A 72,089-nucleotide genomic window follows, 5' to 3' on the forward strand; every position below is an offset into this window, starting at 1 on the left:
CAAATAATAAGCAAATACAGAATATTCCAAGGTTGGGCTTGTGCCACCACTGGAGCAGGGACAGCCAAATCTGCAATAGAAATGTCTGCAAACTGCTGGAGGAGAAAAGCAGTGCCAAGGCAAAACCCTTTAAATAAAATCCCAGGCCCACAGGTCCCACTGTAGAACTGTGGGTTGAGAGGTGGGAGAGATGAAGAGAGTATTCAGCTATCTGGGCAAACAGAAAAAACAGGAATTTTCAACAAATCTGTTATGTTCTTACATAAAGAAAATAAAGTTTCTTTTCTTCTAATATTGTTCTCAGGAGAGCTATATTTGTCAATCTATTTGTCAATGTATTTATCAATTTGTTTTAAGGGAAATGTTTCAGAGTACTCTAATAATGGTGCTGCAGCTGTAAGAATACAAGGATAGGTTTTACAGTAACACAAACCCTAACAAAATAGCACCATCATCTAAACTAGGCCTGCAAGAGAATTAAACAATGAGTTCTAAATATTGCTCAAATAAATCAGGACTGTAAAGAGAATCAGTGCTGGTTAGGATACAGCTGATGATCAGCCTGGAACTGCACACTTTAACCTTGAGAAAAATGAGTTTTGGTTGAGGAAAATGCCCTCACTCAGAAATGCACTTCAGCATGTACTTGAATTTCACTAAAAGCACTTGAATTCAAGTTTGAGCTTAAAATTAAAAATAAGCCTACATGTTTTCCTGTACGGGGGACACCCGTTTTAAGGGCTGCAAACCATGCAAGTTAACCTTGTTTGAAAGCCAGCAAGGCAGTGCTGAAGAATGAAATAAAATTAAAACTTCAAAACCAAGGAAGTTTTCGGGTCACTATGTTTCAAGTTGAAAATTGTGGACCTCAAAGTGGAGAATCACAGGGAGATAACACAGGAATGGCAGCAACTTGCTAATGTCAACAAAGATGAATCACCTCTGGGCCAGGAGGTGGGGGAGAAAGGAGTATAATTGCTCCAGGGTAACCTAGTACTGATTAGCATGGCAGAAATCCCAGGGCTGGGAAGGGACCCTGTGGTGTCAGACTGCTTTTGTATGATGGACTAGTCACCAACCAGAGCACATACAGAAGTGCATTGGTTATATAACTGCAGGTTGAGCAATGAACAGATTATTGTGCAGCTGCAAGCCCTCCAAAGAGGGATGCTAGCTTTGGGAACTTTGGCCTAGCACCCCTCTCTGTGCAGAGCAGCATTAGAGGCTGGAACATGGATCTCAATTCCAATTTTTTCATTGGCCCCTGCACTCTGTGAACAGACCTTACCCCTCTATGAGTGCCAACAAAGTGATATCACAGAGATCTGCTGCATCCCAATGAAAATAAATGAGTTGTATGAATTAATCCCAAGGCTTTTTTCAATGGTACAATTAGCTTGCTTGTTGTGCTTTTTAACCCGAGAACTGGGTATATCTGATAAATTGTTTAATTTGGGATTGGAAGAACTGATGGAAGTGAGGTCTTCCCAGTGCTGAGAAGTTTACTTTCCCCATTGAATCTCACATGTAAACTATCCTGGCTACTCTAGATGTGTAAATAAATAGACATGGGAAGAGCATCATCAGCATGAACTGCATGCTCAGTCTTCCTGTTGAAGCTGTAACATACTGGGATATGTTCACATGTAGGGTGAACACTTACAGTCAATTACACTCAATTTATTAGATTAGGTATGCAAAGGAATGGAATAATAGCAGAGTCATATGGCAGAGGAGGTTTACCATCTGCTATCTGCCTTTAGCAATGGACCAGTTCTTACTGTGGACAACAAAAATAAGAGTAGTGAAAAAAATAAATGGAGTATATGCTTTTAAATTCCCATATGGGAATTTAACTCCAAATTCTCAATTTACAATCATGTCCTTTTGTAAGTGAACTGAATTATTTTCCAGTATTTTACAGCTGGATAGATTTGCCAGCAGGCTCTTATTAATTACATTTAATAGTGTTCTGTTAGAAGCCTGTGCAGAGTGTGCCAAGGGGTACAGGCTAAGGGAAAAGATCCAGATAATGCAATTGACAGCAGCAGAATTGTGCCCAGTTCATTTTGGCAACCATTCATGTGTATACGCTGAGGTTTTTGTATTTAAAAAATGTATCTGTGCATAAATAGTAACTGCTAAAACAGAGCTGTCACATATGTGACAAACACTCTCAGGCAGCATCATCAGGCACCCAAACCTGAAACCTGAGGACTAAAACTTTGATTTAGGAATTTTATTCAGCTATTAGTCAGCAGTGCCACCCTGGGTGAGGTGAGGATCCTCAGGAGCCAAAATGCCATTTCTATGCAACCACAGCACCTCACTCCTCGAAAAGATACAATTTAGCCTGATGTGAAACCTTCCACAAAGCCTCATCTGCTTTCAGAAACTACAAGTATGACCAGATGCTTCCCCAAGGGCCATCTGCAGTTATGCTTTATATCCACATTGTGGTTTTTTGGGTTTTTTTTTTAACTTGTATAAATGAAATTTGCCTTCTGAAATCTCAGGCCTTTCTGCCTCTGTGTTGCAACTAGCAAAGTTTGATTTACTTATGCAATCAGTTCTGAGTGATTTTGTGAGAGCTTGTGAGATCTGTGATATAACAAAATGAATATAGCATTGGTGCTGCTGTGCTGCAGCTGGTTTGGGAGACTGACTTTCTAGGATAAGTTATTCCTGCTTTTCCTCCATCAGTTGGCTGGGGATTGGTATGGGCTGGGGAGAAGTTGTTTGCAAAAGAGACCTGGACCTTGTCAGCAGGGAACAATGACTGCAGAACAAGCAATCAAAGGTCATTGCTGGGAATTTTTTTCAAGAATTTGGGATTGGGACTGCATTTGCCATCTCATTTACTACTGTGGCAATTCCAAGAGTTTATAAACTAGATTCTCAAACTCAATCTACCTGCTGATAGTTCAAGTTTTTGCCAATTCCTGTTTCTGACCTCCATTAAAACAGTCACACGTTTAGAAATACAGACTCTAAAGTTTTAACAGCTGAACTAACACCATCCTTACCCTTTAAAATTCGATTATTGTAAAAGAAACCCTGAAAAATGAGACACACTATCTTAATCAAGAGACAGGATCATCCATAAGAATGGCTTTGAAGTGAAAAATTTTATAAATCTAAAAGTTAGTTTTGTTAAAATGAATTATACTAAAAGATTTTGAATTTCCCATGCTTTTAACTTGATAATCTTGATCCCATCTGTAAGCAAAGATAAATTAACTCCTCCAAACAAGTCACAAGAGAATGAAACTCCTTGTAGTACATCTATCTGCAGGCATGTGTGCATAAAATATAATATATATATATATTATATTATATTATATTATATTATATTATATTATATTATATTATATTATATTATATTATATTATATTATATTATATTATATTATATTATATTATATATTTATTATATATTATTATATATTTATATATTTTTATTATATATATTATATATTATTATATATAATATTATTTCACATGCATTTGTGTGGGGTTTTTTTGTCTAGTGTAATTTCAGAATGAAAATATATTGTCTGTTGCTTCAATGTCGTGGGAAATTCTCGAATTGCCAGAAACATCCTTCCCTCCATTTGACTTCACCAATATGTACATTGGGACAGCTTGGTGATTTTGGCACCTTTTTACCATAAAAAGAGACTTGAATTCAGGGACTTACTGACCTAACTTGCCCATTTTTTGCTGTTCTTCCACAGAAACAAGCCCTTTATTATTATACTTTAAATTTCTGTATACCTCTACCTGTGAGTCCTCCCTGCTCCTCAGTAGCTCAGAACATGCCAGCCAGTTTAATTCCACAGATAGATGTAGAGGTGTCCAAGACAAAGCAAGTAGTTTAAGTGTCATTACAACATATAGAGACTCTAATAATGAACTTCTGAGAGTGCTGTGTGAGCTCAGGCCTTACAACACACTTGAGCTGACCTGGGAAAGAAGAGAGACAAAGGGCAGGACTGTCCAGCAGCGGGAAAAGCACCCACACCAGTCATGCACAGGACAAATATGCAGGAATACAAGTTGTCCTAGTTCTGGTGCTCCTTGGGTGGCCTGTAGGTGCACATGATGCTCTTTCTGGTCTCAGTACACTGCCTAGAAACCAGGATTAAAGACTGGTCTGATTTGCTCATCTGCTGTTTGGTGGCTATGGGCAGTGGTGGGGTACCCAGGCCACAGCTCTGCCATGGCACTTTCCATGTGACTCTGGACTTCTCCAAGTGACTCTTTGGTCTTGCACAAAGTTGAGCAGAATGAAGTGTACTAGTGGCTATAGTATAAATTTACTGGTCTAACCTAGCTGGTAATACCTGGGATTTAGGTCCTTGAACTTTGTCTGATGGTGGGCTGAGAACAGAATGCATTATATTGTGTGTGTTTATAGGCTGTTAAATCAATAAGCTGCTGGAGGGGAATCTTCCACATCATTTATAAATAATGGTGAGAGATGTGCTGTCAGCAGCACAGCTGTACATGCAAAGTGCCTCCATTGACTTCTGCACTGTTATACATTTTACTGCATGGTTAATTTAACCTGCTCCCTCTCATGAACGGCCCTCACCAACATTTACTGCTCTAACCAGAGACTCAACCTTTCTAATAACTGGGAAACAAAAGAAAATATGAAAATCAGAATATATTAATGTCAGGATTTCAGGTCCACAGGCATCTACACCTACATCCAGGAGTGGAAGCTCTCTGCTGCTAGGAAAAGTTCGTTTGCACTCCTGCTCTTTCACAATATGTCAGGTTTCAGATCCATCACAGATCTCCTCCCCTAGCTTTGTACTCTGGTGTTGAGCACTCAAAACGTTGAGTCCTGTACTCCACACTCATCTAACTCTCTGACCCTGAAATATATTATTATTATTATTATTATAGCAAATTATGGCCTACAGCTGAACTCTGTTGGAAAATCATCATGGAGCTGATGCAAGAAATGAAATTGCTCAAAAGCATGGGTGTGGACACAAATACTGCAATATCACTTCAGTACAACATGAGAGGAGGAAGTATGGGTGATCACAGATAACCACGAAATCTTAGTCAGAATAATGAGCAAATTAATGACAAAATAATATCAGACTGGTCAAATCCAAAAAAGAAATCTGAAACAATTACCATATAATCATTAATTACACAGATGTTTTGATGACTGAAGTAAAACTATGCTTCAACAGATGAATGATAAAAGCATTTAACTGAGATTATCAAAGAAGTTTCATGGAGCAGTTTTTCCAAGTAAGAGGTTTTCTATTCAGAGCCCCACCAATTTTTTACCCCAAGCAAAAAATTTCTTCCTACTCTCTAAACCTACTCTCTGTCAGTTTGAAGCCATTGCCCCTTGCCCTGTCACTCCAGACCCTTGTAAACAGTCCTTCTTGAGGGCTCCCTTCAGGTTCTGGAAGTTCACAATTAGGTCACCCCAAAACCTTCTCTTTTCCAGGCTAAACAGTCCCAATTCTCTCAACCTTTCCTAACAGGAGAGGTGCTTTCCTACCTACTGATGAATGTATCCATCCCTTTCCTACCCACTGATGAATATATTGAATAAACAAAACACGTTGTACTGTCAACTCAGTGAGACACATTTCTTTTCTTTGCAAGTAAGTTTGTATATTTTCCTAATACAAGCTGAATTCTTATTCTTCTGCTGAGTGGGAATTATCCAGGTCCTGGAACTCATGAAAAACAAGCGATTTTGAGCAAAGATGAGTTTAGTCGTTCGTTTCAGCAATCTCTGCCCAAACACTAGGGCTCATTTCCTCATAGCAAGTCCTTTTGTAATTGAAGTTACTTTGACAAAGGACAGAAAGGTTCCTTGTTGTTCTAGTGACCCGATAAACCACAACAAACAAGGAGCTGCGAAACACCACCAGCAGCTATCTCTCCTCCTGCATTTTTCCCCAACATGAAAAGACTGTTTCGTGAGAAAGCAAACAAGCCTGTAAGATTCTGTGCTTAATAAGATGCATTTATGCAAAAACTGCTGGAGCACTCTCTTAATAGATAACCCCACTACCCAATAAAATTCCACATTCCTCTTGATCTGCTTTGTGTTTTCTCTGCCCCGATCAGAACCTTTGGCCAGGTCTAGCAGCAGTAGCTCAGCAGAACTGCACTGGGCTGTGTTTCGTACCCGGCTCTGACTCACAAAAGTTGTCTGGGAAAGTTTGTAAACATGAGAAATAGCCATTAGACATAAGGATCACATTGCCAGTCTGACAAATCAAGGAAGTTCTTGCCGGGTGAGGATGAATAACAAAGGACACAGAGGTATATTTAGAAAGTAAATGTGTATGTATGATGAGTTACATACATTTCACAAGCAGCAAAACTGAAAAGTTGGTGAAAGAACCAGTTCTCACAGGACTCCACCCAGGCCAAGACAGCGAATAAGCAGCAGCATGTGATGAAGCAGGCAAATGAAATCAAAGCATACACCCAGCCTGGGTTACTTTCAGCATTTACATGATCATACATAACCTAAATGGATTAAATTGGTTTATTGCACTGTGAAATATGAATCTAACTAATAAGACTACTTCATAATTTTTTTTTGAGACACGAGTATGTTTCAGTGCAGCAGTTTTCCACTGGGAGACAGGGGTGCATGTAGGCAATATACTAAATCTTTCTAAAGAAACACTCCATATAGCAGGAATGAAGTGACATTTTTTAAATAATTTTAATTCCTTATGGCACCTCCTCCTCTGTCTCTTTCTTCTTTTGTTTTCTTCCCGTACATTTTGACCGCCGACCTCTCTTTACTTTTTCACGTTTTGATTCTGTCTTCTCCTGATGTTCTGGGCAGCACCGCCAGAAAGAATGGGGAAAAAAAGGAGGGGCGGGAAAACACAAAAAAACAACCCAGCCCTGCCTCTGCTCCTGTTGTCTGGTGCTAATGATGCTGTAAAGAGCAAATGCCTGGAGTTCCTGTTGTTGCCAGCAGCCCAGCTGCGTGGAGGAGGCTGATGGGAGCAGCCCCTCTTCTGGTGATGCTTATTTTAGCCGGATCGCGGGTACCGGAGTGGCAAAGCCGGTGTAGCTGCTGCCAATGAGGGCGAGGGGCTGGAGGGTGTGATCCTGGAGACAAACCTTGAGTGGCAGCCTGAGAGCACGGCGATCCCCGTTAATAGATGGAAATTCATGCGCGGCAGGCACTCGCGCGTTCCCCTTGCTGCATCCTTGACCCCATCGTTGAAGCTCCTTTTCCTCGGGGTCGGGAGGAGGGACAGGGAGCTGGTGGATGGAAATGAGGTGCTGGGTTACCCCCATGTCCTTATTCTGGTCGGCTTTGCTGCGACACGTGGTGGTGAAACCACTCCCTGCGTTTTCAGCAGGTTATTTTTAGCCGGTGTAGCTTTCTAAAAAACACGGCAGAGACGCTCGTTTTCTTTTAGGTCAGCAGCTCGTAAATGACTCGCTGAGGTGGGAATATCATTGTTTGCCCGGATCGGAAATCAGGATTCCCAGAAAGGCTCCCATCTCATTATCGGCACCAGAGGCAGATAGCGGCATTGTAATTCCATGGATTGCACCTTTTCCATGGCTGGATTGCCAGCCCGAGGCGGTGTCTGGGTGCGCAGGGGTGGGGGGAAGGATTTGCCTCCAGTCCTTTGGTTTCAGGCGGTTCCATTTGTTTTCCTGGAGGCTGAGAGTGCTTTGGCAGGCTGGGGAAGTTTTTTGTCTGACCGGCTCTCTCTCTGTGTATTGAGCCCCGTGCAGCACATTGAGCTCGCCACGAGGTTTTGTGTATGCGGAAAAAAAAAATTAAAATAGTGGGAAAATGTGGAAACTTGCTTAATGAATTCACATGGTCAACATGGATTATTTTATCTTCATTCTGTTCTTCTTCTCCGCCAAGCTGTTAGTTATACTTACCAGCCCTTGTGATGGGGTTTTTTTCTTTTTTTTTTTTCTTTTTTTTTTTTTTTTTTTTTTTTTGTCCCTGAACCCTGCACAATGAGATGTGATTCAGGGTTCATTTTGCTAATCAGTCCTCCTTTGAGCAAAAAGTGCTTTACGGAGCCTCCTTCATCCAGCTTGGTGGTATCAGATTTCAGTGTGAAAGTGTTACATTCCTGACTGCCCTGCACTCTCTTTGTGTTTGATTTTGCCTGGTAAAATAAATGGAATACACTAGAAAGACTAATCCCATCAGAAGGGAAGAGAAACAAAAGGCGAAAAAAAAAGGGGGGGGGAATGAAATCACTTCAGCTTCTTTTGTTTGGTTGTTTTTTTTGCATGCTTGATTCCACCTTTCCATCCATTATATTAATTTTCTTTTACTGTTGGTGCCCTATATATTTTTTTTAACCTTTGATTTACTTCAGGTTTGATTCTACTTTCTGACTTCGGGTTTTAGCTGAAAAAAGCCCCTCTCTACGTCTCTGAAAAACCAGAAATCTCCCCCCCCGTTTTTTTTTTTTTTGTTTTTTTTTTTTTGTTTTGTTTTGGTTTTTGGTTTGTTTTTTTTTTTTGTTTTTTGTTTTTTGTTTTTTTTTTTTTTTTCCAGTATATATAAAAAAGTTACTCTGGAAGACAGTTGTAACTTTCACCTTTTATGTTTTGCTGTTGTTCATGACAGAAGTAGCTCATGCTAGAAACGCTGTTTGAATCATTTGAGAATCATAAAAACACTCTGGATTTTTATGTATTTATTTATTTATGAACCTTTTATAGCACGTACCTAAAGCCTGCATTTTTGCATATATCTTTTATTTTAAATGCTGCTTTCCCCCCGCCTTTAGTCTTTCCTATAATTGTCTTTTTTGAAGGCACTCGAGGGGGAGGAGGAGCATTTGCATCACTGTAGCTTTTTGTCTGAATGCAGTTACACGGGCACAAGATAGTATAATTAGGGCGTCACTATGAAGTGACAAAAGTGTTGACTAATTCTTAGAAGAAAAAGGACTTTAAAACAGTATTTGCCGTGAACTCTTGACATACATTTGAAAATCTGAAGGAGTCTTTTTTGTAGACTGCCAATTCTTAATGTAAAAATCAGAAACATTTTTAATAAAAAAAATCCTTCTGCCCATGTCAGTAGTGATAATAACAACAAAAAAAATCCCAAAACATTAGGGCATCCTTCTGTTTTGAAAGTTACATTTATAAAATAAGTAGAATATATTTTGATTCATATATCAGAGAATCTCTTCGTTTTGCATGCAATATAACATTTGTGTTAGCTGTTTGTTGGTTTGTTTTTGTTGTTTTTCTTGGGAGGATGGGCTTCTTTTACATTTTTAAATGCTGCATTTTTATTGTCTTCTTTTTCTCTGCTTTTGCTTCTTGATTTTTCCTTAAACAGCCTCACTTGCTTTAGAGACAATTAAGAATCTGAAGACCTTCAGAAAAGGAGCTTTTTAAATGAATTATTCTGAATATTATAATGTATATTAAAAAAAAAAGAGGTTTGCATTTCTAAGCATCCCTCCTGGTCTTTCAAAACTGAAGCTGGCATCTGTGTTGGCGTGAATTTAAATGGTCCCTGCAGGCTCTTTAACTTAAAGGGTTATTTTATTCATTTGGTTGTTTCTCATTTCTTCCCGGAGGGTAACTACAAACCTAGCTCTTGTATTTGTTTACTTGCCTTGCTTTGTTAAAAGATTATGTCTTCACCAGTGCTTATGAATTTGTTAGTGTTTAAAAAAATGCACTCAAATCCTGGAACAGTTTGCCTTTATCGCTGAATTTTACCTGGAGCACTTTGTGCTGTGATTGTTCCCCGTGTATCCCTAACAATAAGCTCTCTGAATGAGGAAATGCACCCAGTGAGCTGAGCAGAGGATGCAGGGAAGTGTCAAACATTATTTGTCTGGCTTATTTGCTCCTATTAATATAGCCCTCATTTGTGCTGCCTGCCCTCAGCATTTCCAAGTACGAGGGATTCTAACTGGGTGCCCGACCTCTCTCGGGTTTCTGTGGTTGAAATGGCTCCAGAGGTATTAGAAAGCCTTTTTTTCTCCCAGAAGAAGTCAAGATTTGTTGGTTCTGCTTTTCAAGGTTGTTTATTTTCTCTTATCTAAGACATTCTTTTCTCTGACCTGCTGAGATCTGTCCAGCAGCTCAGTTTGTGGCACACTGACCACCCTTGGGGTGGTGTTAGTTTTTTATACTAAGAACTACGTGTACATTATTTACAATAATTTTCCAACACCTATCACCTATGTTAGACAATCTGTCTCTACCCTAAACCAACCCAAAAGTGTCACCATCACAGCAGAAGAAGGAGGACAAGAAGAAGAAGAAGGAGAAGAAGAAGAAGAAGAAGAAGAAGAAGAAGAAGAAGAAGAAGAAGAAGAAGAAGAAGAAGAAGAAGAAGAAGAAGAAGAAGGAGGAGGAGGAGGAGGAGGAGGAGGACAGGACATGCCCAGATTCCTCCATCTTGCCTCTTGAACCCCCATTCTAAAACCCCAAAATTCTACTTCTTCACCCTGTAACAAATTAACTATTACTCTACTCAAACTCTTGTGGCTTGTAACTCCTTGCACTAAGTTGGTAATTGTTTCCATGGACTAAAATCGAAGGCACAGGTGTCTTTGACTCTGTGTCAAGGTCTCTGAGCCCCCTGCCAGGGTCTCGAGTCCTCCAGGGTGGTCAGAGGGATGTCCTGGGTTCTGACAGACCTCCACATCCACTACAACATGTTACTGACACTGTTTGAGTGTACAAACCCATCTCCCAGGCTGTGGGAATCCAGCACTGTCCCCATGGTGCTGTCAGCAGGTTTTTGAGAGGTTTCCATGGGAACAGAATTCCCTGAGAAGACCTGAGCTAAAGAAGAGGGAGATGTGGTCCAGAGTCCCTGAGTGTTTGTTCAGCATCGCTGCACTGCACCTTCCCCTGTCACACCCACAGAGAACAACATCCAGACAGCAAAGTCTGCCTCTTCTAAAATACCTTCCTGAATTCTCTGCCTGAAGTGACAATGGCCAGAGAGGGAGAATGGGTGAGAAAACCACCCCTGGGGATGTTGGAAATCCCAGGATGAGCTTTGCTCTGGCTCTTGAGCCTGCCCTCTCCCAGGGCTGTTCTCAGGTGGTGGCACAGCAGCCACACGGGCAGCTTTCTCCATCCAGGAAGTTCCACAGGGTCATGGTGCACTTCTAAAGCACATAAAACAAGTGCCATAATTTCCTACTCTGTGTTTCCAGCCTGACCAGCCTTTGATGTTTATACGCTGTGTTCTGCTCAGCGTTGAAGCATTTGATAGTTTTATGGTGTGTTCTACTCAGCATCAATTATTTGATAGTTTTATAACCATTAACAAATCTTAAGAGATAGCAAATATAAGAGACAAGCAATGGAAACATAAGAGTCAGCATCTGGGTCGATCTTTTCCCTCTCTGGAAAGAAAGAATAGCATGTGAGTTTTTTTAGTGTATGTATATCTCACCTGTGATCTTGAAGACACAATTGGGGAAAAAAGGAAAAAAGTAAGAGGGTAATATTTGTGCCAGTGTGGGCAGGTTTGAAGTATTTCTGAGATGAGTCTAGAACTGGATCCTGAGAAAAAAATCTTTCTTTTTCCTAAAGGTAACAACACTCCCTGTGGCAGCAACAGACTGTTTCTGGTGTCAGAGGAGGAACTGAAGTTTGGTGAGAGGAACTGCCATGCTTGGAATGTACATAAATATCATAATATTCAAAATAGGCCATCCAGTTCCCATCTGTATGAGAGCAAAGACACAGCAGAACGTGACAGGGGCAGAGATACCTGAACATGAATTGGTGAGGGGAAGATTTTGTGGTCTTCACTTTAAATCCATGCTGCAAAACAAAACACTAGGGTTGTTTTGACTGTTTGAAGAGACACTAACATTTCCAAACTGCTCTGAGAGACTTACGCCCACAAAGAAAGGCAACTGATTCTATTGGATTCATTTTATTATTATATTTATTTATTTTATTTTAAATAATTGTTGTGGAGCTTCATGGTAGGGTTTTAAATTGTGAAGTGTTTGCTTCCTGTATTACAGGAAAATCTTGTGGACAAGCTGCTGCCACCATTTTTTCCCCAGTTCAGCAGATACAATCTTGTTCTCTGATTATTAACACATCTTATTTCCAGCTTCATCAATTTTACTACAGCACATTTCCTTTTGTGTCTTTCCATTACTTCCTTTTCCCAGCATGTCATAAATACTATACATGTTTTAGTTCTGCATTGGTCAAGACTTTATCTATATTTTCTTACATCCTTTCAATTAATTCACCTTCTTGGTCTCTGCCTTTTCAGATGGCACCATCTTTTACTGCACATAACACCTTTTTGCTTTCTCCTTTGATTACCAAAGGACATTAATTGGTTATCAAAGTAGCATCAAAGAACACCTACCACTACCACCCAAAATAAAAAAAAGGTAAGGCCACTAAGTTAATTTATTCTACATCCTTGCTTAAAGGCTGTCTCTCCCAGAAAACATGTCAGTTTGCTAGTAAGTAGGCAGTTACATGTTATTACTTGTATCATAATCATCTCCTTCCATCTGCTTCATACCCACCTTAGAGGCACTAATTATTTTCCCTTACTTACATTGTTTAATTCTTTGCATGCATTGTCTAACTGACAACCTTTGGTTGTTTTTGTTCGTTGTTTTCTTTCCAAAAAAATTACATTCTCTACTTGCAGGGAGAAGTGGGGTCTCTATATATCTGGTCAAGATTTATAAATGTTTTGGTTTAGTTCTGATTTGTCTGTGCTGCTAAAGGATAATAGAAATAAAATACTTCAGACCAGCTAAAGCAAATTATAAAAATTTGCTCACAAATAAGAGGGATCGTTTATAGAGCACCCTGCCTATCTCACCCCACTAAGATGCCACTGCCCCAGCCTTAGCCACCAAAAGTTACAACACAGAGAAAAAGCAGGAATAAAAAGAAGGGCTGTTCTCCTTCCTTCCCTTTTTTGGTCATTTCTGTTCATCCTGAAGCTGATAAGATAAGCACACTTTGATATTGCAGATTTCAAGGTGTAAACTAGAGAAGCTGAGCTGTGGGCACACATCCTGCTTTGCTTTTTTCTGCTATTGTGGTAGTAACCTCCAACAGAGAGAAAAGAAAGGCATTCAGGGTAGTACCATCTTGAATGACAGACAAAAACATAGCAGGCAGCTACACCCCAAAGAATGGCCTATTGCATAATAAAGTCACACTAAAAATGAATTGTGTTTGACCTGCTATGAGGTTGCAATGCCGGGTCAATTATCACTGGAGTAATGTTACTTTGTCTTAAAAATCCACTAGGACCCTTTATCTTGAATAGTTTGCTTTTTATCTAGTTGGGTTCATGATGACTGATGAATTGCAAACCTTTTAGAGTGCTAAAAGGAAATACTTGCTTCTGAGAACAGAGTAGATGTTACTCAGGACATAGATCAATATTTTGTTATGCACATGGACTGGATGAAACAGAGCCATGACTCATAACTGGAACCTTTCAGACAGCACAAGTAGGCAATAGTATTCATAATTCTGACAGTCTTTTAATAACAGGTTTAGCTAAAATAATAGAATTGTTAAGTTGGAAAAGACCTCTAAGATCAAGTCCAGCTGCCAACCTAGCACCACTAACACTAAACATTCAAGTGTCCTCAAGGGTCATAACCACATCTTTTGAATACTTGCAGGGGTGGTGACTTCACCACTTCCCTGGGCAGCCTGTTCTGGTGCTCTGTGAAGAAATGTTTCCTAATGTCCAATCTAATCCTCCCCTGGTGCAACTTGAGGCCAGTTCCTCTTGTTCTGTCTCCTGTTTTACCTGGGAGAAGAGGCTGATCCCCACCTGGTGCAACCTCCTGTGAGAGAGCTGTACAGAGTGACAGGGTCTCTCCCGGGCCTCCTTTTCTCCAGGCTCAACCCCCAGCTGTCCTCATCACACTTGTGCTCCAGAGCCTTCCCCAGCTGCCTTCCCTGGACATGTTCCAGCACCTCAATGTCCTTCCTGTGATGAGAGGCCCAAAACTGAACACAGGATTTGAGGTGTGGCCTCACCGGTGCCCAGCACAGGGGGATGATGGTGTTCACTTTACCTGATATAATAATAACAACCACACTGCCTGCCTGACCTTTTTTGGGGTTGTGTCACAGATTCCTGAGCCACTACAGGTTGCTGCCTGGGGGATGACAGGAAGCTAAACCTTGCAAGGGGACCCTCTGATCTATCTGAGCCCTGTGGGATCTCAGCCCTTCATTCCAGAGGTGCCAGGACTTCTCCTGCAGCCTGCGCTTAGGTGAAGTATTGCTGAGGTGAAATATCAAGAAGCCATCATCGAAACTGATGATATAAAAGTTTGCTCACGTGCCTGAGGGGGGAAGATCCCAACCCTCATCTGTCCTGATGATTCTTTTTCTCTGGGCAAAATCCCACAATTTAGGAAATCTCATCTCCCCAGTGGCTGCAAGGCACTGAACACTGCAGGAGAACAATAGAGTAGCAGGGAGCAGTGAAAGCACAGGGCCAGGACTGCAGCTTTTCATTCTCTGCAGACACAGCATCAGCCTGTGCTAGCCTGTACTGTAAACACATCTCTGAACTGCCAGGGAGAGGTCATAAAATGCACTAAATTGTCCTACGAAATGGACCTTACAAGCTCCTATAACTTTTCTTGCACTTCAGTGTTTTCTCTATGATGAGCGTTAAATAAAGTGTTTTGACAATTATAAGCTATTGATTTTAGTTTTTCATACTGTCCCTTTCAGACAAACAAATATTTAATCATACAATTATTCAGATGAAGCAAATTGAGAACAGAGAGATGAAGCAAATCATCCAGGGATTTCAACAAACAGCAAAACCAAGACTCTGGCTGTCCTGCCTCTCCATCCCCTCTCCATGTCAGGCCATTTAGCTTTGAACTCCTGAATACATTTTGCTCATCCTTCTGGAGCATTTCACTAATTGATGAAACATTAAAGTATAATTCAGAATGACATTCATCACTGAAATTTGACTTAACAAGAGGCAATAAGCTGAAAGCATGAAAAAAGGGGAAAAATGCTTTCAGAAAAAAAACCCTAAAGTACATAATTTGAAAAGCAGTTTTTTTGGTAGAGGACTACTCACAGAATGTCCCCAGATACACCAGAATTCTGCAATACTTGGCACACAAAATAAGCAGTGACATTGTTCTAGTTTGCCATGAGGTTAACAGTGCCAGACTTCCAGCTAGGTGCTACTTCCCCTGGGCAAACCCTTTGCACAGGCTCCCTGGAGAGCCATCCTAAACAGGTTTCACGGCAAACAGTTACGCAAGACTTCACAAAGGTCATTAGCTGTAAAAATATGTATTCCCTACACTGTCAGCATTTTTTTTTCCTGGGCTAATGTAATTACAAAGCACTATTGAAACCAACCCAACCTGTTTATGCACGAGGAAGGGAAATTACATAACCCCTACCTAAAAAAACCGAAACAAACCACAAAAACCAACCAGCCAACTAAAAAAAAACCCAAAAAACCAAGTGAGATTTCGGAATGATGTGATGCTAAAAGATCAACTAAAAGAGCAAACTAAAAGTTGCTAAAAGAGCAACTAAAAATTCATCCAAGTAGATCTGAAACACAAACTAGAGCTCACCCTTACAACAGGACACTGTTTAAATGCACTGGACAGGGAAGGAAAATCTCCACAGAGGACAACTGTGTGTATGAGAGGGGAGGGCTTCTCTTTGAGTCAGCTGCTCTCTCAAGCAGCCACATCATCCACTCCCTTCTAGAAACGAGTGAAGTTCTGCACTGAAAGCTGTTCCACCTTTACTTTTACCTCCATGAGGGAAGGCTCCTTCAGAACATCCAACTCAGACAACCAGAAACATCACCCTGAAAAAAACGTGTGGGCTCCCTGTGCCAAGGTCCCTGCCATACCCAGCGAGGTGTGGTTGCTGTGAAGGAAGCAATGAAGGGCAAAGGGTGGTTTTTGTCACCCTTGTCACTGCAGCAGTAAAGGGGACCTGCTCCCTGGGTACATGATCAGTACTCAGGGTAAAGGAAATGGAGGAAGTGGCATCCACCTCAGAATGAGCTAGGAAAATTATATAGTACAGCCTGTCACCCTGATTTTTTAAAGATTTTCCAAGCCTTCTGATGTTTACATTCTTTCATATGAACTTTCTCACACATTTTATGTAAATAACTTATTGTTTTGTATTCTTTTATGGAAAAGGAGAAATTTGATAGACTGTTAGTTTGTCCAGTGTCATTGGAGAGGTGGCACTTTCACCCTCCAATCCACTGTCACTTTTGGAAGTCTATAAAGAAATCTATTAGAGTCAGAAGTTAAAAACTCTCTTTTTACCTTGAAAGAGCAGCGTGTCCATGTAATTTTATTTTGTGTCCTATAGTGACACAGACAACCAAAAACTTATGAGTAAAATCCTTCTCCACATACCTCCAAATACTTAGGCTGAATTAAAACAAACAAAAAAGTCTTATTGAAACAAATGAAGTTAAGAGTATTTTTATTTGGGTCATTATTACAATTTCTGCAGGTCTTCTTCCCAGTCTATCAGCTGCAAACAGGTTCTGATATTTTTTTCATTTTTAATAAAAGTTCTGTTTTTTGTGACAGTAGAAGCTGATACTTTCAAAGACTGAGCAGCACAAAGTTTCAATCCAATTGGAGAAAATTATCATTCTGCAACAACCTCATGAGTAGTGTTAACAGGAATTCAGTGGAAGCACTGTCAGAATTTCTGTGGGCCCCAACACACAGATCCTCCGTGTTATTTAACAATTTTGTTGGAAAAAACAGCAGTTAACTCTGAGCTACCTTTAAGGAGCTTGGCTGTAAGAAGTGCTGTAGTTACTCTAAAACACCTAAACTCCTGGGAGGAGCAGATTTCACAGCCCTGAGCTATCCATCGAGGCTTTCCCAGGAAAGGGGAGTGCCAGACACCTACGCACAGAAAATGTCAGAACCAGAGAGCAGCCAGCTGAGCACAGAGTGTCTCACACTGGTCAAGAGCGAGAGGTGAAGTGTGAGACAAGGAGTGAAGGCATCTCAGCCACTGACTCCATAGGAGAGCTGACAGACCTGAAATGGCGCCCTGCTGCCTGTTCTTGAGCTCTCCTCACACACATGCTTCAGGCCTCATGCTTGCTAAGAAGGGGTAGTTTCCACACATTACAGAGAGCCTTGCTTCAGGGGTTCTGGGATTTCATCCCAGGAAAGGGCTTTGAGTAGCTTGCTAGTGACCAGGCAATGTCAGCAGTGCCAACCAGGAGAAACTTGGCTGCCTATCAGGACAGTGGCAGCTGAGCAGCAATTCAGGAAATGCCACAGGAGTCTGAAGTGGTAGGTACAGACACCAAGGAGACTGGTGAGTGCTGAAGTACCCTTTATGAATGCCTTGCACAAATAAAATAACCTGGAAGTTCATAATGCAGTCCAAGCCACCATCAGCTACTAGTTCTGCACTATTAAAACTGACCTGAGTAGGATTTGGTATAAAAGCCCATTGCCTCTGGCATACCTTGATTAACTTCCCATTCAATTGTACTCTCCAAAGAGTTCCTTCCAGTATCTGAAGGGGACTACAAGGAAGATGGAGAAGGACTTTTCATCAAGAAATATAATGATAAGACAAAGAGTAATGGGTTCAACCTGAAAACCTTCAGCTCAGCTGCTAATGGTGCATTTAAGATAAGACTTCTATTCTGATAAACTGAATTTCCTCATCACTTCTGCAAATCACATCTTTTTGTCCTTTTAAGAAAAGTATTCTTCAATCATCACTGTGGTGAATATAAGCTCAGAAAAACAGTTTGCAAGAGTACGGGTCTGTATTGTCTATTGTATTAATGTTCCAGCCAACAGACATTGCACTTTTACTGCCATGCATGGACAATGAAAATGTGAACACAAATAAATTTGAATACAAATATATAACTAAGAAAAGATAACACTCATATTTCTACAAAGATGAATCACATTATGTACTCCTCTTCTGGACTTCAAACAAAGCAAATCTATTTTATATTACATGGATTTTGCTTCCTTTTCACAGCAAAAATATAAAGCTTTAAGCCTGGGTTAACTCTAACCACCACCGGTAGCGGACTGCTCTTCTTCTTTCTCCTTTCTCCTTTCTCTTTTCTCCTTTCTCCTTTCTCCTTTCTCCTTTCTCTTTTCTCTTTTCTCCTTTCTCCTTTCTCTTTTCTCCTTTCTCCTTTCTCTTTTCTCCTTTCTCCTTTCTCCTTTCTCTTTTCTCTGTTTCAAAATGATGCAAACATCCAAGTAACTGCTGAGAGAAAATTATTCGAGGCAAATGATTTTTCTAAGCTTTAATATTACAGAGAGACAAAGGTGTAAATTGCTGCCCTCTTAAAAACGTCTTTTCTAAAAACTGTCTCTCCAAAAAGAGAAGCACAGCAAGGTGTGAATTTCACCCTGAGTGCAACTGTCACTTGACTGAGGTGCTAAATGGGAAAGCTGTTATTTGAACTAGAAACTAGACTGGCTCTCAAAAACATTAAGTCGAATTAAAGACAATTAAACCTTACCTACTGATGGATAATTTTTCCTTTACTCCCTATTTTCCCCAGTAATGGATTGTGTTTAGTTATCATCGTAAAAAGGCTGTAAGTGCATGAAGGCTTAGTTGGACCCAGCCCAAGGCTGTTAAAGGAAAGGCAAACCCTGGTCACAGGGTGCAGCACTCCCTGGGGAAGCTGAGGAAGGGGGTAGTGATCCCTCAGTGGACCTGTCCCAGTAGGGAGGTTGGAAAGCTGCTCTTGGGACACAGCTCCAGGCTCTGCTGGCTGGGACTGAACATGAGAGCTGCACTCTAAGCTTTTTGATCAAATACTCATCACTCTGTACCTTTGCCTTCCCAAATCCTTTGCTGTAACCATCCCGAGTTGATGAGAACTCAATGTAGACTATCTCTTGACTCTGGCAGCTATTTTCAGCATATCAGCCTGACTTGGCTCCAGGCTGGTTTAACTAATGCTGATAAGAGCAGTTAGTGCCAAAAAGCTTAGCAGGACAAGTGCCCGTTCCTCACATCGGGCACAGATGCCAGCATAAGCAATGACAAAATTAATTTTGGAAAAAATGTCTGCACAGCTTAGACCTTCCTGTTCACACAACTCTAGATATGGTGCTGTTTGAAACTGAGCCCAGTTGATTCTCAGTCCTTCCCTTTCCCCTCCTGCCACTCCCTTTTTTTATGCTAGCTGCCAGGCAGGCAAATAACCAGGAAAACACTTCAGGGAGCTCAGCTGGCTGAAAATAAAAGGTCTCCATCTTTGGGCAGCCTGGCTTCCCAAACTATCTTATCCACTGGTGTCCTGAGCTCCAGTGCCAGCACAAGTGCACACATTTGGGGTTTGGGGCTTGGAGGACAGCAGGACTGTGGCACCTCCAATTTAAATGGCCAACCTCCAGGTGGGTTCACACTGAACACCAACAGCCTGCAACAGAAATGGTTCTGTCCTTCTACCTCAACTCCCCAGTCCTGGCCAAACACTCCCTCATGCCTACTCTGGCCTGGTTTACAGAGTAAAGTGATGGAGTTTGTTGATCCATCCCTTTTCCAGAAGAATATGAGTCCCGTATGTGACTCCTTCCTACAACTAGAAATCCAGACCCAAAGTCCCAAGGGTACTGTTTTCTCCTCCTCTTTATTTTTCTTCCCTATTTTTTTTCCTCTTGCCCTTCTTGAGAGATGCTGGTATCCACTTTAGGAACTATATGGTCCTTTAGGGAATTTTGTCTCAGGTATTGCAATGGCTGATGACAGCAGCTCCTCCTGTACAGGACAGAAACTGAAACAGAAAACAAGCCCTGTTTTCCTTGTGTGGCGCAGACATGTCCTGTGTGACCTGTGTAACACAAGCATGGATGATTTCCATTTCACTGCTCCTGTAAGTCAAAGCAGTGAGTAACTTCATTTGGTGCTCTTTTACCCATCCCCTCAAGAAACTAAACCCATAGTAACCTCCCTTCATGGAAGGATAGGCAGGTAAGTAATTATATAAAATTTAGAGAAGATTATATTGATTTTACATTTTATTTCAAGTTATCTATAAGTTCAGGCTGAGACTGATGTAGGAGTAGTACTGAAGGGGTTTTTTATCATTAAACACATGAGATGGATTTTTTATATTTAACATAAAACAAGATTATTGAGCATGGGACAGCATTCTCCATAAGAGAGATGAGAAATAATTTTCCATTTGCAAATCGTGTGTGGGTCTGGACTGCAGACCTCTGCTCTGGCAGATACATTTTCCTTGTTGACTGGATTCTGCCTTCATCCTGAAGCCTTTTTTTGGGCTTGATCCAAAATACTGGCACTAGTAGAAATCTGTTTAAAAAGTTTTGAACCTGACCTTTTCTTTTGTGAGTGGTCATTTTCACAGTTATCTCTTTCTCTCATTGTGCTCACTGTTCCAGGAAGTATAGGTCACTAAAAATCTACAGAATGTCACATCCTCTAATAAACCTGCTAGTTTTATGCCTTTTCAGCTGGACCAATGTTTGCAGTGGGGAAACAGGTTTTGGTTTGTTTTTTTTTTTTTTTTTTTCTTTTTAAAAATAATTATTAAACCCTGTTCATTTGCTAGAGTGTGAAAAATTTTCAGGAGCATGAACTTGATTGCATCAGTGTTGCTTTTGATTTAAAGAAGACCAGGAATAGATCTGTCTAGGCTAGTCAAAATGTGGAGCTCATGTTTTCTAGGTGCAGTACAGCATTAATTTTAATTACTAGCTAGGATTTATTTCACAGGAGGGTGAGCATCTCCATCCTAATGACGAATCATTTTCTCTTTCTGTAATGACTGTGATTGCCTCATTATACTTTCCTTGGTATATAATTTCTGTGTTGACACAAGTGGATGTACAGCAAAAAACCTCACTCATCCAGTCAGCCTGGGAGACTCGACTCAGATTACCCTTTAAAGTCTGCAGCACATATAAAATACCAGAAGAGTGCAAAATCTTAATACCCCTACTTTGAGGTTATGGTTCCTTTAGCTTCAGATTACATGAATATTTTCTTTCCCTCACAGCAAGAAAAGACAGTTCTGTTCTATCATTAAATAAAATGCTTGAAACCTCCAAAATAGAAATTCTATGCTTTATGTATAGTATCCAGCATCTTATTGTGTGGATTTGTTTTTAAAAGGAGATCCAACAGACACTGTGAGTTGTCATGTCCTTACAAGATGTAAGCACTGCTTATCTGAACCTTCATGGAAAATGATAATGCATTTGCCCTACTTATCAAAAAACTAATTCTGAGCTGGCAGGTAAAAGCTGCTGCTTTACTCAGAGTAACCAACCATTTTAAAAGACTTAAGTGCATGTTCACATAATCAAAATTCCAGCAGAAATGGAGACACTGCCAATATCAGCACTAGGAACCCCTTATTGAATGAAAAGTGTAGCACCTCCTTTTTAGCTAAATGCATCTGAAACAAACCCTACATGATGCCCACTTAATCCAATGCTTTTGACAAGGGTGGAAAAATTTGTTTTTTAAACTCACACCTCATACATACAGAATGTAATCATAGAAAATGTATTTCAAATGTATTTATCACAGAAAAATAACGAATGGTAACACTTTCAAAATTTGTTAGGAATGAAAATCTGGATTGCACAACCTTTATGTAAATATTTGGTTATGGCAGCATTTTCCCAATAGAGACAGAGCTGTGGACATAATGAAGGGTACCAAAACTACTTAACCCTTTACAAGTGTCAGAAGCACATTTACATCAAACAGCTTTGCTATTGCAGTATGTTGTAACACACACAGGGGAATAAATTAATGGAAAATAAACCTCATGAAGTACACATCCTCTTCTGATAAACCTATCTGATTTTGCTGTACGTGAAGCACGATGCGGCTCTTTCTGGAACCGGCGAGGGCTGCTATTGAACCAAAGTCTGCTTTGTGCCCTTCCTCACACGCTCTCGCCTCCCTTTTGTCTCCTGAGCGAGCTTTCCACAATTCCAGATCTTTCACCGGCAAGACGTGTGCGCTGCACAAGGAGCGCACAAGGCGCTACAGCTGCGTTGCCATGGGGACCGAGACACGTCTGCCCGGCGCTCGCAGGGATCGCAAGGGACCGGCGCTCCCGACGGCACCGGAGCGCTGCTCGCCGCACGGCGGGCACCCCTCCGGCTACCGCGGGCACCCCTCCGGCTACCGCGGGCAGCCTCCCGCCGCTCGCACCGCGTGTTTCGCGCCGTCCGCGCTGCCGGCCGGGCGGGCAGCGGGGGCAGCCCCGGCGGGCCCCGGAGGCGCAGCGGGCCGGCGCTGCGGGCGGCCCCGGGCCGGCGTTGGCGGGCGCAGGTGCCGCGGGCGGGGCGGGCGCTGCGGAGCTGCGGCGGGGCGGGGAGCGGCCGGAAGTGACGGGGCCGGGCCGGGCTGATTCACCTGCTGGGCGGTGCGCGGGGCGCAGCCCGGGCACGGAGCCGCCGCCGGGTGCCCGCCGCGCCATGGAGCCGCCGCTGCCGCTGCTCGGCGTGTCCCTCGTGCTGCTCTGCTCCGCAGGTGGGCGCAGGTGGAAGAGACGGGACGGGACGGGACGGGTCCGACGGGAGGGAAAGAGAAGGGAAAAGGAGGGAGAAGAGGGGAGGGCGGGAGGCGGCGGCTCTGTGGGGCTGGGAGGAAGCGCGGCGGGGCTGAGGGGGCTGCTGCCCGCACGGTGTCCGCCCCGGAGGCTGCGGTGCGCCGCACTGCACCTCCGCCCCTGCGTGTGTGGGGTCCCTGTCGTGTGTGTGGGCGTGAGGAGGTCTCTGCCCTGTGTGTGTGTGTGTGAGACGGTGTGTGCGGGTCTCGGCCGGCTGCGGGTCTCCATCGCTCGTGTATTCCCCGTCCCCGCCAGCCCCTCTGCCCTGCCCGCCCTCAGCCCAGGGTGCGGTGCCCGGGCGGGCGCTGGCGGTGGGGCCGCGCCGCGGAGCCGACCTGGGCTTTGTTCGCCCTCAGCGCGGCTGCCGAGCTTTATCTGCCGCCTCCCCCTCCCCTTCCCCCGCCGCCCTCCCGAGCAGCCTCCGGTGCGGCCGCCGTGCCCGCCCGGTGTCTCCTGGCCCGAGCGGCGGAGCCGCGGAAAACCGACGTGGAAAGAGCAAGAAGGGGAAAAAAAAAAAAAGAAAAAAAAAAAAGAAATTCCCCCCTGTGTTGCATTCAAACCGCAGCCCAGCGTGTGTAGCACCTCCAGCATCCAGGCTGGCTCTGCTGTTGAGGGGGTGGAAGGGGCCGGGTGGCTCCCGGAGAGCCCTCGGGAACGCGGTTGTCCAAACCCGATGGACACGATGGAGCCCTGCGGGGGAAACGGGAGAGGATTTGGGGGTGGGAGGAAAGGAGTTGAATTGGATGGACCTGAACGCGTTTGTTTTTCGTGATGAAAGAAAACAAAGGAGTAGATAGTCTCAAACAAAAAAAGCAATCAACCATACCCAGAACCCACACATACCAAATCAAACGTGCCTAGGCTGCTAAAAAGCAGGCAGATGTTTTTCATCTCAAATCCTAGATGTTATTGGGTTCCTGTAATGAACTTGGCTGCCATATCGGTGTTTCCTAAACATATCTCTAAAATAAAAGCAAGTTTTCACTAAAGTTGACCCAAACTTAAGTGAAATTATAAAAGGTGACAAAACACCCATGGAGGCTCAGCTTCACAGTAAAATGTGTATCAGTTGTGTCAGGAGGTCAGGTTTTATTTCCTATTGAAATGTTAATGCCTGTGTTGATGTCACTGCTGTTTTGGGAAATTACTCATGGAATCAAAACTGTGTCTGTAATGGAATGGTGAACTCTGATCTCCTGAATGAAAGGAGCGAGGTAGTTCTGCATTAAATGTGTTTCCTGAAGCAGAGTTAGAAACAAGGTAGGTGCTGTGTAAGAGCTGTGAGTTACTAGTTGGCAAGGTTAGTCATCAAGATTTATATTGAAAAGCTTCATGTAACAAAAACTGAAAAGAACTTATTGTGAGTAGAATTGTATGTGCTGCTAGGTTATCAAAGGCTATGATTATAAAAATTAGGAATAATTAATGTATGAGGAAATGTCAATCCATAACAGAATTTTACTCTTTAGTTCTGTTGAAGAATACAGGTGTCTTCAGATCTCAGTGTGAAATTGACTTTGTAAATAAAGAAATATTCCTAATAAAAAAAAAACACATACCTCTTTCATGCAGTTATTTGAGTGACTGTACTCTAAAACATGTATATTTCACAGTCCTCTGAAGGAAATGATTGAATAATCTGTGTATGGTAGGAATTGATGTGTCCTCTGAGCTAGCCTGTGTTTTTCCCCATCAGTCTGAGTTACAGTTTCTGGGTCTGTGCTGCAGATAGACATTGCTTCCTTCACTAAGGAGCAGATGTCAGTAAGTTGCTGTTCTCCATATGGACCAAACTTAGAGGAAGCTATTTTTTGTGCAGTTGAGTGAGAGCTGTTGTCAGTGAAGCATTGCCTAGGTGCTGAAGTTACTTGAATTTGTGCTGGTTGGGGTTTAACCCTAGTAAGAAACTAAGGACCACCTACATGGTCACTTGTTCTCCTTGTGTTGAGATGAGGGAGAGAATTGAATTGGGAGGGTAAAAATGAGAAAACTTGTGGGTGGAGATGAAGACAGTTTAATGGGGAAAGCAAAATCCATGCACACAAGCAAAGCAGAAGAAGGAATGAATTCACCCCCTCCCATGGGCAGGGAGATGCTCAGCTGTCCCCAGGAAGGCTGGGCTCTGTCACACCTAAGGGTGGCTTGGCAAGAGAAACATTGTCACTCTGAACATCCCCACTTCCTTCCTCACCCAGCTGTGCTCGGTGATCCTGACATCTTGTGGTGTGGCACTGTCTCCCTGGGTACACAGTGTTGGGAAAGTAATCTCATTCCATTTGGTGCAAATTCATGTTTGTGTAGGGTTTTCAATGACTGAGAATAAATACAGGCGCTGAACTTGTGATCCCAATTTAACAAATAAATATTTTACGGCTTTTAAGCTTCTGAAAATGTGTAGTGTCAGAACACAAATTTTCTATAACTGAAGATGTTAACATAGTCACATTATACCTATACAAAGACATGCAAAAAAAAATACTGTATGCATACTGACCCATTTAACCTTTGGAGGAAGGTTTTACAAAACAGTAATGGCTGTGCATATAGATGCCCCAACTGAGGACGAGTTTAAGTAGAGTGTTAAGGTAAATAATTGGGTAGGAACTTCTTTAGTCTGTAGTGATATCTTTTCTTGCTACTCTTGTAATGGGTTTTATGTGCATTTTGTTTTTTTGCTGGCAGTGGTTAGGTAATTTTGTACTCTGTTGAAATTCTGTAATGTGTGATGCTTTATTAATAGAATTATAAGCTTTTAAATAAGGTAAAAGTTCTGGTAAACCTTAGGAAAATCTGTAGTTATTGTCCTGTTGTTAAACTTGCAAAAGTAATTCCAATATCGTGCATGCAGGAGTAGAAGCTAATGCAGGCATGGTAAGTCAGCATTAGGTGGTTAACACACTTTGCCAAATAAGTATAATAAGGAACTTAAACCTGTTCATGTTTTTATGCATGCAGTAGGATCTTGCAGAACCTTAAATTAGAAGTGTGACTACCACAGGAGTTTAATGATGACTCCCAGTCTTTTAATTGCTAAACGTGGGACACTTCATCTGTTGGGCAGTAATTGAACAAGGTGCAGGGTTCAGGTTCTTCTGAAGTGTTCATTGATGTGAGAAGCTACCCGAAATTTCGACCTGTTTCCTGGATCTTGGAGTTTTAAGTATGAAAGTCTTTAACCAGAGACTACTTAATCAACTGTTAGTCAAATGCTGTGGCATCAACCATGACATGTGAATTAGTGATTTTGCTTTGGCTAATCTGTGTTTCCCAGAAGATATTTTATGTGTTGAGAATGCTGCTGCAGAGATTATTATAACTCATCACTTTGGTCTCCTCTGACTGCCCCCCTGTGTTGCATCAAGCTTCAGCTGCTTCTCTGTCTTCCCTTCTAGTTCTTGCCTCTTGCACAGCCAAGCCCACTTACAGACAGGTGAAATTACCCCTCCTGAGTGGCTGGTTTAACTTCTGTTGCTGCTTTACAAAAAATATTTGTGCTCATGTTTTTATATGAGCACATGTATGCTTTGCTATAATTCCATTCACACTTCAGGAAAGTAATCTTGAATGTCTTTAAATCTGCCTCAGTGTTGGAGCATATTAAAACTCCTTTGCCACAGTGCCTGCAGAAATTTATACAGACTAGGAAGCTTGGTTTTGGGGCCAGTATTGTTTCAACATGCTTCCACAATAATTTAATCAATTGTTGTTTGCATGTTTTGTAAGCTTTTAATGACAGGGATCCTTTTTGGTCTTGTTGCAAAATCTGATAGATTTCTTGAAACTTTTAGATACTGTGTGAAACATAATAAATATGGAGAAATTTTAACAACTGTGCGGCTCACTGGAAGAATGTATGCGTCCCCACCCCCTCTACTACAGCAATTTAGTTCCACTTTCTTTTTTTCTGTTTCTTTCTTTTTCCCCCCTCCCTTTTTAGGGAATTCCTCTTTTACTCCTTTGCACCTTTCAGGAGATGGCTCAGAGAGAAGTCTCTTTGGCCAGTTGCCACGGAGTAAGTGGCAGGAAGTCACAGTTCTGTGTAAACCTGTTTCAGTAGCAGCTGCAGTATAAGCAGCCCCTGCATCCTAGCTGGTGCTTTCCTTTACTGCAGTTGTAAATGGGTCTCATTTGCTGAAAACTTTAATTTTTAACTGGTTAAATCGCATGATTTGAAAGAAGAAAGTGTTTTGCCACCAATTTGCCCTGGTACAGGGCAGGAATGAGTGACAGGAAGGATGGCAGAAGAGCATTAGGAGGAAAACTACTTCTGTTTGATGAGTATTTTCCCAAAGTAGGAAAAAACCTGTAAAACCTTGGCCTGGAAAGAGCTTAGTCTAGGAGTAAGACTACATGGCTTAATCAGGCAATCAGTCAAATGTCCAGATGTAACCTCGAAGATTATTTTTGCACCCCATTGAAAGTTGTACCTGGCATTCATCTGGCTCCATAGTGAGCTAGTTCAGGGAGTTTAAAGTTATAAAAAGAATAAATTTTTGTGAGGTCAGTTTTCTGCCTGTTCATTTTCCTGATCCAACTCAGCAAGATCAAGTCTGAATTATAGCAAGGGGGTGTCAGCTGGAACCTCAAATGCACATGGGTGGAATATATTATTGCTATTGTTTATTTATTAATTTCCTTAAATGTCACCTACTTACTGGGTCATCTGTACAAAACCTGATAAAGAGGCAAGATTTGGAGCTTTATTTGTTTTACACTGGAGCCATTCACTGGTGCTCTGATGTCCTTTAGCTACTGTCAGGATGCATTTGAGGTACTTGATGCTTGCAAGTTGTGCAGTTGCACTTGCTGCTACATTTGTTTAACAGATTTGTTTTTCATGTCCTACAGCTAAAGCCTATATGCTTAGTACGCTGAAAAATGATTAGTCAACAAGAACTATTTGGTGTGTTGGAGGGAAAGATGAGGATTTGATACATTCCCAACTGTTTGAACTTGTACAGAATTAGTTTGCATAAGGAAGTTTCCTGTATTCACTTATCCTGCATCTTCAGTTCTTCGTTTTAGATGTATTAACAGTATAAGCTACAGAGAATATTTAATCTCAGTTTTAAGGCATGTAAAAAATATATGTTTTAGTCTCCCTAAATTTTTAAATGATTAGTTAACTTTGTGGCTAATTCTTTGAGCTTTTTCCTTTCAGTCTGTTAGATGGTGGGAGTGGGGCAGGGAGGGAAACAAGAGTGGGCAGACAAATGTTTTTCTGACTTTATGATGCTTCACCTTTATATTTAAAAAAACTGAAACAGTAACAAGAAAAGAGCCCAAAAATCAACTCTGTGCTACTGAATCAAGTAGTTGTCAATCTTAAAGCAAAACTTGCATGTACTGGGAAAAAACCATTGTGTGTTCAGTAGCTCGGAAGAGCCAAAGCCTCTTTACTCAAGTGAAAATAATATGGCTGCTAGTTAAGTGTTGGATTGTTGTGAACTCCCTGATGCATCTACTGACAGATGTGCCCAATGCACTCACACTGCCAGCGAGCGGCTTCATTCAGCTCCCTTTTAAATGCCATCAAATTGGCAGGAAAAAGATCGAATCATGTGCCTTGATTGCTTAGTGACTGTGTAAGCCTCCAATATCCCTCTGTAATGGGAAAGTGACTTGCAGAGCTAAAGGCAAAACAACCTGTGCAGCTGGCCTAGACTTGGGAGAGAGGGGCAGGATTTTGTGTGAGTCGTGTCAGGATTTCGGCTCTGATCTTTTTATTTTTTGTGTTCACTGAAGAAAGTCTCAGTAAGGTTTGCCTTCATTTCATTTTACACTCGTCAGTACTGTTTCTAGATGGTTCCTTAAAGACTCTGAAGTGCAGTCTGAAAGTACAGTGAAAGTGACTCTGAAAGTACAGTGTCACATTACACCTCTCCCCATTACAGATGTGATGTGGTTACATCTGATGTGTGGCTTCATGTCTGCTATGCTTGTTGTCCCTTCCAGCCACGGCACTGGATTCCTTCTCCCCTCCCTTGTGTCAGAGCAGCCTCGTGCAGCTGCTGCCAAAGTCCATCCAGCTGATACCACAGAAAACTTGGAACTCATTGTGGTCTTCTGGAGATACTGGGCTAAACACTACTCCTCTGCTCAAGACGAATCTTAGTCCCAGTTTGTGTTACACTATCCCCTCCCCCTTTCGGTTGCCTCCCGAAAGCTTATCCTTCCCTTCAGTAAGGAGATCTGAATGCCCCCTCTCTCCACTTGATAAGCACGTCCCTCTCAGGAAGGTCATCAGCCAGCAGTTGCTAGGAGACGAGCTGGTGCCTTTGGGTTTAGCAACCCAAAAGCTTCAAGAATGTGCTGAACAAGTAAGGAGCACAAGGACAGCTGCAAAAGAAGGGGATGTTGGAGGGGATCTGAAGGCAAAGGGTGTGTTGAGGAAAAAACGAAGTTGTGAGAAGAGAAAAAAAAAAAAGATAATTCAGGTTTTAGCCTGTGGTTTTTAAGTTTTAATTGTTGCATAGCTGTTTCAGCTGACCCCAGTGAACTGTGGTGGGAAGTGAAATCAAGCTCATGCTGTGTGTTTGCAGAGTTGGGATTGTTGGTAGTTTTGTTTATATGAGCCTTTAAGTTAAGAATTTCTTATTAGATTGGGAGAATGTGTAACTTGTAGCTTAAGTGTTCAGTACCTTTTAAACTGGGGCAGTGGTATGCTACACTACATGAATTGGAGCTATTTATTAATTTAATGCTGTCTGAAGACATCCAGAATTATAGAGATTTTTTTTTTTATGTCTTTGAAGAAATATGCATAGTCAGTTTCCTGTCTAGTTTTTTTTTTCTTTTTCCTTTTTTTAACTGGTGTGATTTGACAGCGGATTTGTGGATTCAAGTAAATGAGCCTCAGAAGAGGGGTGCTTCTCCCCCACCCTGCTCAGAGGAAGTAAAATTTGGAAATACAAGCCCACTGTTTTGAGACCCAGCAGCAGAGTTGACTATCCAGGATAGTAGATAGTTTCCCAGGCTTATTCTTATATGTAGGGGTATTTTTTTGGGGTGTGTTTCATTTTGTGGTGTTGTTTCTTGTTTGGGTTTTTGTTATTGTTGTGTTTTATTTTTTGTTTGTTGGTTTTTTTTTGCTTGGGCTTTTTTTCAGTGCCCTGCTGTTTCATCAGCCTTCTTGTTGTAGCTTATGGGAAAAACTTATTTCATGCAAATAAGTCTTTTATCTGCCATCTTGTATCTTTACCATCGGTGGAAAAAGTGTTCTGAAAATTGGGAGTTTGGTCACTCAGCCTCTTTGAGCTATTGGTGAGGTAGCTGAGATGAAATGTGCAAGAGAGGGTTTTAAAATCTTGCCCCTACTAACATTAGGTGTGTAAAACTCTATAACTCTTTTCTACAAAAATTGCTGTGTGGATGTAGTTTCCTGAACTGTTTTTATATTTAGTTTGGGACTAAAGTAGGAAGGAGGAAGCTGTGTGGAGCCAAGTCTCTCCTAGGTGAGTGCTTTTAGTCCTGGGCTGCCTTTACTTTCTCTGGCTCCATAAACTGTGTCTTTTCTGCACAGTAGGAGAGTTTCACTAAGATCTGTGACTCCAGTTTAGAGAGCACTGACCTGGGAAGTCTGAAATGCAGATGTGAGCATCTTTTGTCTTAATTTTACTGCCTTTGAGGATTAACCAGTGCTCTGCCTTGTGGACCTAGGCTAGTGTAGAAAGGTAAGTCTTTATCTTCTCTCTCACCATTTTGCATTGGGCCTTTTTGAGGTTTAAGTAGAAGAATACTTGGTACAGTAGTGTCACTAGCCTTGGAAATGTTAGGTTTAAGTAGGCTTGTTCCTTTTGTTCCTTTTGCTAAAATGTGTTTTTGGGTGTTTTTACCACTACAGTGAACTGTGCTTATCTCTGAAATTTGTATCACTGCATTGTATGATAACACTTAGGGTGTGAAGCATGGAAAAAATGTGGTCTGTGGACCTTGTTAAATAGTAACTGTTTAACACTTGATATTATTAGCAGGACAGTACTTTCTTTGTCAGGAAGGGCTTTGTGATTTGCCTTTATCAGCATGGGATTATCCTAAAAACTGAATTCTTTGGGGAGTTCTAAAATGGGAATGTACTAGAACCAAACCTCTTTGCACACATGGATTCAGATACAGTAATGCTGCGGGACTTCTTCTCTTGTTTTATTTATTGCTGCATTATTACCTAGCTTTTTTTGCTTCCTGACCAATTGCTTGCTTGTTCCTGTCCTTCATCTCTTGCTTGTTTTGCCTCCATTGAGGTTACTGTGAAGCCTGAATATTCTTTGATTCCTAGATACCTGGCTAAATTAATAGGATGTGTATTGAACTAATCTGTGTGTTGGAATCTGGCACATAACATTTTGAGTTACATTCTCATCTCAAAAATCCCCAAGTCTATTTTGTATTTGCTTTCTGAAGAGAAGACTGTTAATTTTTTTTATCCTTCTATTAAACTACCTTTTTATTGACATTGTTCTTCTAATGTTTACTAAGCTAAAGGATACTGTTTAGGGACTGTCTCTGTGTTGCAGAGTTTATGACATGTGACGAGTTAGATTCACCAAAGCTCCATAGTGTTTTGGGCCCAAGCTTCTGAAAGCTGTAACTGTGTTGGGTCTTTTTGGAGGTAAGATGTAGAAACTGAGAATCCAAATCTGAAGCTGGACCTTTCTTTTTAAACTTTTTGGGGTTTTTTTACCTTTTGGGGTGGGGTCTCACTGATAGATTTGGGATGTGGTTTTGTTTCTCACTTGTGGCAAAACAGCATAACTGCAGCTTTTTGGCCATCTCAGCTGTGCTGATGTGACTTAGCTCCTGGGTGCTGCAAAAACCACTAAAATAAGTAATGCCAAATATTTGTTCCCCTCTATTCCTTTGGGAAGGCAGCTTTTAATCCAGTTACTTGATCAGCAGGAACCTGCCTTGCAGGCATTCCCTTTGGCTGCTGAGAATGCTGATGTTTGGCATTGTGAGGAAGCAGATGAGTGTGGGATGGTGGCTGCTTGTGGGGATATCAGCCTTGGAGACTTTGTTTGTGTTAGATTGTGCCACTAAACACCAGGGAGTCTCCTCAGCCAGGCACTCCTCCGTGTGTACCTTCCTCCCTGCACACTCCCTGCTTGCTAAGGGTGTAAACTTGACTCACTCACTCCTACAGGGACTGAGTTCAGAAGTGCGGGTTTGAGATGAGATGTTGTAGAGCTGTCTTGAGTGAAGGTGGGAAAGGGGAGAGTTGGGCAGCTTTGTTCTGTGAAGTCATTACAGCGAGCTGAGAAGAGTAGGAGATGAACTGTGGAGAAGAGGCATATTCAAGTGGGGTTGTTGGGGAGGTAGTTTTTAAGACTGAAATCTGCCTGGTGAAAAGATTTGATCACAGGTACATCTCTAATCTGCATTTCAAATAAAAGTCTAAGCTGAAGTCTCTCAAGTGAATTTTATAGCTTATGGCTTTCAAAGCACTAATGTGCATTTCTCGTTGTGATCTTTGCTTGCTACTCAAGGCCACATTCTGTGGGAAAAAGCATTTTTATATTTAGAGCCTCTGCTTTTTTGCAGTCAGGTATTGGCAAACGAGGCTGGTTTTGGAAAGCTTGGTAGTAAAGCACTCTGAAGATGCAGTTGCAGGTGGATCACATCCTGGATCGCAGGACGCAGATGCTGAGTAGAACAGCATCTCTGAGCTCAACTCTTACTCTGTGTAGAGGCTGTCCTGTTCCCCATGTAGGGAGGGAGTGTCTCTGCCAGGTTACATAACCCTTCTGTGGCACTGCCCTATCTGATGCCACAAACATTCATGCCAAATTTAGATGCACACTTACATTTGTGTAAGCCAGCAATGCAGAATTTCAATGTGCCCCGATTAAATAAGAAAACACTAAATGCATAAGTAGTTCATTGAGTAATTTCCTTTCTGTTATTTATTAGTATATATCATCACAGCTCTGCTTATGTCTGTGCTGGAATGAAGAAAGCTTTGCTCCATTTTAATTTTTTGTCTGCTTTCTGTTTTGAAGATTCTTTTATACTAGAAAGCAACTTCTATCAGATTCTATAAAATATTCAATTTTCCCTAGATTATTCTTAATAATAATGTAGTTTGCTAAACTGTGTTCTACTTGAGTGATACTTAAAAGTAAGCTCAGATATTCAGAAGGAAGGAGTTTTTCTAAAGACTTGCTATGGGTTTGCACCCCTTCAGAAATCAAATGAAAAGCTTCTTCAGTCATACAGATATAGTTTGCAATGCTCTTTAGGGTCAGTTCCCCAGAAAAAGAGTATTTCATTCCACCTTAAGAAACTTAAATCTGAATGTTCAGAATCCAAATAGTGTATTGGCCTCTTACTTCTTCTAATGCAAACTTTTGTTAGGGATAATACTTACTATTCTTCATCAAGGGAAGGGTGCTTTTCTCTTCTCAGCCAGTCACAAATATTCATTTGTTTGCTACAGCTGAATATGGCACATGTTCTCCTTGCAAAATACTTTGAAAACAGTATACAGTCATTTGGATCAGGTGCACTTCAAATTTGACTTTCAGGGGTTTTCTTGAGAGCTTGTTGTGTTCTTCTGAGTCTACACTTTGCAATTATTTATTTGCTGCAGTTAGACATTAGATATTTTAATGCTAAACATATTTGAGTGAGTAGGATGAATGACTTGAGTCACTTATCTGTGTCTAAACCAGAAAAGTTGTCTGAAAAGGGTCTGAAATTTTATCCATTAAACCATGCTAACCAAAACAAATACAGACCTTCCTTCAGCTTGTGATGAAATGTCTGCCTGTCATGTACTAGCAGTTGGATACCACAGTGGATCCTCTTATGTTTTGAGGAGCATATATAAAATAGAGACTGAGTAATCTCCCTGATTTGAGTGGAAACTGATGGGGTAAATCTTGGGGAAAATGGAGAAAATGTCGTCCTGTCACAGTGCTTGCTTCACATAGATCTTTAATGCGGTTGCAGAATTGTTTGTGTAGGACATGAACTCGGTCACGTCCAACCTTCTGCTCCAAACAGCAGCAACTCTGAGTACTTTGGTCTTCTCTGTATCAGCTATCACCTGTCCAATTTTTCTCTCTGGTTCTTTACTGCTCATGTAATAGTAGAAGGTTTTCATGTGGCACTGGAGTCCATGCTGCTTTCAGCTTTAGTTGTGTTTTGACTTCCCTGCAGGCGTGCTGCGTGCCTGGGCAATATTTGTGTATTCTTCCCTTGATAGGCTGTTCTTGCTTCTTCCTCCTTAGGACAAGCTGCTGATTAATCTGTTTATTTTGCTGGGGTTTGGGATGTACTCCTTGTGTGTGGTTAGTAATTGTTCTTAAATACTCCTCAGTTTTCTTGAGCTCTTTTGCTTTTTAGAACTGGATTCCACAGAACTCCAGCTACTGGGTAAGTCAGTCCGCTCATAGGAAGTGCAGGGTCTGTGCTGGATTTGCCTTCCTCCTCTCAGGATTTTAAATGTCACTCTTTCATGGCCAAATGGTCGTGGCCAAGGCTGCTGTTGATCCCATCCCTGACAAGTTCTTGGGGTCTTTTCCTTGAAAGCAATCTCAAGGAAGTATCAAATGGGGATTGACTCATTTAGTGCTGTTTCCCTCTGAAATATTTCAGAAACCTCTTAGATTTTGTCTCCTGCTGTGTTGCCGTTCTAGTAGATGTCACAGAGGTGAAGTAGTAACCCGTCTCTGTCATTTTTAGAAACTGTCTGGAACTGCTGAAATAGTTTTCATCGGGTTCTTATCCTGACTATGTGATTTGTAACAAACTTTGACTGTGATGTTCCCTCTAACCCTGACCCACAAGCTCTTAGCCAGCCTGTTGTCTGTCCTGTAGAGCAGCTTTTTGTGTTCCAGCTACTCCTGCAGGTAGAGGGCAGGTCACCTGCTGTTCTTCCCTTCCTGGCTTTGTTTAAAAGCTTGTGTCCACTGATGACAAAGTGCCAGTCATGCAAGCTGTCCCACACACCTCACTCTGATGTCAGCTCTGTGTACAGGTGCTCTAGGTGGCTTCCTTTTTAACATGATTTATCCTCACCAGGGTATCTCTTCCTTCCACCAGCCTGACCCAGGTACTTCCATGGCTCAGTCTCTATTCCCTCCCTGACCGCTAAGTTAAAGAACCATTCCCTGGCAGATCTCTCATTTACAGGGCTCCTCACCAGCTCTGACAAGGTTGTTCATATCCCACTTCCTTGACTGGATCCTATTTCTAGCTTAGCAGACCTCGTTTCTCAGGGGTACTTGTGGCCATAAAAGTTAAAGTGTTCCTTGCAGTGCCATTCCTGTGGGGAGTTCTTAACTTGAAGGATGTGTCTCTACAAGCCTTTCACCCCCCCAAAGGAAAAGAGCAAGGATGGCCTGGGATCCCATGTCCTTCTTTGCCCCTGGAGTTTTCTAGCCACACTTGATTTGCCCCATCCAGGTCTCTGTTAATAGCAGGTAATAATTAAGTGGGAAAGGAACAAAAAAGAAAAGAAAAAGGCACTATTGGTGATGATAATAAAGATCATAAGACCCTTGACAATCTGTGACATGTCAAATTGGCCAAGCCTCCTTTTCCAGCATACCTGGCCGCAGATGGTGTGTCTTCCCTGCAGAAGGGAATCTCCAACTAGTATTACCTGCCCCTCCCTTGTGTTGCTAATGCTTAGTCCAAGCCTAGCTAGCTCTGACATGTACCTTAATTGAGGTGCTTGCTGCTTCTGCATGCTGATGTTGACCCAAAAAAAAAAAAGTGGAAAAAAGGTTTGTGTTTGCAGCCTTACTGTAAGGAAAAGACTGTGGAACACTGGTATTATGAAAAAGTGGTTTTGGGAGATGTGCAGTAAGAAAGGAATTGAGATTTATGGAAAAGCTCTGATAATTAGAAGGCTCAGACTGATGTTTGAGTACCTCTCTTAGCAGCTAGTGTGTGCTGGAAGCTTCTCGTGCAGCAATGATTGTTGGGTGTTGTGCTGAGGATTGTGTGCTTTAGCTTTCATTGACGTGTTTGCATGCAGTCAGTGTGCATGAAAATACTACAAAATACTTGGTCTTCAAAAGTATCAAAAAATTAAACTTTAAAAATATTTTTATGGCAATCTTCTATGTTGGGCAAGGTTCTTCAGGCTGTTGGGTTCTGCTTTTTTTTGGCATGTGATTACTATATTGATTTATATGTTTGGATCAGAGAAATGAGTGTTGTAGTAGAAACTGAAACATTTGCTGTTCCTGGCTTTTAAAGCACTTGGACCAAGCTGCCAGGCAGTGATAGGTGGGATTGCTGGAGTTTAGTTTCCTAGGAGTGTGTCTCTGAATGTAGTACTTCCAGCTTTTAGCATATTTTTTCTTCCCAGTTGCCACTTTCCCAGTGTTTTGCCATGAAACTGTGTAATGTCCACTTTGAAATTATACTCACACAATGGCAACGGAGAGGCAAGAGATAGTTGAAGAATTTAATGCTTATTAGCTATGTCAGTACAAATGAGTAATTGGGGGACTTCTGGTTGTACTGGACTGTTATTTCTCCTTTTATATTTGTTTTGAAATTGTCAAAGAGATGAACAAGTAACAGCTGAAGAGGGAGAGAAATAAAACATTGATCGTAGAAGTCCCATTTGTTTAGAAAAGTAGTCCAGAAAATCAGCACATGGATACTCATCTGTTCATTTTTTTGGTCATGTTGTGTTTCAGCGGGTACCAACTGAAAATCAGAGGGGTTGATACTTTTTAGTAGTAGGGATGTGTCCTACTGTCTTCAGAGTATGAATTCTATTACCCACTATCTGCTGTGAAAAGGCAGAATGTTGCTCTTACGTGAATTATTGTCCCATTTGTGAAATTCTCAGCAGGCTGTCCTGTGGGGAGGGGAAATCAAATGCGTGTGCTGTGATCCTTTGTTGTGGAACTTCAGATGGCAAAGTGACTGTGACTGGAGATGCTGCCACAGAGCAGCAGCTCTGCTTCAGTGATTTACTTCAGAATGAAAGCTTCTAATTTCCCAGGTTACCGATTTGAGGCTTTTAAGGAAGCCAGTAACATCATAATGTATTTCATTATCAGTCACTTAAACTGCACTTGAGTTCACATCCCTTTTCTTTAATATAGTAATGTTGAAGATGCAATTTGGAGAGGAACTTGAGAGTATTGTATTGAAGTTCCCTAACGAGGCCATGGGGGAAAGGGAAACAGAAGAGTGTGGAAAAATAGTTCAGGAATTTACATTAGTGATGTAAATGTTACTGTGTGTTATGGAAACATGAATGTACTTTAAATCTACCCATAAACAGAGGTGGTACTGGTGTGGTCTTTGCTTATTCAGAGGTTTAGAATGGCTCGTTTGAAAATCTGAAAAGATCCTTTAGGAGGGGATAGGATTGTGACAAGTCAACTGGTATTCATGGAGATCACTGTTATTTAGGGAACACTATTAATTCAGCCTAGTAGCAGAGAATTAATTGTTCAGATCTGTTTACTGTGGTCAAAAAAGAGGTAGGACAAATTTATTAGAGTTATCCTTGAAAAGGTGTACATTGTTGGTAAGAGACATTGCACATAAATCTCTTTGCTACCTCAAGTGGATGTGGATTTTTTTGGTTGGTGGTTTCTTTTTTCTTCCACCAGACAGAGGGTAATGTCATGAAAAGTAATACTATGAATGGTAGGAAACATAATAACCCTACCTAGTTATAATAACCCTTCAACTACTGTGGAAGGCTTTTCTTGCAGGCTGTAGTCTGTCAAGTTATTTCTCTTTCTGAAGAATTTTTTAAAATAGCTGTTAAAGATTCCATTGCTTTGTCATCAGGAAGAGAATGCAAAGATTGGTAGAGAGCAAAATTTTAAAAAAGCAGAAGGATATCTGTTGGGTCCCTTCCAACTCACTATATTCAATGATCTAGTGAAGGAAGCTCCTCTACTTCACTGGAGCTCCTCTACTATATGGAGAAGTGCAAGTTAGAACATAAAAGCACTGTGTGAAATGATTTTAAAGACTTTTTCATCTGAGGCTGTTACTTTACCTCTGTAAAAGGCACCAAAGCCATCTATCTTCCTCCTGCTGTCCACTCTTCTGGTGGCCTTGCAGCTCTCATGGCTGTGGTCACATCTGTGTGTGTGTGTGTGTGTCCAGCAACCATAAACTGACCAAAAATCTGAGCTTGGTTTCCAGCAAGGTGGGCAAAACAGTGGATGTAACAGTGCCAAACCTATTTTCATCATGAGCAAAGGGTATGCTTTCCACATCCTGGCTGTGATGTGCAAGCCTGTACATTTGATATAAGGGAAGCCTGTGTTTGTGGTGAAACAGGGAATCTTGCTGTAGGCCTTTTGAGTAGCTCTTTTTGTGTCACTATATGAATTCTTTTTCAGGGTTGAATTGAGGAAAATTTGTTGTTTGGAAGCATGTTTGCCTAGAGGCATGCAGTTAGGGATTATGAAGCCTTTTTAGAGGAGAAAGACAGCAGAACAGACAAACAAGTGAAAAAAACTCATTGAGATTTTTGGAAAAGATTAATTTGCCTTCTATCTCCCTGTAGATGGAGGAGCCCTTATAACTAAAGGCAAAGTAAGTTACTTCCAACCCAGGACTTCTCAAGAATTCTGTCTGTCCTGGCAGACTTCATTGCTGTTCCATACTTTCATTTTACAGTGAGGGAGTAATGGTAAGGTGATTATATAGTGACTCAAACCTGCTGCTGAAAATGTTTAGCTTAGGATTGTGTGGGACGTGAATTGTGCAAAACCCCCCCCAAAACCAACAAGTGTGGCTTGAAAGATGTAGCTGCCTGTTGGGTGTAATTCCAAATGAGCATCGCAGGACTGAGCACTGTGTTGGGTGACAGGGTCTGCGCAGGCTCTCTTCAGAGGTGACTGATGGCATGATTTCTATACAGGAAAAGTATGTCATAGAGCACTTACAGTGAAAAACTGAATGTGACTTGTTTTCAAAACATAAAATTATATTTTTATAGGTCTGACGAGAAGCCTGACTATAACTTCAGTTGACCAGTCAATGTTTGAAAAAGCACAAGGAGAGAAAGTTACGTTGCCATGTACTTTTGAACTCTCGGAGGAAGATGAAGGACCACTAGATATTGAGTGGGTATTGATACCAGCAGATAACCAAAAGAGGGAACAAATAGTAAGTAAAGACTTCTCTTTGTACAGTGTTAATTCAGTTATTTTAGTAGGTCAGTGTATGAGGTTTTTACTGACTCTTTAAAGTTCCACCTTTTCAGGTTGGGATGCTTGTGATCTTAAATTGCTTTGAAGCACCAGTCACATGAAATCTAGTGGAAGTTTTGAAATACTGGATTAAGGATGAAATGTTAAGACATTTTTCACTATAAACTTGCTTTCTAATGAAGAACTTCCAAATTAAATACACTTCAGTTCCAAAAAGCAAACTTTGCTTTTGTACCTGCATTATCTTCCTTATTGAAAATAGATTTGTGAGGACTTAATTTTAAATATATTAACTCTTTTAGTTCTTGATGCTTTCCTGTCTTCGAAAGCCTTATAAGTAAGATGATTCATACTAGTAAGCAGGTTTTGCAGATTTAAATTGGAGCAATTCTAAAAAGTTTTCTTTCAGTCAGAAGTCCATGCTGACATATTGGTACTTGGTCAGGTGTTTAGTTGGAGTATTCACTATAATGCTGTGTGTGGTGGTATTTTGAAGGTGGAGATATTTGACTCACTCTGTTTTATTTCTGGAGTTAAAGCTATAGAAAGAAACTTGAAAATTCAAAGATATGAAGTTGTTTTAAATGTTTGCACACTAAGTGGATTTCTGAATCATATTTCTTTTTTTTTTTTTATAGATAATTATGTATGCTGTAGACAGGGTTTATAATCATTATTATGCTGGTTTGACTGGGCGAATGCAGTTTACTAACCTTGATCCCAGATCTGGTGATGGTTCACTGGATATCCTGAATTTAAAAGCATCAGACACTGGCACATATCAGTGCAAAGTGAAGAAGGCTCCTGGAGTTCAAAGCAAGAAAATACAGTTGACTGTACTTGGTAAGATAATTTATTTTCTTAAATTTTCAGTGATGTTTTTTATGTGCTTATTCCATCCTATTTTCAATGTCTGAAATGAAGGCTTCTGTTGGGCAGTGTTGTACTGAATCTATGGTGATTATGGTCATTACTGAGGCCTTGGGAGGGATGGGCATAATTCTGTTCTGGGAAATGAAGGGAATGATATTTAGAATTATAAACATTTCTAGAAGTTCTGCACCTGATTCATATTTTGTAGAAAAATCTTTCTGTGCATAGAAATGGACTGGCTGCTAGAACTCAACTAGGAAATATTTTGATTGTGACTGTTATTAATTCAGTGATATTTTGTTTATTAGTAAAGCCAGCACGGACTAAATGTTCCATTGAAGGATCACAGGAGATTGGAAAAGATGTTACCTTGAAATGTGTGTCACAAGAAGGATCCCCACTTCTGTCTTATGACTGGAGGAGAATATCTGGCACACAGAATCTTCCTGCCACTTCTGTGCTGAGTACTGTCAAATTTCTTTTATTACTCTGAAATAATTAAAAAGATTGCAATATTATTTTTGGCTTATCCTGACTTGTAAGCATCTCTGGGTTAGGATTACTATAGAGTTGTCAAGATTAAATGTCACTTCTGCCCTCTAACAAAACTGACTTTGAAACAAGCTGGAGTTGATTCAGGTTTTTAATTCATGCTTGGAAATGTTTCAAGCTTCAAGTTGAGATTCTTATCATGAAGAGCTGCAGTATCATGCTCACCTGTGCCCAGATGTTGTTAGTTCTCCTGCTTGCTGATGGCTTTGCTTTTGTGCTTAAGTGGTCATAGGGAATTCAGATGTGGCTTCAATATGATTTAAAACAAGCAAAAAATCTCCATTTTTTTGTAAGCTTCTGCATTCTATTAGAGTATGTAATATCTTAAAACACAGATCCCTGAAAATCATCTACAAAGGAAGAACCTAATACTGTTCTTCATTTTGGACTTGACTCCTGGTCTCCTATTTGATGTCTCTTAGTCATTGTTTTGACAGTGAATCTGTTGGTCATTAATGTTCTCTGTACCACTCAAGACTTTAGGCTACTTGTTGTTATGCCCCTTCTTTCTCCACATCCCAAATTTGTCTAGTGGTAGCAATAAGAGAAATTGGCAATATCAATGCTGGACAAGAATGAGTGGGACATTGTGCAAGAGTGACTTGTAACTCACAAAAGCCATGTTAGTTTTGGGCTTGTGAATGTAGTTTTGGGGACACTGAGTGTGTTCTACAGAATCTAGACCCCATCTAACTTGTTCAGCAGATAGAGCAAGTCAAATACTGTGGAATACATTTCTGATGGAGTAAGACTTCTATAAACAATAGCATGATAGAACTGTTTTAATCTGTTTTTTTAATATAGCATTTTTTAAGTTAAGATTTCATGTATATGCTGGTTTAATAATTTTTTGATATTATATATAGAATTATGTTTAGGAAAATGGTAAACATCTCCTTTCTGTTGTTTGTAGATAAAAATACAGGGGAACTTCTTCTGAAGAACGCCTCTCGAGAGTATTCTGGTACATACAGCTGTGTGGCCACAAACAGAGTTGGCACAGATGAATGTTCTGTTGAGCTGAATGTCACCCCTCGTAAGTGTTTGCTGTGCAGTAGTCACACAGTGTTCTTGTATTAAAGCTGAACAGTCTTTTTCTCTAAACTCCTAAATGGTTAAAAACCCCAATGCTCTTATGTAACTTGTGGGTGCCGCTTCAAGTCTTACTGTTTTAAATGCATGTGATTGGGCACTCCCCCTCTGATTCAGTGATTCAGTATCGTTGACTTGCCTCATGTGAAACATACTGGACTTAATGTTTAAAGAATGGTCTTATAACTCTGACATTTAACAAACAGTGATGTTATTTGTCTATTCTAGCCGTAAATACAGCTGGTATAATTACTGGAGCTATTATAGGAACTCTGCTGGGTCTCTCTGTACTGTGTTCTATCATCTTCTGTTTTTGTAAGAAGCACAGAGAGAAGAAATACGAGAAAGAAGTACATCATGATATCAGGTAACAATGTGTCTCTAGTTTCTGAGCAGTATTATTGGAAGATTAACTTTTAAATGTGTATTTCTGCAAATAAGTTACTTAACAGTTGAGATTTCTGTCTTAATCTGGAAAGCTTATTATACCACTAATGGCTTGTTGGAGAACTTTTTGTGGTTTGTCTAATTTCAGCAAACATTTTAGAGGCAATGAATATTGAGGGTTTGGGGAGCTTTTGTTACTTTAAAGGAAGATATAAAGATATTTTTGACTATATTGGAATAGAAAATACCAAACCTGAATATTTGTTTTAAAGTAATGGTGACTCTTGTTCTGCAACTGATTGTTTTTTGGTGTTTTGTTCATTTCAGAGAAGATGTTCCACCTCCAAAGAGTCGCAGCTCTACAGCTCGCAGCTACATCGGCAGCAATCGTTCTTCCCTGGGCTCAATGTCTCCCTCCAACATGGAAGGATATACCAAAACTCCATATAGCCAAGTCCCAAGTGAAGACTTTGACCGTGCTCCTACTCAAACCCCAGCCTTTGCACCTTCAAAGGTAGCTGCACCTAATTTAAGTAGAATGGGAGCTGTTCCTGTGATGATTCCAGCACAAAGCAAAGATGGGTCGATAGTATAAAATATTATTAATTTAAAAGCTGTTTTTTTTTAAAGTGTTCATTGTAAGTATTAGAGAAAAATACTGTGTTCCATCCCTCATTTAAACACTGGCATGAAATTTTCCTTGAAGAAAGTATACAAGTGAGTTTGAAAAGCCACCAATTCTCATGTTTAATTTTAAATTTATTTGGATATGATAGTTGAACTATTTGCTAAAAATGTTGAAGTTCATAAATAAATATCGGACACTGAAGGTATTTGGACCTCTGGTAGGTTGCTGAGGAGGTTCTGACACTGTCAGCTAATGTACAGTTCTGAATGTGTAACAGTGAGACACAGGTGAGAAGTAGCAAAAGCATTTCATGTGTAGACCATGAAGTTTCTCAGAGTTCCTGAGACTTTATTCTCAGTTGTGGAATAACAGAAATATTTTAACTTGGCCACTGTCTGGTATAGTTGCAGGGGGCTGAAATACCAAGGATGACTTTGAATTCTGTTCAAATTGAGTATTTATGTGGTTCTTCAACCTGGTGATGTTTATTTGGAGTACTGGAGCTCTTATTTGTCAGGGGCAGACAGTCATTTGATTGATTAAATTAATTTAATTAATCTGTTCTAAATTTAAAAGGGCAATGAGTGGAAGTGTGACAGAAAACCTTGCAAGTTCTTTGAAACACAAATTTTTTTTATGATAATTCATTCTGGTCCTGTCAGATAACTTAATACTTATGTTATCTGATGCAAGAGGTCCTATCAGATTGTTGGTAGAGGTATCTAAGCTCTAAAACCTATAGCCCAACTGTTACTGTCACAGTAAGAATGAGTTAATGTATCTTTACACAGGTCTTGAATTAGTAGTACCTTGCATTTTCCAATGCCTGGTTAGGTACTATGGCAGTGCTCATAGTTTTTTTTCCAAAGCAATTTCCTAGAAGCTCTATGGGGATTTGATGAAACCTGTTTTAAGTAACTGGTATTTGATGTCTGTCCTCTTGCTCTAGCCACTGTGGAAACAACTTTTCTTGTATGCCCCTAAGCAGTAGTCAGTCCTTGTTCAAGATGCTAATGTCTGGCTGTATGAATTTGCAAGGAGTTCAAAGCTCATTTTTTCTTGCCTCTTTAGCAGCCCTAAATATTCTGAACCAATGTTCAGACTGTGGAGGGCAAGCGTTTCATGTAACTGAGAGAAAACAATTACCCAGAATTGTTGATACAAATCTCATGTTGCAAGATTCAAAATGCTTATTCCCAATTTTGCAAACTTAAAGCAATACAGGAGAAACACAACAATTCCTTGTCTTTCACATGTATTTAAGGACTTCTGGTAGCTTCTAATGACTGTTGTTACATACCTGCAAAAGCTCCATTTAAAACTCTGTACAGTTTGAATCTGTGAATTCTTCCTTTCTTCCTGTTTTCTACCTTCTTTGTCTTGTGCTGGGGAGCAGATGGGAGAGAGTTCTTTTAGCTGACTCTAGCTAAGAGATGTTGAACTGCAAGGTATTTTGGAAAACTGTAAATTCATTACAGTATGTGCACTGATGTTGATGACGGAAATATCTGAATAGCCTGTTGAAAGATGTTAGGATTATTTGTATGTAGCAACAGTGAGAGAAAGCATTAACCCAGACTTCTAGGTTTAGTATCTGCTTATCTGTAGCTGCCTATAAATCTGTGATTAATTCTTTGGCTTACTACTAAATGTTTGTCCTATCTGTAAATAGGTGCACAATTTTTGGCTGGCACTATTATTGTAAAGAAATTTCCCTGCCCATGGCAGTGGTTGGTACAAGGTCATCTTTAAGCTCCTTACAACTCAAACAATTTCATGATTTTAACATACCCTTCGTACTGAATTTAGAAACTTGAATGGCTATTAAGTAATATAGAGTTAGTTTTACACATTTGGGACTTTTTTAGATTGTAAACTGATACTGTTAGAGATCAGATTTTTTATCTTTCATGTGTGCCTTGTCAATAAAATTTGCCTGATTGTAACTTCAGTTTTTATTAAATTTCTGGTGCCTAAACATACTGTATGAACAGGTGCTTAGATGATGGTACAGTTCTTAAAACATGACACTGTGATCTGATTTCTTGATTCTTATGTACTATTTATACCTCTTCATGCCTATTTTTGGATGTGAACTTCAGTGTCTCTCTCTGTATTGTTCTGTATTTCAAAATGTCACTTAAGTCCTTCAATTGCTAATTATGATTCAAATGTTTGTGTTCCTGTAAGCTCTTCAGTTGTTGTACCAATGAGAGAGATAATTGACTTTCATTTATGTGGTAAATAATAGGCTTAGTAAATGTGCCAAACATAGCTTCTGAAGAACTATAGATGAGGAGACATGTTTTTGCATCCAATTATTGTGATAGAAGAGACTTCCAAGATGTTAATCATACACTGATTGTTTACCTTGAAACTAAGGCCTTTCTTAATGAAAAGGGTATAGTTACTACAAATACAAGTTGAGTGCAAGACTAAAGTGAATCACAGACTGAGAGAGAGCTATAAACCTGAGGAACCAGGCAGCAAACCTACTACATTTGGTTCTAAGCCGTCTGTGGACCTATGTGTTTTTTTAAATTAATTTTTTGTTTGTTTTGGTTTGTTTTTGGTTTGGCCTGAGACCCTGTAACTTACAGTCAGGTAAGCCCTAGAACACTCAAACTCAGAAACCTGTCTCAGTAAAGCACACGGAGCAGAGTTTACACATGCTTGATGCTCTGTCAGCTTGTGCAAAATAATAAATGGGCAGAAGGACAGCCTGATGTGCCCTCAGAGCCTGGCTGTTACGCTTAGCAGCCTTGACAGTGTCTGTCTATTTATGTAATTGCATGGAAAAATGAAAGAAATGGAATCTGACACAGTCCTTATCTGAAATATAGAACCTCTGACTTGGGGTAAACTCTGCCTCAAGTTGCTATCATCATGCCTTTTTGGGTGGATGCAACACTACTATGAAAACATAATACTGCTACTATAAATTATTTCTTTTGTCGCTAGATTGTTCACTTACACTGGATTATGATTCTCAAAAGCAGCTACTGTATTTTAACAATAATTTCTAGCTGTGTGGGAGATGAACTGGTTAAACATGTGAGTTGTCTGATGTGACAGAGAGCTCTGCTGACAGAACAGTTTTAGGAAGTAATGGCAGCTGATGAGGTGGCATTTTTAAAATCTCATTTTGTTAAAAAGAAAAAGGGGGGGAAAGGGGAGGGAGGGTGGTACCATTGTGTAAATACTCCAAGTGAGCTCAAGAAACCTCTAGTTAATGTCATGACTGTAAACTTGCCTGTTGAGGACTACTATATATAGAAAGAAACCCCTCAATTTTAGCATGGTGTGAATAAAGTGTTAGACTTGTAATACTGTAGAGGTTACGTAACACTTGTCCATACATTACAAGGGTTTTCATCAACTTTCTGCAGTGGGTATTTAAAAATACTTGTGTGAAACTTCCTTCCCTAAGAACAAATACTTCTTCCAAAACTGTGGTGCACAGAAATGCCTTGTTGGAGGGGTAAAACATGGCTTTTGAAAGAAATGTACAATGCATACGTCTTTCTCAGCTCTTGGTAGTCTCATTCATATTAGATGTATGCTTCCTGTTTAATAGTGCAAGTAAGACTTCTGAATTGCAAGTTTTTATGTAATGCTGAATATTGTATATTACTGGTTTCCATGACAAGCTTTTAGTTTTGTTCTGAGCAGTGTATATATTCTGGATCACTCTAGGTCTTTGTTCAGTCTAAAGATATTATGCTATTTGTGTCACTTAAACCTTGTTTTATACACTTGATAGGTGCTTTTTGGGGCCCTCTATTGGATAATCCCCTAGCATTGAGGCATAGCTCAGCTGAAATCAGAGCAATAACAACTTCCTGGGATCCAAAATGTTACAATGTTACATTACATTTCTCATGCACAAAGCATGGACTTTGAACATTGATATGAATTTCAGTATGAGGTTTTTATATTCACACTTTTGGGGGAATGGTATTTTAAAATACAGGTATTGTGAGTGAATTTGTAAAAAAAACAAAATCCAAAATTTTAAAATGCTATAATTCCATGACAGACTTGTGTACTTTTTGAAATAAAACTGTTGGAGAAAACAGTAGTCTGTCTTTATTTTAAAGCAGCACTTGTATATGTCTTCAGCTTTTTCTTTATGTAATTGGACGTGAACTAATAAATATGGCTGTGTATACCATGCTGGCATGAATAATTTTATTTGTTGTTTTTCCCCCCTGCCCCCTTCCAAGGCAAATAAAACTTTAGATATTTTAAAATACTCACTTTTAGGTGGGGTTTTTAATTCTAGGTATGGTTATTCTGAAATATAAGCCTGGAAATGAACTTCAGATTAGATTTCATCCCTCTTTATTTTAGGTAGAACCAAAAATTCCTGAAACTGATTAATCTTTGTCCTTTAAATTTCAAACAAGCTGGTTGACAGCACTCAAAGTATGTTGATAAAATGCTAGGGGGTTTTATTGTTCATGTGTTAACTTGCATCTCTTTCAATTTCGATGGAGCTGACTCGGGATGCTCTGCCCTGCTTGGCCTTGCAAGCCAACTGATTATTGTCCTTGTCATTTTACCTGAGATTAATGTGACTTCTCCAGTGTCATCTCCAGGGTGGAGATCCAAAGTCTGGCATGGGCTCTTATCTGCAATAATGGCATGCCTTAAGTTCATATAATTGGAGGCATAATTAACTTACATTTGCTCATAATATATGCATGTTCTTATGTTATAATGCATGCCTATCTTGATATATTAATGTGTTCTGGGCCAGGCCAGAAGTTCCAGTGACTTCTTTATATATATAAAAAACCCAATATATGTGTGCACAAGCATGTGAAGTTAAATGGAGTACTGGTAGATAAACCTCTAGGATTTTTTTTTAAATTTAAAATTAAGAATCATGCTTAAATACCAAAAGAAACCTAATAGACATGGAAGTTCAGATTTGTCTCTATTTATAGAGTTCTAAGAAGCCTTTCTTACACTCTTTTTAACATTCTTGTCAAGACTTGGGAAAGGATGGAAGTGTTGAACTTAGGGTGGCAGTTTTGTCACAGATGGCTCTTGCATGCCTCAGCTGCTCCTCAGGTCTTTTATGTGGAGGTGACCGTGAACCAGAAGCTGAGTACTACCTCCAGCTGGTCTGTGGAATTCCAGCAAAACCGCTAGAACTTTCCTGAGTGTCCTGACAGAACAGAGGGCACTCAGCACCTGGTAGCTCTACAGAACCTCTGTGGTCCTTTCTATGTGTGTTAGACAATGCCTTGGATAAAGTGTCAGAAAATGTCTGGCTGTTGGTTTGTTTCTCTGAACATCTTGGCTGCGTCTTTTGAGCTGCCTCTAATTTGTTTCCCTGATGTTGTTTCAAAGCTCTATGATAATACTGATAGGCAATTAATTGCTAGGCTCTTTTAAAAAGCAGATAATGACAGCAACTTTGCCTGGTTTCCTATCTGTAAAATCCATAAAGCGGAATAGTTTGTAAAGAAAATAGCTGATTAAGTAGCAGAAGTAAGAATAGGATGAAACAAAGCTATGAGTGTTGCCTACCTTTCCAAATGTCAGCTTATTCTAAAACTACTTTTAGCTTGTGGATGAGCATAGGTGATTTCTCAAGACGTGAAGACTTGCATCTTAATATAAAAATAATGTGTGTACTTGAGTGATGATGATTCTGTTGCTCTTCCTAATTTGCTTTAGGCTTTTTATGGAATGGTACAGGCACAGCTACCAGGAGAAGTGAATGAACCTTTAATTTTATAAAATAACCACTCTGGCAGAAAACTGGCCTGGAGGATTCTGTTGCCTCTGCTTCTGATGTTTGTTCAAAGTCAAGTTTCTGGAAATAGGAAGCCTTTAAGTATCTCTTGATTTTTAGATCGTTGGAAATCAAAGTCAGTGTCACCCTCGTAAGTTGGTGTTTTGAAGACTTCAGCTTTCAGCAGTCGAAGCACTGGCCAGGTTGCTTTGGATATGCAAAATCAGTAGTATTTAGTGGCAACAGCTCCTATTTGGATCCTCATTTTTAGTAAAGTTTCTTTTGGTCAATGCTGTCTGGAAAAACAGATGAAGGGCAATTGTACCATATTATTTGGGAAACAAAGCAGTGCAATTCATTCAGGAACCCTGCATGATGCCAGGGCTGATGGATGGATAGAAGGAGGGAGGGGAACAGCTTTGTAAGGAAGTTGAGCTTGTTGATTACACAACTTGATTATGTAACAGTTTTAAAAAGTGGCAATATTAGAAGAGACATTACCAAAGATAAAATGATGTGCTTTCAGATGTTAATCTAATTTTTTCTTAGGGGAAAAACCTCTGGAGGCAGTGTGTCCGCTGGGAAGCGCGGGGAGCTGCGTGATGCCTTGACAGTTGTCCCATTTCCAGGGCTGGATGCTGTGGCTCTGGGGAGCTGCAGGCAGGGCAGAAGCTGAGTGCTGTACCTGAAGGGTATTGTACTCTCCTTCCCAGAGAATTTTTCCTAATTGCAAACTGGGGAGAAAAAAGCAGTGGGTCTGATCATTTTCTGTGAAATGGGAGTTCTGGAAGCATGCATGAACTTTCTAACTTCTTGAAACCTTTCCCTACTCTGGTTTGTAGCAACATCTGTCTTAGGGGTCTTAAGACAAAACATTTTTGCATTCAGAGTTCCTTATGTAGCCAGCATACCTTCACTGCTTAAATTGCAGAGCCTTGTACTCTGACTACCATCCATAATTTCTGCAGGTGATGACTTGCTTATATTATTACTAACAGTACTGTGTAAGGAAGCAGAAGAAAATAGATTCTCCTGAACCCTCCAAACAGGGCAAATGGTGACAGCTCAGCTTTTTGGTGCTCTGAGCACAAACATCTCCAGGGATGTGGTGGTCACTTGGGTTAGAATTTGTTATGAAGGAATACTGAATCAGATGGTAAAGAGCTCTAAAAGTCATTTAGTGCCATTAGTAAACAGCTTCCAATTATGTCAGGTTCTGTGTGAGTAGGAAAGCAACTTGAGCTTTTGTTTCTTGTGGCCAGTTACTGCTGTACAAGTGAAACAACACCTCTCTGCAACTTGTGACTTGTCCTGGTCAACGATTTGTAATTGAAACTATTATCCCATCCAGGGATCTGAATCTCCCTATTTTGTGTCACTAGGTAATATTTTACCTGTGAGACAGTAGTTGGGATTAGTCAGATTTCAAGGAAGTTAAATTGTGCAGCAGAGCATTTGTTCCCAATGTTTAAGGGCTCTGATGGCAGTCCCAGCCACTCACAGGCAGCTGAGTGGGTGGTGTTTCAAAGAAACTATTTGCTGGAGTCAAAACACTTGTGCTGTGCCTTACTTAGCTGTAGGAGATCAAGATAAAATTAATTTAGGATTTCTGTTTCCCGGTACAATAGCTCAGGTGGGAGGGAAGCCGATACCTTAGACTAGGAATAAAGGCAATAGTGGGAATACATCACACTACTGAATTGTTTTGCCTGCTAAAGAAGATGCCAATTCTGGGGCACAGCTGGTGGATTGTGAAACATGTCAAAAAGCTTATGTTGTGGCTGCTAGCACTGCACTTCTTCTCCACATAAATAAAATGCCCTTCCATGTCACTTCCAATCCTGTAGCTGTCAAGAGCAGAAACCATTCATCTCATCTGTAAAATACAAAATAAAGCTTGCAATTAGTTTATTTTCACATATTCTTCCCTCTTTCTTGTTGGTACATGAGAAAAATTCAGCATTACTAAAAGGACACAGCTTGAAATGAACTGTTTGGTCTTGCCCTGGTTTCGTCCTTGTGCTCCGTAATTCAAAATGAAGTTGCTTAGGCATTGCAATACCTTCTGCTTCGGACTTGAGTTGTGGTTTGGGTGACCTCTTTAGGTAACCTATTTAAATTTAATGATCTTGTATTCCTGTTTAAGATGGGAAAACTCACTGTGTTTAAGACACAGAACTTCAAAAAACAAAATAATTGTTGTGGATTTCCATACTGTCTCCAGCCCATTTAGGTAAAAATATGGCTAAATAGAAGTGCTTTGTATGGAAACAGAGTAATAAATGTTGTGTTGGGGAACTATGAGTGTCCCCCATGGTTGATGGTTTAGCAGCCTCTTTCCCCATCTCTCTATGCCTAAATGTGACCAATTGTTTGGTGCTCTGCAGTGACTTTCCAAGAGTGTTTTCCAACAGAAAGCCGAGAAACATTCTAAGGTGCCAGATGGTTATTTTCTTATTGTTTACTCAGGAAAATAATTGAGAAGTCTGCATCAGTTAAACCTTTTTTTTTTTTAGTAAGTTCTAACAAAAAGCTCTAGAAATGTACAGTTGAATTATTAGTGCAATTTTTGATAGGTTTTAACAGTTGTGATAAGAAACACTATATTTATATCATCTGTATACACACTGTTGCTAGGATTGAAGTACATACTTGTACATCCCTTTTATTTGCCAAAAAAATAGGTGCAACTATTGTCCAATTGCCTATTATGAAGCAGACCTTAGAGCTACTCATTAAAATGTCAATATTTTTCAGACTGAAGTTAAGATCACCTGTGATGGTTCTTCATTTGCAGCTCATTTAGGGAAAAAAAAATCCTCATCAATGTGTCTGTTGATTTTCATTTAGCAGCAGCACAATGAAAATTGTGATTCTTGTGCAGATAACCTACAGCTGTGATCTTACTAGATTTGCATACTTGAAAGGCATCAAAGTTGTAGACAGCAATTTTATGTTTTTAAAATCAAGGTTGTGTTGCTACTTGAAATATTTTAGGTTTATTATTTTAAGTATGATCTTTGCACATCTGAACTGGGTGGGCAGGCAGGAATCTCAACCAACCCACTAAAGTCCTTTATTCCTAGATGAAAGGGCTGGAAGGAGAGTTACAGCCTTTATGCTCAACAGTCCCTTTTGTTGCCTATTAGAAATTAACATGATTTCCCTGCCCCTGGTGTTACCTGAGCAAGCTGGGATTTCAACTGACAGTGACAATTGGGTTGTTGCATTCTACATGTGAATTTAATTCTGTCAACATCGCGTGTCTGGGCCAGCCATATGAGCTATTGCATTTGCTGCTGGCTTTAGGGATTGTACGTGGGGGGAAAATTGCTGAACATGCAAGGAGGCTGAGGACATGCTTAAAGCCTGACATGGCTGACAGAGGCTCACTCACTAGCAATAAAAACAGTAACAAAATAATCCAAAGGCAGAGGACTCTGATTAACAAGCTGGAGAATCAGGGTTGATGTCCTGGCTCTGTCATGACTTAGCTGAGAGGTGTTTTTTTTAATTTATTTTTTTATTTTCTATTGACATATCTTCTTTGTTCATCATCTCTAATAGCTGTTAGAATGGAGCGTTCTGTTGACTCTTTGTGACTTTTGGAACTAGGGTTTCCCATCACACTGTCATTTGTTTTTAAAGCTATCCTTGGCAAGTCTTTCTGCTATCCTTTTCAGTCTTCACCAGATGTCCATCTAGTACTTTCTTTCAATTTCTTTCATAATCTTAGGAAATTTTGAAATAGATATATTTAAAGATTGTTATCTTGATGAGACCATCTGCGGTTGTCTCTGTCCCCTGCTGCTTCCTGTTTTTTAATTCTGTCTTGATAGCAGTCACTCTTCCAGTACTTCTGCCACTCCTTGAGTATTTTCAGTTGTAAAAAACATAATAGCTGAGTAGATCCCATTATGGGGCTTCCTGAGGGTGAAAGATCTCCCAAAGCCATTGCCAATGCGAGGGAAAGTGTCCTCATCACTCCATTTGATACTCCCTCAGCACCTTTCCCCTGCTGCTCACTGCAGGTGTCTTGGAAGGTATTCTCAGAGTGAGATAATGGAAATACAGATGTATTTGTTGTTTTGAGTACTTCCTTCACCATTACTGACACTGGAGGTACCTAACCCTGTGTGTGACAGGCTGAAATACAACCAAAGAGGTGGAAAGCTCCTTGGCATCACTTGCCCTGGTGTTTGTTCATACACTTTGCCTACAGCCTGGCCTTCCTCTTTCTGTCACATGCTGCCTTTTTATTCCTGTCTGTGGTATGGATTTCACTACTGGAGTAGGACAGAGTTTGAGGCAGGTTTTTCTTTTTTTCTGAGTATGGTATGTTGCTTTTGATCACGCTTTTGTGGAGGGTCGTTCTTTTTACTGTCACTTTCTATCGTATTTTCTGTTCCCAGCCAGTTTTGCTTGTCTCTCTCTGCTTTAGGCATTAGGCACTTTAAACTACATTTATACAGTGGATTTCAAACTGGCCCCTGGTTTTCCAGCTTAAACTTAATGTTGTTATGATTGCAAGTACCTGGGCAGACAGTACTTTCTTATTAACTGACAGTTTTCCTTGCATGATCCAAAGGACTTAGCACATCTTGTTTATAAGCTACAACACTGGGGGGTGGATGTTTTCAATTTTTTTTATTATTATTATTTATTCATTCTTTATCACAGCTGCACAAACAGCCTCTAGCTGCATGCTAAGGTTCACTTGCCAGACTGCATTTTTCTTTATTTTAATAATTTTGTTTTATTGCTAGAGATTTGCTTGGATGAGAAGGAAAGGAAAAGAAAATCAAGACTGAAAGTATCAGGGCAGTGCAGCAAGGGAGAACAGATTGTGTTTGCCTTTTTAGCTCATTTAAGCATCAGATTTAGAAAACATTTGCTTTTCCAAACAACAGGGGTATCAATAACTATTCCCCTGTCCCAGCTTGTCTCAGTGTGCCATGTAGCAGAATTTTGTCCATAAGCAGGGTATGCTAATTTTCTCTTGACTTGTTCATGAACTGGAGCAAAGAGGAGTTTGATGGAGAGACATCATTACATGAACCCCTGCTTGCACACCATCCCTGAGAAAAGCTGGATTTATACATGTTTTGGAGTGTAAGAGCACTGTTTCTTCAGCTCTTCCAGTAGAATGTGATAGGATGAACTATGGTGGAACAGCTAAACCTTGTGTAGAAGGCATATGTTTGCTAATTACTAACTTGAGAACTATAAATGAAAGAGGTAGGAAATAGAAGTATTATGCAATCCGTGGTGCAAAGACAGGAATACAGAAAGGACATTTCTGGCCTCAGTGTTCAGTCCCAATTAATGAGTCTCTTAATATTCCCTACAACAATAATTATGTGAACAATAGTCAGAATGAAGTTCAGAGAACATCAGGTTCTCATGCCAGGTGACAGCTTGAAATAGAAAGAAGGCAAAGGTCGTGATTTCCAGCCAAGCAGAACTTGGTGCTGCTTTGAGTTACTCTTCCAAGCAATGTTTTGGGAAGGCACTCAGTTTCTTTTACTGTCACATGCAACTGGAAGATTCCATTTGATGTGTAATTCTAATTGCAGTGTGACAGTGTGCTAGGAAGAAAGTGAGCTGTTGCAGAAATAGCCTGAGCCAGTTGTTTTAATTACTGCTCTTATGGAGAAGTTATTGTGTCATTGAGGCACGTCCTAAAAATCTGTGAGGATGGGTGTAATTATACAAAGGCCTATAATAAGCTGAAATTTGGTCAGAAAATGAGATGTTTCCAGTAAACACAATACATCCTTATACATTTGTGGATTATTAGTTAGGAAGAGTTGTTTTTTGGTGTATTAACATGTTTGCAAAATTAATATTGGTGACTGTCAGCAGGATTGGTAAAGGCAGCATGTAGAAAGTGCATTTTGTAGCATGGAGATGTGGCAAAAATGATAAGCTATCATTTTTCTTACAATGCCACAGTCTTAGAATATGAACTCAAAGAATATAGAGCTGATAGAGAACTGTAACTGCAGCAAAGAATTATTTATTATTTTTTGTACAATAATGTACAAAAGCATTAACCCCAGAAAAGTCAATAACAGTCAAGGAACTAGAAGTGATTTCTAAAAAAATGGTGAAATAAGCAGGTGTGCAGGTAGGGATGAGGCACTTTGAGAAAACTGAGTGTTCACGGCAGTAAACAACAGAACTGTGTGGTTCTTTGACAATGCAAGTTACTGGTATGAAACTTAGGCAAGAGGCATTTAGTGGATTTTGACAGGTGCTTTAAAAGTGCAATGCAGTAGGTATGCACAGGGAAATCCATGAGATACTGAAAATTTCCAAGTTAAATGTACAGTTATTTGTAGTCCACTAATAAATGAAGTTTTAATTTGCTGCACCACTTCACCTTTTTGCTATCAGACGCTGGTATAAACTGGTATAAAAGTGCATTTAATTACTGTGTGTTACAGTACCTAGCCTCTTGCTGCTATAGATTAATGATATTCTTTCTTTTTGTAGTATGACATCGCACACAAGATTGGTGACATAACAGTGGTATAAACATGAAGAAACAGGCATCAGTTTTTGCATGACTTTCCAGTATGGTGAAACTGAAGTACATTATGAAATGAAGTGCTGGTTTTTTTTTTACTTGATCTCACTTTAGATTCAAGATTTTTAAGTAGGCTGTATTCAGTTTTGTAAGTACCAAATTTTTTTCTTTTTCATATTTTTAATGCAAAGTTTACAAAGCCACTCCTGATGTTTTTCTTACTACTTTTGTGTTTTGAAAAGCGTGCACCATCCCTCCTCTCTGCTTCCCCCACCCTATTCCTGGAGATGCAAAAAATTGTGAATTTAACAAAATCAACTCAGGTAGCAGAAATAGAGCCTTAAGCAGTGGGGAGTTAAAGAGATTGTAATCTGAAATAGAGTAGTTTTGGGTTTTCCTAGCTTTCTGGTCTGCTGATTTCATAAGGAAGTGTGTCATCTATTGAATGCTGTAGTGATACCCATGAGGGCTGACAAACTGTGTGCAAAATGCGCTGTGTTTTGAGATTGTATATATTTTATAACACTTAATAAAGCATACTTGAATGTTACAGTTAACACATGCTTCAGCATAATTTGTTAATGCAGGTGGTGTGGTAATTCCTGTCTGTGCACTTCCTTATTCCTCCTGCTCCCCTATTTACCATGCAGGAAGTCCAGAGGGAAGAAGAGTTTGCTCTTTAAACCAGGCTGGTTATGGGGTCCCTATTGTCTCCTGCACTGGGGAGACTTTGGGTATTGATTTCATAATGAAAATATTAATTAGCCATGTAAGGATGAGCCCACTGTAATCTGATCTAATGGACTGGAATTTACAGTCAATTTTTGGAGCCTGGTATCCTGCTGGTACCTGGGCATTTTTGGTGGCTCATTACCTGTCACTGTCTACATAAATCAGAGCACACTGAAGGACTCACAGAATTTAGGCAGTAGCAGTGAGCATATGCAGACTCCATCCTGCCTTTAACTACATCTGTCTGTGCTCTTGAGAAATACTGGTGCTGGTTTCTGACTATTGTAAATACGTAGTTATTAATTTAAACATTAATCTCGGGGCATGTGTTATGCTGTGGTCTGAAAGCAGCCACATCATCCATTGTGAAACTGGTGGTTATAATGTTGAAAAGTTATTAAATTATTTTTGCTTCTGTTTTTGAGAGGAGCACAGCTAATTCTAGAATAAACTCAGATGCTGTCAAGCAAAAGTTCCATTTAATGAGTTTTGTCACTGCACATACAGTCAAGTAAAATTGTCAAAGAAACAGGAATAACTTGAGAAAAATGGAAGTTTTTAGGGTTTCTAAATATCATAGATTCAAGTAGCCAATTAAAAAAAAATTGTTCCAAATCTAAGTTCAACATTGTAATTACAGAAAAGATACTTTGCCTTTAAGAAGCACTTGTTTTTGTGCCAAAATATTTCATTCCTCATTCTCTCCTTTGACTCCACGCTGCCTAAACTTGTCTCCGAGTGAATCTGGCAAGTAATTAATCAGGGTAAAATTCCACTGGGATCAGTATGAAAGTTGCCTTGTCAAGGAGCAGCAACTGTAAGGTAATGATTTGTAGACAGCATTTACCTTTTATGCTATGTTGTGCTCTATATAAGGTGAGAAAGTGTCTTTTCCTGCCCTCAGTGATCACCATCATATAAGTGCTTAATTGCTGGTGTTTAAGAAAGTAGGAGAAAGGTAGGAGTAACTGTGCAAGCTTATAGTTTTGCTTCAAAAGTGAATTTTGTAGAACTTTTTTTCTGCAGAAAAATTGCAAAGCTTGCTGCACTAAAATATGTTCTTAAATGAATAAGTGAAATAAACGTTGTTCTTAAATTCCTATCCAAATTAATAGGAATATATTGTAAGTAAAAAGAAAAAATACAAAATATTATTTCTGTCATTGAAGGTAAATATGTGTCAATTTGGCAAAGAAATTTGCATTTTTTTCCCCCAAGAAACGACTAACTGGAAAACTTTCTTGTAATCTCTTTGAGGAATTGCTTGGCTAATCCCCATCTTCTTACCAGACTTCCAGGTACTGAGTTTTTTGGAAGGTGCTTTGTGTTGGGTAGTTAGTCCAGAAGTCCATCCTGCCTGAAGTCAGCAAGCATGGGCTGTTAACTTTATGTTGCTGTGTTGTTTTGGTGTAAGCAGGACATGAGTTTGAAAGCTTGTCTGGTGCCACACAGAAACTCTGAAGATTTATTCTCACTCTCAGTCTGTTCTCTGCCACCTTCCTCAGGCTTGAAAGATAGGATGGTTAAACCTGGGGGTTGTGTCTCTATAGATTATTGTGGCTGTTTAGGAGTGGCTGGAAATATCAGGGGAAAGTTTTAATTGGTATAGGTTATTTTTTCAACTATTTATCCTTTGTAATACATAGAACAGCTTGGTCAGCAGGTGGAAAACTCCCTGACTCTTGTGCCAACACCATTAAATGAGGAGAAGTAGTGAATTTCATGTACTTTACTTCTTGCCAGGGCTTGCTTGTTACAGGAGAGTTTAAGCATGTGTTTGTTTGGTAGCTGTGCTCCTGTTCACACCCACAGGAATCTCATGTGATATTTTGCATGCTGGCCTGGACCTGGAAAGTCACAAAGCCTGAATGTCACCAACAGCAGCTGTATCTTTGCTGCAAAGGGATTAACTTGAAGTGCTTCCCCTCCATCTCGCATGCAACATTGTTCTACCAAGCAGGAGCTGTGAGATCAAGCTGCTCCTTCTCTCTGTTTAGTTCAGACCACTTCTGAAACAGCTCTGTTTCTCCCAAAGCCATTATAATTACAGGTGTCTGAGGAGCAGTGCTGTGCTCAGCCATTCCCAGGCTTCCTGGGATCCTCTCCATGGTGGCCAGGCCTTGCAGTCATGTGGAACTTTGGAAAATGTGTTGTTACTGAGGTTGGTTCTGTGGGCTCAGACTGCCCAGGTGGCATCTTGCATGCTCTGTAGAGTATGAGATGAGCCAGGCAGCTCACCAGGTGAACTGTCCCATGGTCAAGGGGGGGTTTGGATTCAGACACTGCCCTGCAGGCAGTATGGCTCAGAAGCTATGCCAATGCAAGGCAGTTTCACATTGCTCTATGCCTGTCTGAAGTGGCAGCGTTGTAAGTCCTTGCATAAAATTAAGAAGCCTCAAATGGTGCATTTTGAACTGCAGCATTTGGCAGCTGCAGAAAGATTTGGCCCAGCCTGTCTTGACTCTTCTTTCCTGGCCTTGGGCTCCCTCCTATCCTGTCAGCATAAGCACTGGTGCAGTTGCCGTGAGCCACATCAGAGACACGATATGGTTTAAAATTGCTTACATATGGTGAAGTGTAGTTTGAGCTTGGGTACATTCATCATTCAGTTCAGCAGGCAGCTGCACTGATATTTGTGCTGACAACAGGGGGAGGAGGCAGTGTGAAAGTGGAAAGAAGGATCAAAGTACAACAAAGGACTTTCAGCAGTGGGGCTAAAAGTGCCCAGGGCACTCAACTGCCCTGCTCTGCACAGGGATTGGCCTAGACAAACTCCAGAGGAGCTTTCCAGTGCTCTGTGATCCTGTAAAAAAGATACATGTAGCCAAATTCTCTCTGCATTCAAAAAATGGTGATCCTCAGCTGTGGTACTCAAAGCTACAGACTCCTCAGCTTTTGCCACTGGAGTTTCCAGCTACCTCTACCCTCCTCCTATGTGCAGAAACCCTTTATTCTGCATAGGATGGCATGTGCACCCCGTTGCCTGCCACATGTAAGAGCCCTGCTGAGTGTTCACAGGCATGACAGAGTGTTCCCAGGGCACCCTGCTCCGGTCAGTGCCGGGACAGAGCGCGCTGGCAGCAGTTGCCACTTTCTCTTTAAGACTTAAAGGAGATGGTAGTTGATAATGCTGATGTTGTCATCAACTATGAGCTTGCAAAAAAATGTATGCAGTTATTTCATGTGACTCTGAAGTAATCCCGAGTCTCTCCCTAAGGCATCTTGTAGAGCATCCGTGTGGGCAAAGCACCTTTGGCTCCAGCAGCCATGCAGGTGGGTGACTGGCACTGCAGTTCCCTCTGCAGGCTGCAGCTCTCCTGTGTTACTGACAAAATCCAGGTGGGTCAAACACAAACAAAGGGAAAGAACTTCAATCTCAAATCCAGGAGCACGTGGAAGGTAAAGGAGGAAATCATTACTTAAAAGGAAGCCACACAATCTTTCTCTGTAACTCAATGCCACATTTGAAGATTGCTTGTTAAAATCTGCAGGCTGGAGACCCAGCTCACTGGGTTTTAACAGCACTGTTAACATAGCATAGCTGCAACTTCAGTGTCATGCATTCCAGTTCATTTCTATTCCTCACATGACTTTCATTGTTGGGATAGATTAAAAATCTCACGTAATTTATTTTGCATGGCTTGCTTTTGCAATACAGTGCAGGCTGCATTAACGCTCAGGAGGCAGCTAGACGTGAGCTGACACTGAATATGCAAAAATATTTACAATGAGCTCTATGTACCGTGTTCTTTATGAATAATTTGCCTGCTACAAAGTAAATGACATTAACTACAATTATCACAACATAAGCCATGAAAGTCTGGGCTGGCAAAAACATAATAATGGGATTACTGCTGTTTTCATTAACACTGGGTCACTTCTGCAGTTTACCTTTTCTGAGTATCTAACTTGACAATGTCTTCTCTCTGTCCTCATGACTGAGTCATTATTAATGCAATAAGAATTTGCTGTCCTTACAGAGAAACTGTGTTCCCTTCACAAATGTTTTTCTGACCTTTTTCCTCTTATCAGAAGTCAAACTTTTCCATAAACTCCAATAGTCCTACTTCTGAGGTTAACAGAAAAGAAGGTGGACATTCTAATAAATCTTACATCATGCACTAACATGGAGATGAACTGCATGGAAGCCTTGCAGGACTCCTCAAAGGAGTGAGTTGCTGAAACTGGGAAAGGGAGCACTAACACACCAAATCCTGTCCTATGACAGACAAAAAAGTTTCACACTTTAAAATCCATAATTCCATAGTTTTTATACATGTTTTTATAATTTAAATCAGGAACTAGGCATTTCTCTATGAAGGGGTGTGTTTAGAAGTAGCTAGGCTAGTTTCAAACCTTAGAGCAAAATTTTAGAAGATTAACTCTCTCTCTTTAACAGTGAGCATTGCCTGTCATAATCCCTGCACATGCAAAGCATTGGTCTGGAGCAGTTGTGCCCTGGATTAGCTTCAAGCAGTCCCAAGCCATGGACACCATGGCTGGCTGCCATCCGGGGTGGTCCTAGTCCCAGGGGTGAACCAGAGCTCAGGGGGGACTTCTGTTCTCTGCCTCTCCCCCCGATCAAAATCTTGGCCTTTTGTGAGAAGTGTGAATTGCCAGTTCCAAGCTCTTGGTCCCTCTCCCTGGACTATGTGCTGCAGGAGGCTGGGGAGGTGGGGGGTTACTTTCCTAGTAACATAGCAAATGTCCTACATTGTCAAATTTCTGGGGATTGAATTTTGGTGTTTTTTTTTTTTTTCTTAAAGAAAGAGGAATCATTTATCATCTCTCAGTGCTCTATTTCAGTGACCAGTGCTAGTGTCTGATGGCTGTTTGTCATTTTAGGGCCTCTGCTTTGGCTTCAGTACAACAAGCTAATGGGGATGGATTAAATGAGCTTCGGTAGGCTTTTACTGGGGTCAATTTGATGTGTGTGTATACAGTTCCTACTATGCCAGCAGAATGATCTGTCAGCAGAAAGGTAGGTAGGTAGGTAGGTAGGTAGGTAGGTAGGTAGGTAGGTAGGTAGGTAGATAATACCTTCAGCTTTTCCATTTGGATACAGAAGAGAAGGAGATGATGTTGGGAAGCACCTGGGCAGAGCAAAGGTGTGGTAAGCAAGGAGTCCATCTTGATGTCACAAGACTCATTCCAATGACTGTTGTGCAGGTCTCTGCAGGAGCTGCTCTTGGCATAGCTTGTTTGCTAACGAGAAATGGAAATGCCAACAAAAAAATCTGTATTTGGAACATGAAGTACTTGTAACAATGACAATCATTACACATGATTTTCTACACTGCTGATAAGAAGATATAATAGTAATGGTTTAGTCTTTCTTTAAAATATTTGGAGACATGTAAGAAAGAAATTAGGAGACATCAGAAGGGTGCAGTGGGCTCCTCTTCCACCCACATCCAGGGGACACTGGTGGTATGGGCCAGAAAGGGACCCTGGAGGGTTTTGAATGCCTTGTGACGTCAGAGTTTTCTGCAAAAGTGAGGGTTTTCACCTTTCCCAGACTCCCTGACTACTGCTGTAAATGGATGGAAAACTCATATTTTGCTTTTTTTACTTTGAGTAGCAGGATAATTGCTGACACAGCATGGAGCTTCAGGGGACCAAGGGGAAAATGAGATTCAGAACCACCTTCCCTGCCTCCTAGGAGTCAGAATCCACTCAGGATCAACTCCACTGATCCTTTTAGTTGGAAAGTAAGCCTGACTATTACTTGACCTAAGACAATGCTATTACTTTTCATAAAAGGCATTGTACACAAGTAAATTGTTGTCCTCTTGTATTACACTAAAAAGCCATGTTTTGGCATGTCAGTGAGTTGCCTGGAGGAGGGAAATGTATGGAAGAGGATGAAGGATGTGTCCCACACCGAGAGCAGTGTCAGTCCCTGAATGCTCTGGCTGGGCACTGTGCTTCCATGCGGAAGAATAAGGATTAGGTTTGTCCTGCTGTGAGGTGATTCATGTGTGGGGAATGTGCGTGCTCAGAAACAGAGAGATTTCAAGAGGGCATCACTGAAGAGAGGCTTGTGATAGGAATCAGCAATAAAACAATAGCTGAGCAGGGAAAAATGGATTTAATAAAAGGAATTTACCGTTGAAATCTTAAGCTGTTAGGATTGCTTGTCTGACCATTTCTGCTAAAGTTCCTGTTCTTCATTCTATTTTTGAAATGTCTTTAGATATACTGTTTATTATTGGATTTTAGATGTCATATACATATATTACACATTTTATGTGTATATATTTTTAAATTATGCTCTCTCTGAGATGTTTTCCCAATTTGACTACATGACTTTGCTGTAATACCATGTTAATATTTACATAATACTAAAATAGGGCTGGATACTTAATGTAACAGCAACTAGATGTCAAACTATTATTTCCTTTATCTAGAGTGTGAAGGATGTGAGTTAATATTTAACCAAATAAAAGAGTTTTCAAGTTTTGATATTATTCATGCTTTCCTAGAGATGTTAACATAACCCTGTAATTGGCATGAATTCTATCCAGCAATGAACACTGTAGGAAATACACTTTATGTTTGTTACTTGTTTTTAAGGCACAGTAGAAATTCATAGGAATGCACAAGCCGTGCATTTGAGTGTGGCTGATTTTTTCTCTGTGCAATTAATGTGTTCTGATGGGAAAAATAATATTAAGCTTAACATATTTCTCAGGAGAGCGCTTTCTCTGAAAGATCTTCATTGGGATATATAAGTGCATAATTTCCAAACAGCATGTTATGTTGAACAGACACTTTCAGAAAATCTGCATTTGAGCTCTCCCCTCCAGAAAAAAAAAAAAAAAAGAAAAGAAAAAAAGAGGAAAAAATAAAGAAAAAAGAAAGGAACAGTTATTTTGCTTAGATTCCAGTTCTTGTCTTCATAGTGAACAATCGAGGCATGACAACATGGTTCTGGTATACAAGCCTTGAAAAATAAGATTTATAAAGCAAAACCACGACTCAGACTGGGGTTGTCTTTAGCTTGTCAGTTTGACTTCTGTCTGAGCAGAGGAAAGGTTCGTGCCACTGGAGAACTGCTTGGAAACCCTGTGTGAAACTTCTTTATGCCACTCACTTCAGTCCCCCTGGCTGGGTAACCTCAGCATGCACTGCAGACCCAGATGTGGCTGCTGCTCAGGGCTGCTGGGCTGGTGGGAACTGGTCATACTGGAACAGTAAGGCAAAAAGACCTCATCATCCTCATCACAGCCAACTGCTGCATGAGAGACAGCCTCACAAGCCTCATGGACCCTGCTGATGCTTTCCTGCTGGCCACTTTCCCCTCTTTACCTTCCTGCCTTTGTCTTTCTCTATTTTTTTTCTATTTTCCCTGTCAAGCAATTTCATTGCTAGAGCCAACATATGCCATAACTTATAGATACTGCTGCTGAAGCTCTGTGCCTCTAAACTTGTGCAGCAAGAGCCCTTTTGTTTCTTTTTTGTTTCTGCTGGGGCACAATTTGGGTAGGCAGTGAATCTATGGGAGATGGGGCTAGAAAAGCACAGTACTTTTTGCCGAGTTCCATGCTGCTGGTTTGGTTTTCTTTTCTTTCCCCGTTTAATTTGTCTGGAATTGAGAAACAAAGAAAGCCAAATCCAAACCATTGTTGCTCAGGCAACAAGATGTAGCTAAGAATGAAAACTGCAGCTTCATTAAAAGCAATGCAAAGGATGTGCTGTGGTTTTCTGTAGAAATTTCTGTCAATCAAACCTGGGTGCATTATGAAAACATCCATTTCCATCAGATTCACTGCATAAGCAGCTCAACCTGCCATGACAAGTTTGCATTTGTTTATATTCATTGGAACTGTTGCTATTTGGAAGTTAAAATGCTTTTGGCAGGCACCAAAGAGAGAAATGTGGTTAATTACTTCTTGCCAATTATCAGTTCTGCTGGATATATCATACTGCTACCTAAGAAATCTGACAGGCTTCATAAAATCAGCCTCAAGCTAATTAGCAATGTTTTTCAAATGACTGTTGATATTATTGCTGTACCTCATCCAGAGACCATCACCCTGTGTGTTCACAAGATATGGCAAAGTGTCACAGCCATGAATCCAAAACTTTCTGAAATATTAATGTATTTCTGTCCTTTTATCTCCTCTGTATGTCTCTATTCCCACTTTGTAATCCTGTTTTATCTTAGGGATTTAGTTAATGTTAACTTAATCTATGTAAGTGAAGAGAAAGAAAACACATGGCAAAACTTCCTACATTAATGACTTGACATTATACATTCATGATAATGAAGTGGCACCTACAACTATGAAGAAAGTGCTAGATTCTGCAGTCTTACTGTATCTCATGATACTTGACTTGATACTTGATTAAGAATAACAGAACAATCATGCAAAAGTAAAACAATCCCATAGAACCCAAAAAACACCCCACAGTATTTTATATACAAAAACACACCTCACATACATATTAACACATGCATTGCTGTTAACCTTCATGGTATAGTTAGTAAACAGGGATGTAGTAAGGGAAAAATCCAAAAACGTTCTTCTTTCAGGTGTTAACTTTGTTAAAGTATTAAACACACTTACTCTTATCACTAGCAAATAATATTGCTATTTTTGTGGTAGGCTTGAGTCCAATGTTCTGACCCAGACTGGCCTCACTGTGTTAGACACTACAGGCAAACAGTAAGAAACCTGTCCTACCACACAGATCTTGTAAACTAAGTAATAAATACAACTAAATGCTAATGAGAGGTGAGGGAGTGGGCAGATGGTTGTCTTTATTTTACAGAGGGGGAACCAAGTCAGCAATTAGTTCAGAAGTATATCACAGATCAACGAGAGGCCCTGCAATAGAAAGAGAATCCCAATCCAGGCTTCCTGTATCAAAGTCCAGAGCATTCACCAGGTCAGAATTCTTCCAGCAACAAGAGTTGTGGGAGCAAAAGAGAAAGCATACCTAGGCATTAGTTGGAGAGGTTGACAGAATTGTGAGTCATTAGGTAGAAAGAGGAAATGGGAAGCTGGAGGATAGGATTATGGAAAAGCTAAAAGCAAAGCTTTTAATCTATGAACCTTCCCTTCACAGATAGTTGAGGTATGAGTGCCAAAATATGATGTTTATTTTAGGTTTATTCCCAGTAGGAGACTTCATAAAAATGTGTGGATCATATTTTTTTTTTTTTAGTTTTATTTCATCAGCTGTTGGAAAGTCTGTGCTGTCTCTTAGTTTCTGGAGATCAAAGTGTAGGCAGTGAAAAATAATCTGCCACTTTGGAATAATTTGCCACAGCAGGCATTCCTGGTGCAAATCAGAGTACAAATGAGATGGTGAATCAGTGATCTCAAAAGAGGATTACTTTGGATTAGTTGTCCAGTGAAGCAGGCACTTTGTACAATGCAGCAGACAGCTCCAATATGAGCCAATTCATTACTTTTCATTTAGGTTTTTTTTTATTTTTTAAAGGAACGTTAGTTTACCAATGGATTCTCATACACTAATTAACAGTATTTTGACAGTGTTTGTGTCTAGAAGACAGATTATGTGACAATACCACTAAGCAAACTTAAGTGCCAGATTTTCAGGAGAGGGAGGAGGCTTGGTAGGAAGCAGCCCAAGCTGCATTTTGGTTGACAGCAGGTGCAGATTTAAACACTGGTCTAAGGTTCAGTCTTGAATGTCCATTTCAGCTTAGAGCTTGATTTGTGAGACAGGGAGGAGACAATTCTGTCTGGCCATGGTTCAGTTCTTCTGCTTCTCTAGTTTAAGGATGTGATGTTTTAGTGATGCTTGAATTATAGAATCATAGAATGGCCTGAGTTGGAAGAGACCTTAAAGATCATCTGGTTCCAACCCCCTGCCAAGGGCAGGGACACCTTACACTAGACCAGGTTGCTCAGAGCCCCATCCAGCCTGGCCTTGAACACTCCCAGGGATGGGGCAGTCACAGCTTCTCTGGGCAACCTGTGCCAGGGCCTCACCACCCTCAGAGTAAATAATTTCATCCTAATCTCATCTAAACCTACTCTGTCTCAGTTTGAAGCCATTTCGTCTTGACCTGTCACTCCAGGCCCTTGTAAATAGTCTCTCTCCATCTTTCTTATGGGCTCCTTCAGGCACTGTAAGGCCCCAATTAGGTCACCCCAAGGCCTTCTCTTTTCCAGGCTGAACAATCCCAGTTCTCCCAGCCTTTTCTCCCAGCAGAGCTGCTCCATCCCTGTGATCCCCTTGGTGCCTGCTCTGGCCTGGCTCCAGCAGGTCCCTGTCCTTGCTGTGCTGGAGCCCAGAGCTGATGCAGCCCTGCAGGTGGGGTCTCAGCAGAGGGGGCAGAGGGGCAGAATCCCCTCCCTGCCCTGCTGCCCACGGGGCTCTGGATGAGCCCAGCACACGGGGGGCTCTGGGCTCCCAATGGCCAGGGCATGGCCAGCCTCTCACCCACCAGCACCCCCAGCTCCTTCCCCCAGGGCTGCTCTTGAAGAAAAGCTTTAATACCATTTTACTGATGGTATACATTGCTAAATTAATCTGATTTTCAGTTTCACAGGACTGGTATAAGGTGAATATATACACCACTTAAGCATTTACAAACACAATGCCCCGTTTCCTCAGGCTAATGTTTAACTCCATCATACTGTAACTGTGAGTTTGCTGTTAATCAACCATTAATCAACCAGTAATCAAACATTTTGCTGCCTCCCTATTTACCCAGGTTCTGGTCATTTATTAATAAAGATAAAGCCATTCTTGGCTGCATTTCCCATGTCACAAAGCTGGCTTGTTGGCTTAAGAAGCACCATCTATCCAGAACCAGTCTCTGGGGTGGCTCTAAAGGGCTTGGAAGAGAAGTGAAGGACAAGAACTCACTTAGATATCATGCACAAAAAAGAGGGAAATTGTGCATATTCTGTGTGTGAAATGGTATCTGTTTCTGTATGCATGGAAAGCAGTCTTTGATGAAAAGCTCAAATTTCCTGGACAACATAAAACCCCTGTTGTGGGGGGATAGAATGTAAGAAAATAAAGACAGTGCAGAAGGTAGTCTCACACCTGAGGAGTTGCAGCTGTACTAATCACCAAAGATGGGGAACAGGCCTGCCCTTAACAGGCCACAGCTGTGTCCAATAAGAAGAAGAGTGCTACAAAAGAGTGGGTTAGCTGGGTGAGGAGAGAGATGGAGTTTGTTGGTTGTGCTGCGAAGAAGAAGGAGTCAGTGCTGCGAGGAGCTGCCCATGAGAAATCACCAAGAAGATATGGGACTTTTGCAATAAGATGACAATGCCCTGTGGAAGAAGAGCAGAAGTAGCCCACTCTTACTGTGATGGCAGCAAAAAACACATGCTAAAGCTTGAGATCCAGGCAGCTTTACTTAAGCTTTTATGAAGATCCAGCAGTACTATTTTCTCCTGTATTTAGACAGTAACAGCTCCAGACCCAGTTCTGTGCCCACTCCTTGACACACTGGGGAGAAGTGTGAGCTAAAATTTCAGGAGTCACTGGTGAGCAGTGACTTTGCACCACTGTTTCTGTGTTCAGGTCAAGCCTGAACAAGTGCTGGGGAGCTTGGTGTCTGCTCCAGACAAAGGTCAGCACATTGCTTCTGATTCAGTGCCAGACTGGTTATTCTGCCAGAGGAGAGGTTTCCTTCCCTGTATCATCAGCTTACTCTCTCCTCTGGACTCTGCAGCAGGCTAGAAGTAAGCCAGAAGAAGAAAATATTGCAATTACTCTTGAATCTTCTTTGGAATGGATGAAAATGTTGTTTCCCCGGTGCCCGCTGTCCTAGGTGTGACACCAACTTCAGCAATGAACAAAGTACTATGAAAAGTGACAGGGAGACTTAGACCTCTAAACTGCTGGGATGGAATGAGGTCAAGTTTGGCACAGTGCATTACATCAGCTGGAGGAATCTTCCTTTAAAAAACAGCCCTTGCCAGCCATGCCAGACACATGTTCTAGCCTGCCAGTGTAAAACCACCACTGAAAGCCTCTTTGTCCACCAGGGCTGTGACAAAGACGTTCAGGTATGTTTCTGCAAGAAGCAGTATAAATGCCTACTGTCTTTTATGTATGCTTGTAACACAGCTCTGTGTGCTCAGTCATCTGCAGTGTGCTGCACCTGGAGCACACCAATGATCCTCTGCCATAAAGCAAACATCATAACCTATCCTTTAAATAAAGAAAGAATTCTTCAAACACATGAAAATTCAGGCTTGCAGGAATTGTTAGGACAATGATACAGGACACGAGTTTCTTGGTTGATTTAGGGTGTTTTAAGTCCACCTGTGTGGACCATTGTTATTTAACAGGAATGTCAAACTTTAGAAGGATAACAAATAAGACTGGATGAGTTTTCCTCATGTGGCAGACTGGAAACCTGTCTATGTGTCTATGACAGAGACAAAATCAACACCAGATTCTTATCAAATATCTTTCTTTGTCTTCAAATTCTTCCAAAACATGACAAAGTGCTAAAGGCTCTTTAATCTTGGCATGTTCAACTATTTCTTATGAAATAAAAAGTTTTCTTATGAAATAAAAGGTTTTCTTATGAAATCTTCCTGTCCCTGCACACCATTCCAAGTTGCCTAGGTGCCAGTATAAACCTAACCTTAAGCTTAGCCAAGTACCTCAGCAAATGTTTCATTTTTACCTATGAGCAGTTCTACTGAAGTCACAGGTCTGAAATTCTGCATGTGATTTTCCAAGTCACATGTTAGTTCATGATACAGAAAGCAAAAATCCAATCTACATACACACATTATATGTACATACATGTACATAAATATGTATCTCCCTGTACAAAAGACAATGATGTATACAGCAGCCTACTAGCAATCAGATGAATTTTTGAGCATTACCCAGTTGTTTTTGACTCCAGGCTCCCCTGACTTCCTTTGATGTGTGTGCCAAAAGGTACAAATAGGTCATTGGAATTGGAAGGCAATCCATTGAAATCCATCGTTCACACAATATGGTGAATAGCAAACCTGTGCTGAATACACACAAATGCCTGATAAGGAGACAGCCATAATATGACTGTCTGTGTGACATCTGATTTTTTCCAGTGTTCAAATGTAAGTGGGCTGTTGTTGACAGATGTGAATATTATATGCATGTAAAGAAACAACACATCTTGGCCTTAGCTTTTGACTTGGAGACTGAAGGATTCCTTGGTATCAAGCATTTTTGATCTTGTAGAAGTTATTTTTTCATTTAGGACACATTCCCCCCCAAAATTCCCCCCCTAATGACATTATGTGAAAGGACAGGAAGGCATATTGCCTTATAATTTATTGCTAGCTGCACTAACATTATCCATATTAAACATAAATCTTCTACTTTTGTGAACTGTACTCAGAGAAATCAGCAGCAAATTATATAAGCAATGGCTATTCTACCTCTGTTCATTCTCAGAGCATTAACTTGTTATGTTTCCATCTTAGAAGAGGCAAGAGAATTTAGAGTGATAGCTGCTCAGCAGTCAGTGCTATGCACAGAAATTGTATTTGAATGTAAGCGTATCTGCTGCTCCAAGCTCTCTCCTGGGACTAAAAAGGCAGACAGATTATATTTTGCTCTGGTAAGAAATTGTACCTGTAAAAATAAAAATAACAATAAAACCATTAGAGCCTCAGGTACATTGTTTCCTGAGCTCCTGGATGTGTTTGGACATGTATGAAGGACTCATAAATGCCAATACATGGGAATTTTCTGAACTCACAGCTTTAGATATAGTTTCCAGCTCACCCTCTGTACAGTCTTGTCTAATCCCAGGCATGTTCAGCTCTGTGCAAGCAGGACAATGTCCGAGTCCCTGTGTGCTCCAGTGCCGTCACTAATCCTGGTACAGCTTGGCGTGGGCTCGTCAGGAAAGGGAGGGACAGCACCGAGCTGCTGGGCCTGCTTGGAATGGAAGGGAAAGGAACCTGCACCGACTGAAATGCACCACCAGAGAGAGCTTTTGTCTTGCTGACTTTATCAGGGACGCTGCACAGGGCTGCACTGCAGCTCTCAGCTTGCAATGGAAGGTTTTGTAACTAAGTGTGGAATTACCAGGCGGAGAGTAAGAATCGAAATTCACAGCACTGATAGCACTTTAACTGCACACTTGATCCTTTTAAGCAATCAGGACAGCTGGTAGAACTGCTGTCAGCCAGGGGAAAGCTGACACAAGATTGATGTCTCCTATCAACAAGGCCCTGGTCTGACACTGGTTCCTCTGATTTTGGCTGGTACAATCTAGACAGCATGGGGGTACTCTGAGAGTGATGGGAGTGCTCCTCAAATTGAGTGGGGACCTGTGCTGCACATCTCTCCTTTGCCATGAAATCATGGATTCATAGCATCAGAGAATCACATTGGTTGAAAAAGAGCTCCAAGACCAGCAAATCCAATATTTGACCAATCAAGCTCAGGCATAATCTTGCTCTGGGAATATCTCTTTTGATTTCCACACTCGACACATTACACAGTTAAAAAATATTCGTTGAATGTATGTGATCACACATTCATTGAATTTTGAAATACTCTTTTTGATTGCTCTGGATTTCTTAGGTGGAGAAAAACAGCTTCCATGAAATGGATACAACTTCACACAAAGTTTTGTTTCACTCTTCATTCATCTGTGTGGTAGAGCTTGGAATGTAATTTATCTGGCATTGTTTGTGGCAAAATACCAGTATTGGCTCAGAACAGAATCAGGTAGGTCAAAGCTCTGAAGCTGTTTCTGGGAAGTGTCAGGACATGTTTACAGGTGTCCTGGCTTCTTTCCTGGGCATTCAGTGTTGCAAGGAGGATACCAGGCAAAACAGATGATAACTGGGATCCAGCATCTCCACCAGCCTTGTGGTTTGAGAGGAAGCACCCCTCTCTCTGCTCTCCCCACCTCCAATACCCCTTCTCCACTTTTATTGCAGAAGTGTGTTTGCAGTTTTAAAGGTGAGCAACACCATCATCATGTGAGCCTCCTGAGACCTGAGGGAAAGCACATGGAAACCTTCACTGAGGCAACCATGTCCTCTGTTCTCACAGGAAGATGATTGTTATCATTCAGATCCTTCACTTTACAGGGCCACACCACTCCTTCCCACACTAAAACTTCAGGGACTGCTGGGGAACAGGCACGTTCAGGCCTGTGAGGAAGCAGTTCTCACTGCAGGTAGAATAATTGCAGCTGGCTCTGCTCTCTTCCAGAAACCATCTAGTCCTATGAATGCCTGACCTAGGAATTTCTTAGTGTCTTAAATGCTCCTGATTGAAATGTCTCAGTGTACTCTCTACATATTTTTTTCTTTTCTTTTTTTTTTTTGGAAAGAGATGGAACAGCATGTTAAATAGCCACCAAAGCAACACATACCCTCTAAGTGAGCCAGACACATGACCAAACTCCACACAATCTAATTGTGTGTAGACATGAAGAGCAAGAAGCCCTGGAGAAAAAGACCATACCACAGGTCATGTGGTTTATTCTGGCATGTTATGTCAAGCCAACTTAATTATAGATTATCTTTAATGCCGTGTTCCAGGCTTTTATTTTGTGTGTGTGTGTGTGTGTGTGTGATTAAATAAATAAAAACACTTACAGCTTAAAACTTTTGTGAAGTCCTAGAAAAGCTAAGTTATTCATGTTGGCTTGGGATTCATATAGACAAGATTTCAGACTTTGGTGGTTCTGGCTAGGAATGTATCCTGGTACAGAAGCAGGCTCTAGTTTATTTGTGTGCTCAAAAAAACCATTGTGGTAGTAGACATATTCCAATGCAGCTTTCAAAAATTTATTTTAACAGAAATGGACCTCTTAAATTTATTCTACCTTAATTTTCACTCCAGAGTGAGGTCTTTATTTGTGATCATTGCACTAGCTGCTTGCTGAGAATCCTGTGGTATTCCAGGACCAATAAGGACAGACACATTTCTGCAACACTTGCTTGACCAGGCGCAGTCAGAGCTCATCATATTAAAAATTTATCAGCTCCAAGTGAGATTTTAGAGTTGCTAGAGTTTGAGACTGTGCTTGAAAGGAAAGGTGAAAAGTTGTCATAAAGAATAAAGGATTTGACCCTGCAAGACATTGTGCTCTTTGGTAATATGTGAAACTCTCCTCTTAGCCACCTTCATCATTCAGAGTTAATGATGATAAAATAAAGCTTTGGACAGGCTGGACTGATGGGCTGAGGCTCAACAAGGCCAAGTGCTGGGTCCTGCCCTCAGGTCATTGTAAGGGGATAGAACATAAGTAAATAAAGGTAGTATAGAAAGTAATCTTGCCCCCTAAAGAGTTGCAGCTGGGTTCATTATTAAAGAGCAGGAGCAGGCCTGATTTTAACAGGCCACAGCTGTAACCAATAAGAAGAGTGTTATAAAAGAGTGGATTGGTTGGTTGAGGGGGAACTGGAGTTGGTTGGCTGCTGTGAGGACAAGGAAGAGTCAGTGCCATGAGGAGCTGCCTACATGAAACATCAAGGAGGTACAAAACTCTGCCAATATGGAACCCTTGGAATGTAATGCCAATAGAACTCTTGCATTACGACAACCAATGGTGACCCAAACATGATTCAGGAAAAAGGACTCAAACACTATATGACCCTGTGGATTTGGGAAAAATGGACTCGAATGCTAAACTATATGACCCTGCAGTGATTTGGAAAAAGGACTTAGGTATTGACCAATGTGATCCTGTGGTGATTCAGGAAAGAAGACTTAAACATTAAGCAATGTAATCCCCTGGTGATCTGAGTAGAGAACTGAAAGAGGAAAAGCAACAAAACTGAAAGAGGA

The 72,089-nt window shown here is 40.7% G+C and overlaps 1 protein-coding gene across 3 annotated transcripts; it reads left to right on the forward strand.

Annotated features, from left to right (window-relative positions):
* Window positions 1-22,456: 22,456 nt before the first annotated feature.
* On the forward strand, window positions 22,457-55,150 carry CXADR (CXADR Ig-like cell adhesion molecule). 3 transcript variants are annotated; one of them, XM_066571934.1, is made up of 8 exons: window positions 22,457-22,553; window positions 38,567-38,736; window positions 39,419-39,623; window positions 39,962-40,117; window positions 41,119-41,241; window positions 41,526-41,664; window positions 42,012-42,198; window positions 54,560-55,150. In XM_066571934.1, exons 1-8 carry the CDS (start codon window positions 22,499-22,501, stop codon window positions 54,599-54,601), a joined length of 1,077 nt encoding a protein of 358 aa, XP_066428031.1. In that variant the 5' UTR covers window positions 22,457-22,498; the 3' UTR covers window positions 54,602-55,150. The 3 variants fall into 3 exon arrangements, with proteins under 3 accessions (XP_066428031.1, XP_066428030.1, XP_066428032.1); XM_066571933.1 differs by lacking the exon at window positions 54,560-55,150 and having other exon boundaries at window positions 42,012-46,486; XM_066571935.1 differs by lacking the exon at window positions 54,560-55,150 and having other exon boundaries at window positions 41,119-41,169; window positions 42,012-46,486.
* The last annotated feature ends 16,939 nt before the right edge of the window (window positions 55,151-72,089 follow it).

Source organism: Molothrus aeneus, chromosome 2 (genome assembly GCF_037042795.1).
Source record: "Molothrus aeneus isolate 106 chromosome 2, BPBGC_Maene_1.0, whole genome shotgun sequence".
Lineage (NCBI taxonomy): Eukaryota > Metazoa > Chordata > Aves > Passeriformes > Icteridae > Molothrus > Molothrus aeneus.

What these genes read in the sequence shown, in the direction of transcription:
- CXADR (XM_066571933.1), top strand. Translation starts at nt 22,499, where the DNA reads ATGGAGCCGCCGCTGCCGCTGCTCGGCGTGTCCCTCGTGCTGCTCTGC. An exon ending in TGAGCTGAATGTCACCCCTC is followed by an intron (nt 41,242 to 41,525) that starts GTAAGTGTTTGC and finishes TGTCTATTCTAG; the next exon opens with CCGTAAATACAGCTGGTATA. An exon ending in GAAGTACATCATGATATCAG is followed by an intron (nt 41,665 to 42,011) that starts GTAACAATGTGT and finishes TGTTCATTTCAG; the next exon opens with AGAAGATGTTCCACCTCCAA.